This window comes from Bidens hawaiensis, unplaced genomic scaffold (assembly GCF_021521415.1).
Source record: "Bidens hawaiensis isolate Kalapana, Puna unplaced genomic scaffold, B.hawaiensis_p1.1 tig00000702_1, whole genome shotgun sequence".
NCBI classification, from domain to species: domain Eukaryota; kingdom Viridiplantae; phylum Streptophyta; class Magnoliopsida; order Asterales; family Asteraceae; genus Bidens; species Bidens hawaiensis.
Window position 1 is genome coordinate 2309180 of NW_027491042.1, and position 72089 is coordinate 2381268.

Consider the following 72089-nt stretch of genomic DNA (forward strand, 5'->3'; position numbering starts at 1 on the left):
TTAATGAACCATAATTTTGAAGGAATCCTAATTGGGTTTAACAATTTATCTTTTTATGACAAGGTACACATATTGATTACTAATTTAAATGTTTTACTGGGGTGTCCTGCGGAGTCCTGTGGATGTTCTTGTGTTTGGCTGGGCAGGGGGTAAGCATGCGTGTGTTGACCTCATTGGGGTGTCTCCGTTGGTGGGGCTGAGAGACAGTGGCTTCGTACCGGGATAGACGGTTTTGAGAGCGGAGTCTAGGAAAGTTGCTAAGCATGAGACATCGTGTTTGGAGAATCAGCACGTGTTCATTCCATTTGCCTTCGACACTTTTGGATCCCTAGCTCCCGAGGCGGTTCGCTTCTTGGAGCGGGTGCAGAAGGTGGTCCACAGTGACTCGCAGAGCCCGAGGAACCAAGGATTTATATTTAGTAGAATAGGCTTTGCGATTCAAAAGGGGATAGCGACACAGCTTGTTGCTCGCTTACCCATTATCCAGATGTAGTTCGGTTTGTGTTATATATAAAAGGATCAATATGTTTTACTAGTAAGGTTTGAAGGTGCACGTTAATTGCTTGATGAAACGCTTCAACCAAAACAAAGTTGATAAATGCTTCGATTTTGGCTTTCTAGATATGCTTGGTTTGATTTCACTTTACTATGTTTTTTGTTTTGGTTTTTACGGTTATTGATTTTGGTTTTGTTTCAGATTTATCGTTTTTTGGTATTGATTCAGTTTTAGTTTTTCAATTTCATTTTAGCACGCCTATATTATTGAAAAAGTTTATATATAACTTCAAATGTTATATTAAAAAAGGTTTTTAGAGATTTATAAATTATAAATTTTATTTATCATCATTTATATCTTATGAACCCATAAAGTATATTATTATGTATATAATTAAATTCAACCTTATTGTTGTATTTTTTAATCACCCGTGTGGCACCCAGGTCCCAACATAGTTTTTTAATAACTTTCTCTTTTTATTTCAGCTAGCCTTCGACTATATCTAGGGGTACAAACGAGCTGCTTGAGATTGACTCGTTATATAGATCGATTTCCGAGCTAAATCGAGTCCGAGCCTAAAAGTAAGCTCGTTTATTAAACGAGCCCAAACCCGAGCTTCACTTGTTGAGCTCGAGCCAGCTCACGAACCTAAGCTAACCTGTCATTAATATAATTTTTTAAAATATATATTAAGAAATATTTATATAATGTTATGAAAAATAACTAGATAATAAAGGTTATTTTATACATAAAATATTATAATAGAAAAAATGTATAAAATTAAGTATAATTATATAAAAAATAATTGATAAATAGTAAACAAGCCGAGCCCGAGCTGAGCTCGAGCTTGAAAATCTATTCACAAGCCGAGCTTAAGCTTTGAAAATAGAGCTTGAAACGAGCCGAGCTCGAGCTTAGTCGAGCTCAGCTCGGCTAGTAAGGTGGTCGATCGATTCCTTCAAAAAAGTGAGATCTTTGTCCATTTGCATCTTGTTCAATATCTCGGCAAGCACCTTGTTGGATTTAGAATTTTGTTGTATCACTTGAAAACGTTCATTTGCCTCTCATTCAATATCGTGACGAGCACCTTTTCCCTGTTTATTTCGGAGTTGATAGTGATCCATTTCCTCAACTGCGCACGGCTAGTTACTTAACAATTATTTGTTAATTAATAATTCAACAAAATTGACTTGACTTAACTAACATTTCTAATTTGCTAACCAAAAGCAACCGCATTCGGATTTGGATCACAACCGTATATGGGCTTAACCACACTCGCAATCGTAACTGCAAAACCCATAAAGCGTTTGTTGCTACCAGAACCTCAAATGATGTCAACTTCTAAACTTTATTAATCTATCCCAATTGATTTATCATTGCGCACATTTCGGGTCAAACCGACTACGTTTGCCTATTCTTTTTAAGAACCGAACTTTACTTGTTTAACATGACTTTACTTTTTTAACATGAACTAGTCCAAATAGCTCGTTTATTATAAATTTTGAGACTTTAAAAAGTGTTCCATCGCGATCAAGTGGCGTACTAATTTTCATGTAAAACCGACTTCATTTATCTATCCTTTTTACGAACCTAACTTTACACGTTTAACATGAACCGAGCCAACTAACCCATCTATTATCAAGTTAGTTACTTTGTCATTAATCATGACCCAATCTATCACCCTACCAAGTTTCATGAAAATCCGTACACGAAAAGTAAACCCTTTTAATAAAAACGTTCATTTAAGGTTTATGTTCGAAAATACTCGAATAACCCAAAATTATGTCAAACGAACTCCGATTTAAGTGACTAAAATATCCACAAAATTGTCTTGATGCGATCGACAAACCCCTACGCTCGTTGTCGCCGGAAACTGCCGCTATAGTCTTCGGAAAGCTGAAATAGTCGCCGGGAAACTCGCTTCTTGATAAAAGCCAAACTTCTGATCACATGTATGAATGGTGTAAATCTTCTATTTTATGCTATGAACACTCTGTTACAATTTGAGACCGATCCGACAGTCAGATCTTTGAGAATTGTTGGATCTTTGCTGGTTGTTCACTCAAAAACAGGATTTGAGGCTAACGGTGTTTCATTCTCCAAACCTTGATGTAGAGGCCAAGATGATTATAAAATGATGCGGTGGATGCACTTATAGATATGGTTTCATCTTTAACTTTTAATTTAATGATACTTAGCCCCTCATACTTTGAATATTTCCCATTAACTTCCAACATCCAAGTAAACCTAATTCGAAAGAAACTCGGGATTTTACAAGTATCCAACTAGTGAAAGTAACTTGCTTGCCTAGTTTCCAATCATCACCCTAGTGTCTCTGAAACTTAATTCTGGGGCTAGGAATTGATCCTGGAACATATGAAACACTAAGCCTATTCCTTACCACACATTAGAAATTCGGAGATAATAACACATTGTTACAATTAAGGGTGTGTTTGGGTGAGCTTTTTTAACTTCAAAAACACTTTTGACAAAAGTGCTTCTTATCGATGGCTTTTCCAAAAGTAGTTTTTTTAAAAAGTGTTTGAATTAGCTTTTGTGCTGAAAAATGTCAAAAAGTAAATAAGATGATTTTGTAAAGAGTGTTGGGCTTAGCTTTTTCAGATGAAATGACCAAAAAAGACATTCTTATATTTTTGCTAGTCATACACACAATATTATAGACAAAAAGTATAAATTAAAAAAAATTACAAAATATATAATATAAATTCTCATATTTGATAATTCAAATCAAGATTACAACTTGTTAATTTCAAAGTAAATTCATACAAAATGCAAAATATATATGATATAAATCCTCGATTTTTCCAGGGTAAAGTTATTGGGCGCGGATGAGTCAGGTTGGGTCAGTCGTTCGGTCGAATAAATAAAATGCAATATCATTATGAAAACAAATGTACATCGTCAACATTCAATAAAATACAAACGCATATTAAAAAAGTATTATATATTATTGTTCCCTACGCGTTTTTTATGGTTTGAAAATGTTTCATAGCATCTTCAATCGTGACTTTCAAAAACAACTTCTTTTTATAACAAATGCAAGCATCATTCATATAATCGTCACCTATCCGATTACGCAAATTTGTCTTCACGTTCTTCATTGAAGATAAACATCTATCAACACTTGTTGTTGCAACATGTAAAACTGATGCTAGTTTCAACAAACGATAGACCAACCAATATTAGTCACAGTGATGGTCGAAGCCTTGAGGCAAACTGGCGAAGGCGAAAAGGCGATGGTCGATAGAAACACAATTGATCGGTCGTTGAGGCGATGACCGTTTTTTCATTTAATTTCTATTTAAATATTATATTTAAGAATGTAAATTAAGTTTATTGACATTATATATATAATTTTGAGCTCTTGTCTTTTTTTTTTGTATAATCTATATATGCATATATGGGGTATTTGGCCCACATATAATGTTTGTCAATAATTTTTATAGTTTTTAAAGTTTTTTCTATTTTATAAAAATATATTCATTTCTAAAAGAATTTTTTAACTAAATTTTCCATAATCAGTAGGGTCAAATGATTTTTTATAAAATGATACTGGGTTCGCTCGCCAAAAAAGAATGAGATCGCTCGTTAATTCGATATTATGGATTATAATTGTTGCCTACGCTTTTTGAAAGTGTTTCATAGCATCTTTAATCATGATTTGTGACTTTCAAAAACAACTTGTTTTTATAACAAATACAAGCATTATTCGTATAATCGTCACCTATTCGAGTACGCATGCTCGTTAATTCGAGCCCGGTGAAAAAAATGTGGTCAACCCCCCCCCCCCCCCCACCACACACACAAACAACCTAAGAGGCTTGCACAACAACTGTTTGAGGTTATGAGCTAATCTACGCCACGGAATAAAGTGGTCCATCGAGCATATTTATCAACAGAAAAATCAGAAAGAGATGTTAATTTGTCATTTGATACAAACTTCCAGTCTTTCTCTAACAGTGATTTTGAACTTTTCTCTAAATGACAATCTTAGAAAAAAATAAATAATCTAATATGTATGTATCTACCAATCACAAAAAATGACGTACCCACTAAAAAGACTTATAAATTTGACTTGAAATAAAATAATTCATTTGCTTATTTTAAACTGCGCCTACCATTATTGTCATTTCCACTTTATTGAATATAATTTTTCTCTAAAAGACAATCTTAGAAAAAAATAATCCAAATTAACATGCATCTATCTACCAATGAATAATAAGCATACTTTAATGCCAAATAGTCGATTGTTTGGTTAATGTTAAACGGACGATTACAAACATAAAACATGTCATGTTCGTGTTTGTTTGGTTTGTTTACATGTCTAGCGGAGTGTGTATATATATATATTTATTGAAAGAAAATGAGCGGGATTAACGTAGCCATGGCCATGGATGCACCTTGATTTCCTAGAGGACAAATGCGCATGCTCAGCCCCAGTCCCCATCTATGACACTATACTTACAAACAAAAATAAATGAATAATACATGACATGACATGAGGTACATGAGTTTAATAATTTATTACCAACCCTCGGTTCTAATCTATATATGCATTTGTGGAGGTTATCTTGCTTTATAAAATCTGCAATAGTAATAACAATATTATTTAGATTTACAAAATGGCAAGCGGAGTGAGAAGGATTAAGCTTGGATCACAAGGTATGGAGGTGTCATCTCTCGGATTAGGATGCATGAGCCTGACCAATAGTGCCTATGGACCGGGCAAGCCCGAGGAAGACATGATCAAACTCTTGCACCATGCTGTCCACTCTGGTGTCACTCATCTCGACACCTCTGACCTCTACGGACCTCTAACAAATGAAATCTTCATAGGAAAGGTTGATATATATGTTGGTCGTGCGATTATTTTTATTATCTTGTCAAGTCGTGTGTGTTGTTTATAGTATTTCTCGTTTTCTTTTGGGACTCAGCCGTTGAAGGGGTTGGAAAGAGGAAGTGTGCAATTGGCAACGAAATTCAGGTTCAAATCTTTTGAGTGGGAGTCAATTGATATCCGTGGTGATCCGGAGTATGTTAGGGCTTGTTGTGAAGCCAGTTTAAAACGCCTTGATGTTGATTACTGTCACACCCCGACCAAAGGCGGAACATGCCGGGGTGCAACGTGATTGGACAAATACACAAGACACTATTAAAGTGAAAATATTTAATCAAGTCATTTATTTCACAAATCAATAAACAACACATCTTAGTCATACAAACAAATTGAACACAAGTAAACAAATATATTGTTCGTTTTACTAATATCCTAATAGTCTTGGTAACGTTTTCCGTCAAGTCCTTAAGTCGATAAAAGTCAAACCTGTAACAATGCATAAAATAATATTTTGTCAACACGTATGTTGGTGAGCAATTTCATAGTTTGAGTATATATAATATGAGCGAAATCCACAAACGTATACGAGACTATAAATAAAAGCATCAATCGTGGCATACAAAACATATGTAAATGAGGATCCTTTCTACTCGGTAACAACCGACATACTCGGATAATGAGGCCCTATTCTACTAGCACAAGGCTAAGTAGTTAAGGGAGCGTATGATCATACTTAATGAGGCTCAACAACAACATAAAAATAAACACTCGCGCACGTAAAGCATATGAGGCATATAACACACAAAAGAGCAAGTATTCCAAGTATCATATACCCTAAAGTTTGTGGTTTGAGAAAAATGTATAATAAATCATTCTTGTTTTGAATAAGTATGCATGTTACCCCCAAAACATAAAAGAGAAAACGGGGGATGAAATGTACTCACCTCGATTGACGAATCGAGAAATAATAAATGATCGAACTACAGAAAGCTTGCGAACGAAACGAACGAATCCGACTTGAAAGCTAAATGAAAACGAATAAATAATATATTAATGAACTTGACTTTAGTTGAAACTACATTTGAAACATTGAACGAGGAGGTTCGGTTGTAAATCGGATTTTCGGTAAATGATTAGAGACTCGTAGTAAATTGCTAAATTTAAAATAAAATAATATTATTTTATTGGGCTTTTAAATAACTAAACCAATATTAAATAGAGACAAGACGGGTTTAATTTAAAAGTCGATTATATAGAAACGAATAGATAATAAAGTTTATAATAGTATTATTAATATTAAAGATAGAAATGATAATAATGATTTTAAAGTATGTTTTATATATATATATATATACATACATATATATATAGAGATATGTATAAGATAATGTTGATGATATAGAAAGATATACTACCACTCAAGGATTGTTGTTAAAACTAATAATAGTAATAGTAATAACAAATATAATAATAATTACTTTTGTTGTTGATTATACATTATTAATAGATTTGAATTTTACTAATAATAATAATTATTATAATAATTATATATGTCATATTATAACATTTTTAATAATAGTAGTATTAGTGATAAGAATATAACTCAAGTAACGATATCGTTAAACGACAACTAGGCCCGACATGGGTTTCGGATTAATAAAACAAGTGGATGATATTAACAATACTAGATTGTAATATATTCCTTAGTAATCATAATAATAAAGATAATAATAACAATCTATTATTATAAAAAAAATAATAATAATAGTTTTGTTAAAAGATAATAATAATAATAATAATAATAATAATAATAATAATAATAATCTTGTTAATAATAATAATGATAATACTAATAATTATCTTGTTAATAATAATAATGATTAAAATAATGACAATCTAGTTAATAATAATAATGATAATAATAATATAATCTAGTTAATAATAATAATGATAATAATAATAATCTTTACGTATTTATGTTAATACTAATAGTAATAATAAATTTATTAAGTATAACAAGAATTAATACCAAAAACCGATCTAGGATGACCCGAATCTGAGACCTCTAATTTAATAAACGTACCAACCAAACCGAACAAAAATAATTAAACTAAAGAACTTATTATATCCATTTCCCGGGTGTTCATCTTTACCCAATTCATACCAACAACGCAAACCCGATTCGTTTCAAAGTATTTGACCAAAAACATAACCGATACTACCAAACCAATTATTAACAATCAAATTCCGACAAATCGATATATGAAAATTAACAATACCAAATCCCAAATTATTTACCTTTTATATGTTTACGAGTCGTGGCTCTATACCGAAAAAGGAACCGAGCAGAAGACGGAAACAAAAGAGAGAGAGAGAAGAAAGATAAAGAGAGACCGAGAGGGAGAGTGAGAGAGAGATAGAGAGCCGAGAGAGAGAGAGTGAGAGTTAGAGAGATACAGAGAGTTCTGAGAGAGAGAGAGAGAGAGTCCGAAGAGAGAGACGAGAGAGACAGTGGTACACTGGTGGCAGGTTTTCCGGTCACCGGAAAAACGAGCAGCGAGGGGGGGCTACGGGCTGCCGGAAAAACGAGGGGTGGTGGTGTCAGATTGAGGAGGTGGCTGAGATGGTGGTGATGTTGTGGATGGTGGTGGTGGTTTAGTGGTGGTGCGTCGGGACTCGCCGGAGTTCGTGGCCGGAGGCGGCGGCGGCGGCCGGAAATCGGCTGGAGGTGGGTGACGACTGAAAGAGATAATAAGGTAGGGTTAGGGTTTGTTGGTTTATATATGATGGTTTATAAATATTTAACTTTAGCACCTCAAGTTATAAATGTTTGATATTTAGTTGTAAGTAAATCAATTCTTGAATAGTTTTAAGGAAAAATCACACTTTAGTCCCCTAAGGTTTATTTAACCAAACTTATAAACTAAAACTAACGGACTTTTGACAAACCTCACACACGCTAGAGTTATAATACCGGTTCGGATTTACAAGTTTAACCTCAAATACGAAGTATAATTCATTAACATAAAACGCGAAAATCGACATGTTATAAAATGAATATAAAACGAATATAAAAGCGAGACTCAAATTTGACGAATGTCACAATTACATTGATCTGTATTATTTCCATCGCACCAACTCTCGTGTTCCAATCGAGATCACGGTTAGCATTCAGAGATCTATTTCTATTTATCTATGTTTTGTTTACATGTATGTTTGTTTGTAGATGGGAGAGCTCAAGAAACTAGTTGAAGAAGGTAAAATAAAATATATAGGTCTTTCTGAAGCCTCACCTTCCACTATTAGAAGAGCCCATGCTGTTCATCCCATTACAGCTGTGCAGTTAGAGTGGTCACTGTTGACTAGAGTTCATGAAAAAGATGTTATTCCAACTTGCAGGTAATATAATACATGTGTTTTTATATCTTTTAGTTATAACGTTGTTTTCTCTATAAGAATCCATCTCTTACCGGTAAGTTTGTCCGCAACGCTACAACCATTCGTACCAAGTCTAGTACACTTTTTAATATTTTAATTATATAATTTATGAGACAAAAAGAGATAAAATCCGAACATAAGTGTTTGTGATCAAGAAAAGCCGCACTCCGGAGGGGCAGCCCAACGATGCGTGTAGGAAGGGAGGTGCCAACTTGCACTCCACAGTCCACATCATCACGGGCGGGGGAAGAAAGCTTGCGTTGTAGACAGTATGATACATTTTGTGTTATGATTTTCAGAGAGTTAGGCATTGGGATTGTTCCATATGGTCCTCTCAGAAGTGGGTTTTTAGCTTCCGGGCGCAGGTTGCTTGAGGACATTACAAATGACGATTTGAGGAAGGTTTTTGTAATTCTTCGCATATTAAACTAATTAACATAGTTTTCACTAATAATTTAACATATAGATTGTGATTAATTTCTAAAATTTTGTTTGTAGACTATTCCCAAATTAGAAGGGGAGAATCTTGAACACAACCTGGTCTTGTTTGATAAATTTAATGAAATTGCACGAAAGAAAAGATGCACCACATCTCAGTTGGCCTTAGCATGGGTCCTACACCAAGGGGATGACCTGAGTCCCATCCCAGGCACGTCAAAGATGGAGAACTTTAATGAAAACATTGGAGCATTGTCAATCAAACTCTCGCCGCAGGACATGGTTGAGCTTGAATCTATTGCAGATGCGTTTAAGGGGAGTAGATTACATCCAACAATCTTGGCTCTTTCAAACGTTGAGACTATTCCTTTGTCATCATGGAAATAACTCACTCTTATAATGTCATGATGTTTTGAGTAATAGATTTGTGTTGGAACAAGTTGAAATCTTACTTCGTATTTGTGAATATGGTATCCATATATAATGGTCTTGAAGAACTAAAATCTCTATTTCTATGCAGCACTAGAAATAATCATATAGTTTGCTAGCAACATGTTTTTACAATAAAAATGTGAATTCAGATCCAGAATCGAATTATAGTAGTGATCGATGAGTCATTTTATTAATTTCAGTTATTGTGATGGTTTTTAGATATGTATTTATTTCAGTTTTGTACTTATTTTCAAATCTGTATAAAATTTTAAAGAAATTTAGTTAAATTTTAATTTATTCATTTTATTTTGAATTAGTTTACCGATTGGCAGGTCCACACATTAAACCCTCGGTAATTAGTCAGTAAAAAATTTACTGATGGATACCGTAGGATTTTCAAGGGAAGTGTTTGTTGGTGATACCATGTGTTTAGTAGTGATCGAAAACATGCAAATATCCGCAAATCAGCAACAAGAGCAGATGGAGAAGTTAAATAAGAAAGAAGATAAGCATAGCAACCATATAAAGCAATATTAGTAAGTGCTAAGTAGTAGCAAGAAAATAAACAAGATCAAATTGATTTTCATTTTACGGATATACTTTATAAATCCAGTTTTACCTAAATCATGAGACCATGCGTTATATTCATCAACCTATTTTATCCCCACCTTAATCATGAGAACATATCGCCGCGACAACCTGTAGAAAGTGTGTTGCTATAGTTAGGGAGGACAATCACTAACACGAACCTGTTAACACCACACATAACAACACGGAGTTAAAATTCAGGTTTGAGCATAATAGTAGATTTTGTGTTTTAAACAGGTTGACACGTTTAAGACACAACTGAATTTGTGTTCAAACAGGTTAAACACTTGTTAACAAGTTAATGACATGTTTAAAAAATATAATACATGGCATATTCCTTAGGAACTTTATATTGAATGTTATGATTTCATTTTAGACTTTTATTGTTTTTAAAATAAAAATAAAACACTTGGAGTGTATATATTGAGGGAGAACGATAAAAGCATCCTGAGTTTCTTACAGGACAAATATGTACTCTGTCCCAGTCCCCATCTATGACCTGTATCATATTAATTTATAAAAACAAAAATAAAAAGATAACAAGTAGACAAATGAATGAGACATGCATGATGATACATGAGTTTATTAGTCAATAAACTATTTATTACCAAGCCATTTTACTTTTTTACTTTTTTTATCAGTTACCAATCCGTTGTTGACTTTCTGTATCTATGTATATGCGCTGCTATGGAGGCTATCTTGCTTTATAAAATCTGCAATAATAATATTTAGACACAAAATGGCAGGTGGGTGAGAAGGATCGGTGGCGGAGCCAGGAATTTTTCCCTGTGGTTTCGGAATTTTTTAGTGTTTGATTATATTTCGGCGTCAAAGTTTTTGGGCCCGGATGAGTCGGGTCCATCATTCAGTCGAATAAATAAAACACAATATCACAAATAACAAAAGTATATCATCAACAATAAAATAAAATAAAAAAGTTATATTAAATAAAAAGGCTTATGTATTATAATTGTTCCATACGCGTTTTCATGTATTGAAAACGAATCATAACATCTTCGGACGCGACAATCAGAAACAACTAATTTCAATATATCAAATGCAAGTATTGTAAGGCCCCGAACCCGGTAGCCCTACTTTAGCGTCGGATTTACTCATAAACACAGTTCTTACAAATCAGAGTTAATTAAAACTTTCGCGGAATATAAAAACTTTCATAAAACATTACAGCAATCCAAAAATTGCCTTAATTAAACATTCTTGTCTTTCAAAATAAACGTCAATTAACATTAAAACATCTTGAGTTTTCAGATGCCAGTCTCCTATTCGTCCACCATGTGCTCGCTCAAGCTAGCTGTCTCATTCTACTCACCTGCGTGCATACTAAAAGTCAGCTACGCTGAGTGAGTTCTAGTTAATCAGACGCCATACAATACATACACATACATACATATCCGAAGATACATATCCATACTTAATCCGTTACCCTACTATTATACATACATACATATCTACAATCACTATCCTCAGTCTACCGAGAGTACGTTCATAGTCCGCCGTCTATACCTGTACTCAAGATCGTGAACACGTAAAAGGTCCGCAGTCCTTACCTATGTTCACCAGTTATGGTACGTGCAAGGTCCGCAGTCCTTCCCTGTACCATCCTATATTGACAACACGTACAAGGTCCTCAGTCCTTCCCTATGTTGCAACCTAACCCATAGCACGTGCGAAGCCCGCAGTCCTCCCCTATGCTAACACAAATATAGCACGTATAAGGTCCACAGTCCTTTCCTGTGCTGTCGCCTATCTACAATACGTATAAGGTCCGCAGTCCTTATCTACGTTGACGTCTATCACCTATAACCATAGCACGTACGAAGTCCGCAGTCTTCCTCTATGCTACCACAACACAAATATAGCACGTATAGGGTCCACAGTCCTTTCCTGTGCTGACGCCTATCTACATTACGTATAAGGTCCACAGTCCTTATCTACGTTGGCGTCTATCTCCTATAACACGTATAAGGCCCACCGTCCCTATCTACGTTTACATCTATCATCTACATCACGTATAAGGCCCGCAGTCCTTAACTACGCCATTACCTGCCAAGTCTATGTCCAACAGAAGTTAGAGGGATTCGCCATCCTAACTTACTATGTCGAACGTAGGACTCACATACCATTAGTGTACTTGTACACACATACTTCACATATACAATAATTACATTATAGCATAAGAACACTCTAGGCGTTCTTTACATCATTCATTTAACAACCATACCGCTTGTCGATACGTGCAATATCCGAAGATCGTTCACGCCCCGACAAGTGTTCATTTGTAATGTTCATACGTCTTCGATATATAATATTCGTACCTTTATTTTTAACCTGACAGTACGCGCAATATCCGAAGATCGTTCGCGTACCGACAAGCAATCATTCATATCCATCACATATGGCATACACTTATCACTTAGGATAAATGTATTAACAACACATCGAGTATGCACACAGCCCCGAAAACATAACAAGGAATGGGGCTAGAAACTCACCTGAACTTGGCTACTTCTTCGGCTACTGATTATTCCTTCTCGAGCTTTGCGCGTCTAACTGTTTAATAATTGAATATCAAATACTACTCTAGCCATCCTCATTACTACTTAATTAGTCTTACGTGTCTAAGCCGATTTTACTTCATTGAATCATTACGCGGTTAGTTAATCGTTACTCGTTAATCCTTTAAGGGTATCTTTCAGAAATTATCAAAGTCCAAGGGCTACTATGTAATTATCTCATTCCTTTCTAAGTACAAGGACCATTATGTCATTATGCTAAACCTCTAGTTCGTTACTTTGGTCTTAGCGAATTAGACCTTCTAATTCGTTATCTTTGTTAACGAATGGTCTTAAAGAATCAAGGGTAATTCGTTACCCTATTCCTTAACGAATCGGATAAAGAATCAAGCCTAGTTCGTTAGGTTTCCTTATGCGAATCAGCTAAAGAATCACCCTCTGGTTCTCTAAGTTTCCTTAGCGAACTAGCTAACGAACACCCTCTAGTTCTCTAAGTTTCCTTAGCGAACTAGCTAACGAATCACCCTCTAGTTCTCTAAGTTTCCTTAGCGAACTAGCTAAAGAATCACCCTCTAGTTCTCTAAGTTTCCTTAGCGAACTAGCTAAAGAATCACCCTCTAGTTCTCTAAGTTTCCTTAGCGAACTACCTAACGAATCACCCTCTAGTTCTCTAAGTTTCCTTAGCGAACTAGCTAAAGAATCACCCTCTAGTTCTCTAAGTTTCCTTAGCGAACTAGCTAAAGAATCACCCTCTAGTTCTCTAAGTTTCCTTAGCGAACTAGCTAAACAATCACCCTCTAGTTCTCTAAGTTTCCTTAGCGAACTAGCTAAACAATCACCCTCTAGTTCTCTAAGTTTCCTTAGCGAACTAGCTAAAGAATCACCCTCTAGTTCTCTAAGTTTCCTTAGCGAACTAGGGTTAGGTCAGGGAACATTCCCTGACATCTTTATCTTTCCGGCGCCGTCATCACCGGAAAACCGCGTTTTCGCCGGAAAAACGAGATCTCACTCTTTCTTCCACCGTTTTCATCGTTTTTCGTCCCGTTTGATCCAGATTTGAGCTAGGGTGATCCCTAAACTCATCTTAGGTCCGGTTTATACCCGATTCCACCCGGATCATGTGATTTAAACGGTTTAACGGTGTCGGCTCGTCGTTACGCGACTATAACTAACGTTTTGGGCTCGTACAATATTAAACTATCATTACCTCGGGTCGGAAATCGATTATCCTTCTTCTTCCTCTTGATTTCAGCTAGAGAGAGAGAGAGTAGGATGAGAGAGAGCTAAGTGTGTGTTTTGATGGTGTATGGATTATGTGTGAAATGAATGAAAAATGGGGATTAAGGTTTATATAATTATGGATCATGGGCTTAAGCCCATGGCCTCTTCCTTCCTTCCCAAGTCCATAACCCATATCCATTACCCAACACTAGCCCGACCCATACTAGCTTCTACTCTATTAATTATTTCCCGACTAACCCGAGTAAACTTTCCCACTGATATTAATTTATTTAATTATAATATTCTTAGAAATTTCGGGATGTTACAAGTATCATTCATATAACCGCTACCCATTCAATTAGTTCGAATATTTTTTTAAAATGATGATAGAGGAGATCAAAATGAGCACATTCTCATGGATAAGAAAAAGGGCGATGAGAGGTATTTGATTGGTCGAGTTTGTGTAAGTTTACATTTTAAAAAAAAGGAAGTTGGCGTTGAATGTTACTCCGTTTCAAGCTTTTTGCGAGGTATAAGAGTTTTTTAATAATATTTTAGTCGTTTAAAAAAATAAAAATAAATATGGATGAATGATGATGACTGTTAAACAAAAATATTGTACTACACATATTATTATAGCAAAAACAATATTTGTCTGTATATATTTTTTGTGAGCACAGAAAAATTGACAAGACTTCTCAAACCATATTCTTCTCCATGGGTGCCATAAAAATTAAATGGCATGTACTCAAAATGTCACAAAAACAACGGCATACTAGCCGAAGAAAATGACATCGTTGTCTCTCTTTGAAATTCAAGTTCTTGTTTTTTTCACCGGGGAACAGTGAAATGTTTCCGGAGATTTCGTGACATTGGGTTCGTTTGCCGAATAAGAATGAGTTCGCTTGTTAAATCGTACCTATAATTATATATAAAACCGAAAATGAACCGGGTTCGGCCGAACCCGGTGTCTTCTATGTGGCTCCGCCACTGAGAAGGATTAAGCTTGGATCACAAGGTATGGAGGCGTCGACTCTCGGATTAGGATGCATGAGTCTGACCACTAGTGGCTATGGACCCGGCAAGCCGGAGGAAGACATGATCAAACTCATCCACCATGCTGTCAACTCTGGTGTCACTCATCTAGATACTTCCGACTTCTACGGAGATCATGCTAACGAAATCCTCATCGGCAAGGTTAATGGTCGTTCAGTTATTATCGTTATTAATATTATTATTATTTGTTGTTGTCGTCGTTTTGTTGATTATTTTACTCGTTTTCTTTTGTGTTGCAGGCATTGAAGGGATTAGAGCGAGGAAGTGTGCAAGTGGCAACAAAATTTGGGATCAAATCATTGGAAGGAGACTGTGATATTCGTGGTGATCCGGAGTATGTTAGGTCTTGCTGTGAAGCTAGTTTGAAACGTCTTGATGTTGACTACATTGATCTGTACTATATTCACCGTGTTGACTCTCGTGTTCCAATTGAAATCACGGTTAGCATTTCGCAATCTGTCCATTTCTCTAAATTTTCCTTGCTTATTGCTCAAATATTAGTGCTTACTAGAACAATAAAAACTCTACTTAATTTTATAATCAAATATATTGACAATCATATATAAAACTCTACTTTTGTATATTTTAATGTAATCAAAAGCATCAGTCTAGTAACAATTATTCAATACAGTTCTGAAGAGGTATGTACCCGCCTCAACACCGAGCAAGGCGGGTCAACCCACAAGATAAAGACATTATGAAGACACAAAGCCAAAACCTATGCGCATGGCGCATACAAAACATCCTCAGGCATCATATACCCAGGCACACATATGCTCGCGCATCACATATGCGCGCGGCGCATCAGCGCGCGGCGCATATCACATGCTCGTGCATATCACACCTGCCCAGACACACATGCTCGCGCATCACATATGCGCGCAGCGCATCAGCGCGCGGCGCATATCACGTGCTCGTGCATATCACATCTGCGCATGAAATATCTGCGCGTGAGAATAAAGAGAAGACCTCGCGCATCCTCAGGATGGGCGCATATCACACGTGCGCATAATCAACCTCGTCCTTATCCCAATCAGGATTAGGGCAACCTTGATTGTGCACGTCAGACAACCTTCCAGAAGGCATCTTTTTAAGGAGAAAGAATATGCTGATGTTGATAGCTGCCAAATGAAAGGTCGACAACTCAGCATGACCCATGTGTTACCACGTGATTACAACCAACGAGAAAGCGCCAGGTGTCCCAGAGGACACGTGGCGCAGTGCGATTAGAGGAAGCCAACGAGGTTGAGCCCAACCGGTGGTAACCCTAGCACTATAAATACAGCATCAACTCCACTTTGATGACACATTCATACTCAATCATTGACAGTTACAAGCAGTGATAACACATTCAATCATATTGAATCACATTCACTCACAGTCAGTTACATACAAACAGACAGTCTCACAATCAAAAGGGTATTTCGGCTATTCAGCAATACCCCGGAGATTCTCTTACACACACTATTATCTTCTCCACAAATATACTGATTCTCACGCCGGAGGGTTACCCCAAAGAGGACCCCTCTGTCCCTTTCTGAGGGGTAAGTAACGGCGCTGTTCAATTTGTAGGTGGAAGAACACTGATCCAGAAGAACCATCGGTGAAATAGTATAATCACACCCGAGGAAAGTAGATCTGCTACCAGTGAGTAGATCCACGTTTCTTCATTGGCGCCATCCACTGTTATAAACGGCAATCAGATCTCATCAGATCTATTAAAAAAAAATCAATCACCATGGTTTCTGGAGTTCGTAACGTTGATCAAGCTCTGGAGGATATTGAACGTGAGGGTGTTAACGACGGACAGCAGGTTCTGAGGGTTCCGCGTGATTCTACGCGTACCACCAGCAACCGTCCCTTCGTCACAACCCCTCACGGCCAGACTGAAACTCCTCCAGACGATCTCACGTTACAAAATATGGCCGGCGCGAAGCTGAAAGGACCAATGGGTCCAGAAGATGAAGCAAATGATCCGAATGAATGGCTCATAAACGAGCAGCGGCGTCTGATTGAAAAGTACAACGAAATGGTCAAGCAGAAGAAGCTAGCCGACCAAACACAAAGGCAAGCTTTTGATAAGCAGACTACAAAGAGGCCGCGCGCGCCGGAAGAAGGACATTCTGTTCACACTGCACACACTGAGTTCAGTGATGAAGAAGTGCATAGCATGAGGAAGACACGGGATACTCATGCAGGAGGCTCACAGCTCCGCGCGCCTGTGAACATGGCGCCTGGAGCCAGAGCAGATCTGGATCTGCACATGCCGTACAGCCCACCGATCAGAGGGCAAGTGGACGTAACCACGCCCTACAGACCAGCCATCCTGGTAAAACACTCAAAGTTTACTGCGCGCATCGCGCAGGCTCCCATCCAGCACAAGACAAAGATGCCAAGTGGTCTGGGCAAATATGACGGCACAACAGATCCAGATGACTTTTTGCAAGGTTTCTATAACACGGGAAACCTAGAGAGCTGGACGATGCCAACATGGTGTCATATGTTTGCTCGCTGCCTCACGGGCGCAGCGCGGGTATGGTTCGAGAGCTTGCCGACAGGGCAAATTGATGGGTTCGAGGAACTATTAGAAAAGTTCCAAGCCCACTTCGTACAGCAGCGCAGGCACACGCGCGATCCTGATGACATCATGCACTGCATACGCAGGAATGATGAAACGATTGAGGATTACATCACTCGGTTCAATCAGGAATCCCTGGCAATCGGGGGTATAACTGAGCAGCTCCTGCGCGTGGCCTTTATACAAGGCGCGCGCAGTGATCAACTCCGCCGGGCTCTCGTAAGCAAAGATGGTATGCCCACCACGTGGGCCAAGTTAATGGAGGCATCGCGAGTTTTCGCGAGAAATGAGAAACAGATTGCCCAAGATAGGGCAAGAGAAAGAGCGCATCAGGCAGAATCACCGCGCAACAAAGAGAAGAGGGCCAAACAGAACTCTGTATGGTCCAGGTTGCAGCCAACAAGTTTTTCTTCCGCGGAAAAACAAGCGCAACCAACCTCACCACAGCCCCAAAAAGAAGTTCGTAATCGCGGGGAGGGTGACAAGAGGGAGGGCGGCAGAGATCCTAGCAGACCTCTGCCAAGAATATGGACGCCCCTCACTAAAACACCTTCACAGGTGTTAAGTACTGAGAATGTCCAATTCAAGCCCCCCAAGCAACTACACTACAAGGGACCGCAAAACAGTGGCAAATATTGTGAATTTCACAGGTCCCCGGGCCACAATACCGACGCATGCCATCATTTAAAGGATGCGATCGAGAAGGATGTAAAGTCAGGCAGGCTGGCTCACTTGGTAAAAAACCAAAGAATAGAAGATGAGCAACCGGAAGGAGCCTCTGCCAGCAAGAAATACAAAAGAATCTGTGTGGCTGAGGGGGGACGACAAGGGCAGACGTCAAAAAAGAGAAGCGCGCAAATCCACGGAGATTGGCGCGAGCAGCAAGTCATCTTCCCAAGAATCAGGGGAGGCCCTTCAATAAGCAGTCCTCTCGTCATCACCACACACATTGCTCATTACGAAGTGTCAAAGGTCCTGGTGGACACTGGAAGCGAATCTGACATTATGTATGAGCAGTGTTTCAGAAAGTTAGACCCGGCAGACCAAGCGCGGCTCGAAATTGTGAACGCACCAATCTGTGGTGTCTCAAATGAAATCATACATCCCCTAGGCCAGATTCAGTTTGAACTAACTATGGGGGATGATGAGCACAACCGAGCCGAAGTTGTCAACTTCTTGGTCTTGCCCACCACGTCATGCCACAATATGATCCTGGGTAGGGGAACGATTGCCCAATTTAATGCTGTACCGTCGCCAGCGCACGGCGCATTGGGGATCCCTACACCAACAGGCGTAACATTTGTTTACCGCGATCATTTGTGCGCAGTGACAAGCACGCCGCGGGAAGGGAGAATGAAACTTCCAATGGCTGACAATGCGCCAGAGAAGTGGATTTTAAACATAAAATTCCCAGAGCAAACGGTCACAATTGGCGCTACCATTTCAGACGAAACGAGATTGAGAATGAAAAAGTTGCTCACAAAATACACGTCGGTTTTCGCGTGGCAACACTCCGATATGACGGGGGTCCCGCGAGACTTGGCGCAACATTCTCTTAACACGTTCAAGTCGGTGGAGCCAATTGCTCAGAAAAAGAGAATCATGGGGGATGAAAAGGCGAAGGCCATGAATGAGCAAGTGGAGGACCTGTTGCGCGCAAACATCATCCGCCCGATCCGATACCAGACATGGGTAGCCAATCCTGTGATGGTAAAGAAAAGCAACGGGTCATGGAGAATGTGTATTGACTTCAAGGACCTCAACAAAGCATGTCCGAAAGACTGTTACCCCCTCCCAAACATCGACGCAAAGGTGGACTCCGTGGCGCCATTCAAGCTCAAATGTTTCCTGGATGCCTACAAAGGCTATCACCAGATTCAAATGGCACCACAGGATGAAGACAAGACTGCCTTCAGAACCGACAAGGGTGTTTTTTGTTACACAAAAATGCCCTTTGGTTTAAAGAATGCGGGCGCAACCTATCAGAGACTTATGGATTCGGTTTTCAGTGAACAAATCGGAAGAAATCTAGAAGTCTATGTTGATGATTTGGTGATCAAGAGCAGGGAGGAGAGACAAATGCTCAAAGACATCGAGGAAACTCTTCAGCGCCTAACGGAAGTTAACATGAAGCTCAACCCGAGCAAATGTACTTTCGGCGCAGAAGAGGGGAAATTTCTTGGTGTAATGGTCACTAAGGATGGTTTCAAGGTGAACCCTGAAAAGGTGGAAGCCATCCTTGACATGCCTTCACCATCCACCATGAAAGAGGTTCAGAAGCTGAATGGTAGATTGGTGTCAATCAACAGGTTCCTAGCGAACCACGCCAGCAAATCTACTCCATTCGTTAACACCTTGAGGAACTGTTTGAAGAAGAGCCAATTCAAGTGGACGCCTGAGGCTGAGCAAGCTTTCACTGAGATAAAAGAATGTCTCATAAAGTTGCCAGCGCTCACAGCTCCACTTCCTGGCGAAACCCTTACATTGTACCTGTCAGCTGGAGACCGCGCGATCGGCGCAGTATTATTGGTGGATCGCAAGGGGATCCAAACGCCAATATACTATGTGAGTCGGGTGCTCACAGACCCTGAGACGCGCTATTCCATCATGGAAAAGTTAGTTTTGTCACTAACACACGCGTCGCGCAAGCTCCATAGATACTTCAATGGTCATCCTATTGAAGTTCTGACTGGTTACAACATCCAGCAAGTCTTGCGACGCCCCGCGCTCTCCGGAAGGCTGACAAAGTGGGCGCTGGAATTAGGTGAACACACGATCACTTATAAGCCCCGTCCAGCGATAAAGGGTCAAGTTTTGGCGGATTTCATCACGGAAATCCCAGAGGGAAAGATTGAAGATGCTCAGCGCGAGGTAGACCCTCCGCGAGCAAATGATGAAGAAGATGTTTGGAGGCTATTCACTGATGGAGCCTCCAACAGCGAACGGTCCGGCGCAGGCCTCAAACTGGTGGACCCTGATAATCATGAATATACTTATGCTATTAGGTTGGACTTCAAGAGTACCAACAATGAGGCTGAGTATGAAGCCCTGCTGGCTGGTCTGCGCATCGCGCGCAAGTTTGGGGTTAAAAGACTAGAGGCGCATGTTGATTCTTACTTGGTAGCGGCTCAGGTCAACGGCCTATATGACGCCAAGGAGAACACAATGCCTCTGTATCTAGAGCAGGCAAAAAAGCTCGTTGAGCAGTTTGACTTCTTCAGAATCATACACATCTCGCGCAGCAAAAACAAGTCCGCTGACGCGTTGAGTAAAATGGCATCAACTAATTTTGATCACTTTGGCAAAGATGTCAGGGTGGAAGTAATGAGCAGCCCGTCAGTGCAAACGCAATCGGTCCTTGTAATTCATACAACCCCTTCATCCTGGATAACTCCAATAATGGAATTCCTGAAGGAGGGGAAGTTACCGGACGATCGCGCACAGGCGAGAAAGATAAGACACAAAGCACAGAACTATGAATTACTTGATGGTACATTATATCGGCGCTCTTATCTTGGACCGCTCATGAAATGCCTGGATGCTGAAGAAGCAACCTATGTGATTAGGGAGATTCATGAAGGAATCTGTGGAATTCACGCTGGTCCGCGCATGGTGGTTGCCAAGGCGATGAGCTCAGGCTACTATTGGCCAGGCATGTACTTGGATGCGCTAAAAGAAATCCAAAAATGCAAGGCATGTCAGAGCTACGCGCCAAACACCATGCGTCCAAAGAACAACTTGATTCCAGTGACCTCCGCATGGCCTTTCCACAAATGGGCCATTGATATTGTGGGGCCCCTGCCGCAAGCGCAAGGGCGAGTGAAATTTTTGGTAGTGGCGATAGACTATTTCACAAAATGGGTTGAGGCCAAGCCACTAGCAAAAATCACAGCTGAGGCGATGAAGCAATTTATCTGGAGCCACATCATTTGCCGTTTTGGCCTTCCTATGGAAATTGTGAGCGACAATGGCAAACAATTCACTGACAGGAAGATATCAAGCTGGCTCAAAGAATTGCACATCAACCAAATCTTCACGTCCGTCTACCACCCTCAGGGGAATGGCCAAGTGGAGCGCGCGAATCAAAGTTTGCTAAATGGGCTGAAGAAAAGGTTGGAGGGAGAATCCCATTCTTGGGTCGAAGAGTTACCTAATGTCCTGTGGGCACACAGGACATTAAGCAAAACTAGCAATGGCGAATCCCCGTTCAGCCTAACCTATGGGACAGAGGCTATGATCCCAGCAGAAATTGGATGCCCATCCCATAGGGTACTCATGATGAGCAAAACTGATAATGAGCACGAAAGAAGATTGGACCTTAACTTGCTTGAAGGGCGCAGAGAAGCGGCTATCATTAATGAAGCCAGATACAAGAAAAAGCTGGAAAAATATTATAATCAGCGCGTTAAAGAGTGCCACTTCAAGAAAAATGATTTTGTCCTTCGAAACAATGAAGCTAGTCGCGCAATACCCCCAGGAAAAATGTCCCCCAATTGGGAGGGACCTTATCAAATTTCAGAAGATTTGGGGAAAGGCGCGTACACTTTAAAAGATTTGAATGGAAAAAAGATACCGCGCGCGTGGAACGCGGCACAACTTAGAAAATGCTTCATGTAAAAAGTTCAAATATGTAATCAAGGCTTTTAAGCCATCATGAATGATGATTCGCGCTATCTTTCAATATTTGTCGCGCTATCTTTCAATATTTGTTCTATTACCTTTGCATACATGTTTCACACTTCCTTTATTAATTTGGAACAATATGACAACACTATATTGACTTCAAAGCAAAATAAAGCGAAGTAAAACATACATGCGCGAGCCTTAGCTCAAACGCGTTAACGAGTCTTAACTCTAAAACGCCAGGGCCTTAGCCCAAACCTACGAGCCTTAGCTCAAACACGTTAATGAGTCTTAACTCTAAAAACGTCAGGGCCTTAGCCCAAAACAAAGAGCCTTAGCTCAAAACACTCACAAACATCCATCTTACATCCCGCGCGGCCTGATCATAAAAATCCTTAAACACAACTAAGGCAAAGTACATGCCATATCATGTTAAGGTCTCAGGTCGAGGTCGCGCGCGGAATCATAGTGGATATCTGAGTAACACACGCTGACATGTAATGGCTAAACTCATACTTCCATATAAATACCGCGCGACAACGACGCGCAAAAAAGAAATAATGAAAAGTTAGCGCGCATGTCAGCATGAGCAAGATACTGCGAAACCACAAACAAAATAGAACAGAGGTTAAGTGAATAATTTCCTTACAACCTTGTTCTTATTTTAACGTGCAAGCATATCTTATATCTACAAGCAAACATGAAGAGATGAATGGAAATGCGCAAGATGTGAAAAAGAGAAAACAAGTTTCATTCCATTGGATTGAAATTTACAAGTATGATGAGTTACAAATTACAAGTATAAAAAATTAAATATGTAAAATTTGATGAAGGGCTTCTCAAGTCTCCACGTCGACGTCAGCCACTTCATCACCTTCATCATCTCCCGCAGCATCTGACGCGGCCTGCTCCTCATCTCCGAACTGACCATAGTCAAGTTCTTCCTCCTCATTGGAGTCTTCTATCACGACGGTGGCAGGAGCAGATTTATTCGCAGCGCCAGAGCCGCTGGCAGGGGCAACATCCCCCGCGCCACCATCATCGCCACCAGCCCTCTCGCATTCATCGAGCAACTTCTTTAGCGCGCCGAGGTCGGGCTGGTCAGCAAGCGCAGCTATCTGCAAAATCATTAGAAAAATATTGAGTACAAAACACTTGGAAAAATTAGTCAAGTAAAACTCATTAAGGTCAAGGTACCTGCATAAGGATGGGGATGTGAGTATTCATATACTTTTCCCCCACCGCGGCCATGTCCGCGCAGGCCGCGTCGCTCTTGTAAGGGTACTCGGATGGGTTCTTCTTCAACATGCCATAGTCATACCCATCCGTAAACCCTTCAGCTTGGCCCACCAAGATCGCGGCGGCATTGCAGTCCATCACAAGGGCCTGAAACTCGGCGGAATATTTCATCGCCAAAGCGCAGCGAGTTATGCCCTGTGACACCAGCCATTGGCGATCCTGCGCTAGGCCAGCAACAGACGTCTCGAGGACAGGAACCTGGGAGTTTAATAACTCAACAGTTTCCTTAGTCTTTTGTAGCTCCTCCTTATCAGACGCTGCTGCCGCCAAGATTTTTTCTTTCTCAACCTGCGCAGCACCAAGTGCTTCCTGGCTGGACGCCGCCGTCGCCAAGGCCTCATCTCTATCGGCCTGCGCGGCCGCCAACTCCCTCTTCAGGCGCGCAACCTCGCTCTCCAGTGATGATTTTTCAGTGATACTCTGGACGATAGCTTGGTCACGCGCCTCAGCCTGCTGTTCCAAGACACGCACTCTACGCGCGTACTTGGCAACTTCGGCCTCCGCCAACTGCTGCTTCTCCCGCGCAGCTTGGAGCTCATGCCCGCGCTTAATATAGGCGGTGTTGGCACTTGCTCTATTTTCGCTGAGCTCCGCCTGGAGTTTCTCAGCTCGTGCGCGAGCATCAGAAAGGTTCCAGGCAGCCACCTTAGCCTCTTGCTGGGCTGCCACAAGAGCATCGCGTACTTTAATATAATCGCGATGAAGCTCTTGGGAGGCAGCAAAGAAAGCTGACCCAGCGAAAATGTGATCGTTGAGCAAGTCAGCGCGAGTGCGCTCCTCCTGATACCTCCTTTCAGTAGGAGGCACGGCATGAGCCCAGAAAACCTCGCATACGCCCATGGATTGGAAGGAACTTTCTTCATTAATATTCCATCTCGGGCGATAAACGTGGTCACCTTCCTACAAAACACAAGAAATGTTCTAAGTCATAAAACATACTTATATGGAGGAACGCGCAGCGGAGCAACAAATTAAAACATACCTGCGGGGATGAAGCAGAAAAGTCAGCGCCAGCCCCACCAGAAGTATGCGCTGCGAAGACTTGTGGCATCGCAGGGCTGGCGCGGTCTCCCAAAGAGCCCTCAGCTTGAGCCCCCTCATCCTCCTCATCTTCTTGAATAGGCCTCTTCTCCTGCGACCTGGGGGGCTCCAAACCAGCATCGCGGAGAGGGCTGCGCGTAGGAGGAGGCGAGGGAGGTCTCGACGCCGCCAGTTCGGCGCGCAATATGGCTTCCTGCTCTTTTGTAACCCCAATAAGGGGAGAATCAGCACTAGCAGGGGCAGGACCAGAACCAGCGGCGCCGCCAACGGCGCCAGGAGTGTCGCCAGCAACTTGTACGCCAGCTACAACTCCTATGAACAAATCAATAAGGAAAAATGGTTTATGACTGAATCCAAAAGAAAAATAAAGAAGACAAGTGTGCAAAACATACCTTGGCGCAATTCTGTTCGCGCGGCGAACATCGCCATAAAATTCATTCTACCCTTTTCAGAGGGTAGAACAGGGGACTCCGAAGCAGCCCCCGGCGCAGCCTCAGCACCTTGTGGCGCCTGTGGCTCATCTCCTACCGTCGCCGGTTCTGCAAACATTCAAAGGAGGAAAGGTTTAATAACAATTCAGCCAGATGAAGATAAATAAAGTATACCTGTTGCAGGCGCGGCACTGCTTCTCTCTTCAGCCGCGCGAAAGGAGGAGGCGACGCCACCATACCTCAAGTGGACAGGAGGTCTGCCCACTCTCACAGGCAGAGAAGCTAAAGAAACCTTTGTGGTAAACACATGGGTTTCCTTAGGTCCCTTCGTTTGAGCATGGGGATGAGCGACAGGGGTGTCATCTTTCTTCTGTTTCTTACTGGCCCCTGCGCCAGATTTCCCCTTAGCTTTGCGCTTTAGTAGGGGCGCCTCCTCTTCCTCCTCCTCCTCTTCCGCGAGCTCTAGCTCGTAGTTTTCAAGCGCATCTACAAAAACAACCAACAGAACTGTTAATAAACTTGGATATTCTAAAGGAATGAGCATAAGTGCGAAGGCTTACCAGGCGCGTCACTGTCAAAATCAAATTCCAGATCCACTGGGATGAACATGTCATCGAAGCGATCTGGGAAACCAACTTCCCCAGCGCCAAGCGCGACGGAGCCACCCTCCACTTGTTCATCATAAGCGGCAAGGACATAATCCTTGGTGACTGCGCAAAAAACAAATCAAGTGATATCAGCAAAAGAATTATGTTCGCGCAGAAAAAATAAATAAACCAATGAAATAAACTTACACAACCCGTCGACTTGGATAACGGGCTCAAGCGCGCTATCGGCCCAAAGCTTACTCATGCCGACCCCAACCAGCGCCTCCTCGCAAATTTTCTTCGCGGGGGATGGTTCGGCGGTCATTTTCTTAACCCAGGCGCCAGTTGGGTTCTTGAGGACACCCTCATCCGCAGGCGCAGAAGAGATAGAGCGCATGGTCATACGGATGGGGATCACACCAGCCCTTATGTAAAAGAACCTCTCAGACCAGTCATGAAGGCTCTTGAATGAAACAGTGGAGCACTTCACCTTCTGACTGCGAGGAATGAAAGAGATCCAATTGTCCTGGATCTTGGGCTTGTAAAAATATTGAAAGCGCCGAGGAGTGGGTTCCTCGCGCTGGGATTTGCACATGAACTCGAAGTGAGTCACGCGCACGAGTCCAAACGGATGGACTTGGGATATATGAATCCCATAGAACTTCAGCAGTGCACCCACAAACCTTGTCATCGGGAGACGAAGGTTGCAGTGGGTGAAAAAGTGGCTATATAGGGATATATAGCCGGCAGGCGGGTCCGCCGCCGTTTGCCCGGACCTAGGCAACATGCAGCCAAACAGGGTGGGAAAGCCCTGAGAGGCGATGAGGTTGTCGAGATCGGCCTGCTTCAATTTGCAGAGGATTTCATTCCACATTTTGGTGGCCTTGGTCCTCCCTACTTCCTCCGATGTGGTCTCAACAACCCTCTTCCCTTTCCCTTTTTGCTTCAATGTCGACATCACCACAGATTTTACACGGCGTCTTCGAGAGGCAACAGAGGTGATTGAGGGGCTAGACGAGTCTGAACTATCAGACATACAACTGCAGCAGCAGATAATCGAGAAATCGAAAAGATGAAAACACTCAATTCAGAATATGAAAGGCAGAAACTCGAAAATTATCAACAATGAAGATGAAGATAAAAAATTTCCTAAGGGCCTCCTTTTATAGGCCCAGGAGAGAGAAATGTGGCAGCTGATCGGATTTCACGCGCCCCCACTCGCGGGTGCAAGCCAACGAGGGCGCGACACGTGTCCCTAACACTGTTGAGGGGACATAAAATTGTAACCGACCTGCCACGGAGCAGAGACGCGCCCCCACTCGCAGGTGCTAACCAATGCGAGCGCGACACGTGTTCAAGACGGCTGTGTGAGGGGACGTGAAAGGCAACTGTAGCACCTCGAGCACACGAAACGTCTGACATGTTTACGGCGCACGTCACCACCAACTAACCACGTGTTCGACCCGTCGTTTTCAACCCTTCGTTTTTAAACAAATGGATAGAACTTCGCGCAACGATGGAAGCAACCAGGAAAACGACAAAACCCCATTTAAAGACAAAAATCAGTAAGTCTAATATCCATCTTACCGCGCTCGCGCGAGATAAGACACACATTAGACTGGGGGGGCTTGAAGAGGTATGTACCCGCCTCAACACCGAGCAAGGCGGGTCAACCCACAAGATAAAGACATTATGAAGACACAAAGCCAAAACCTATGCGCATGGCGCATACAAAACATCCTCAGGCATCATATACCCAGGCACACATATGCTCGCGCATCACATATGCGCGCGGCGCATCAGCGCGCGGCGCATATCACATGCTCGTGCATATCACACCTGCCCAGACACACATGCTCGCGCATCACATATGCGCGCAGCGCATCAGCGCGCGGCGCATATCACGTGCTCGTGCATATCACATCTGCGCATGAAATATCTGCGCGTGAGAATAAAGAGAAGACCTCGCGCATCCTCAGGATGGGCACATATCACACGTGCGCATAATCAACCTCGTCCTTATCCCAATCAGGATTAGGGCAACCTTGATTGTGCACGTCAGACAACCTTCCAGAAGGCATCTTTTTAAGGAGAAAGAATATGCTGATGTTGATAGCTGCCAAATGAAAGGTCGACAACTCAGCATGACCCATGTGTTACCACGTGATTACAACCAACGAGAAAGCGCCAGGTGTCCCAGAGGACACGTGGCGCAGTGCGATTAGAGGAAGCCAACGAGGTTGAGCCCAACCGGTGGTAACCCTAGCACTATAAATACAGCATCAACTCCACTTTGATGACACATTCATACTCAATCATTGACAGTTACAAGCAGTGATAACACATTCAATCATATTGAATCACATTCACTCACAGTCAGTTACATACAAACAGACAGTCTCACAATCAAAAGGGTATTTCGGCTATTCAGCAATACCCCGGAGATTCTCTTACACACACTATTATCTTCTCCACAAATATACTGATTCTCACGCCGGAGGGTTACCCCAAAGAGGACCCCTCTGTCCCTTTCTGAGGGGTAAGTAACGGCGCTGTTTATTTTGTAGGTGGAAGAACACTGATCCAGAAGAACCATCGGTGAAATAGTATAATCACACCCGAGGAAAGTAGATCTGCTACCAGTGAGTAGATCCACGTTTCTTCAAGTTCCTTCACAATCATAAACTATTTGATTGCAAAAGTAAAATCCATTGTACTTAAAAAAATCACGAAGAAATAACATGTCTTTTGCTTGTAGATGGGAGAGCTCAAGAAACTGGTTGAAGAGGGTAAAATTAAGTATATAGGTCTGTCAGAGGCCTCACCTTCAACCATCAGAAGAGCCCATGCTGTTCATCCGATCACAGCCGTACAGTTAGAGTGGTCACTCTGGACTAGACTCCATGAAGAAGAAGTAATTCCGACCTGTAGGTAAGACCAACCGTAATGGAACGTTGTGGGGCAGTGTTTTGGACCAAAATGCCAGACAACCCCCCCCCCCCCCCCCTTCTTCTTCAAACACCACATTACGCATGGCGTGGTACATGTTTTTATCTCTTAGTAAAACTTTGTGTTTTCCATAAATATCATCTCTCACACGTAATACATATTTTGTTTCCTGTACATGTGGCATTTCATTAATTATTGATATATGATTTTTAGAGAGTTAGGTATTGGGATTGTTCCATACGGTCCTCTTGGTAGTGGGTTTTTAGCTTCCGGTCCCAAGTTCGTTGAGGGCGTGTCAGATAAAGATTTCAGGAAGGTTTGTGCTTTCGACGTATTTGAAACTAACACGGTTTTCACTAAAAAACTAACACATAGATTGTGGTTTATATTACGTATGTATTGTTATTGTCACTTTTAGTTATGAAATAATGTTTCTGTGTAGAGTATTCCAAGATTTCAAGGGGAGAATCTTGAACACAACCTAATCTTGTATAATAAGATTCATGAAATCGCACAAAGGAAAAGATGCACAACATCTCAGTTGGCCTTATCGTGGGTCCTGCACCAAGGGAATGACATGAGTCCCATCCCAGGTACCTTAAAGATTGAGAACTTTAACCAAAACATTGGAGCTTTGTCTGTCAAACTCTCACCACAAGACATGGCTGAGCTTGAATCTATAGCGCTGATGCTTTTAAGGGCAATAGATTACCTCCAACAATCTTAGCTCTTTCAAATGTTGAGACTATTCCTTTGTCTTCATGGAAATAACCCACTCACTTGCACATATATTTGTTGAGATACTCTACTCTCAAGTCAAAATAGGGAATAAATGTTGTTATGTTGTTGTATCTCTTATGTGATTTTATGAATTTGTTTCGAAACATGTTTAGTAGTTAAAATCGTACTTCATATTGTATGTATATTCTCCATACGTTCATGAACTAAATTTCGCATTTCTATGAAACATTGGAAAAATCGTATGGTTTGCTAGGGTTTCTGTTATATAATTAATATTTCTTAAGAAACTAAAACTTCTATTTTAAACATCCATCATGTGCACCACTTGGTTCATGTCATATGTGCGATAGGGTTTCTGTTACCTACTTGATCCTTAATTGTTTCGCTCGATTGCCTTGTTTTTTCTCTTAGCTGAGACCGGATTTGATGACCGGTCTATCATCACCACTACAAATAAGGTGTAATTGGCGGTTAGGGAGTTAAATAGGTTTTTAACCTTTTTACTATGTTTTAAATTTGATTAAGAAAGCTTATTAACTTGTAAAGTTTTGTTTATAACTCAAGTACTTAAATATGCAAGAAGGTAAATAAAAAAGCATAATATTTGTTACAAGTCTTCAAATTTTCACTATGTCAAGAGAGTGAACCCATTTAACACTATGTCATGGTAGTGCGCAAGCTCTCGTAACAACAACACTATATCAAGATAATATTCCCAACCCTTAACAATATAACCACACCATGTCAATATAGCTTTTGCCCTCTCAAATCATTAACAAATGATAAACACTTACAAACAAATCACTATTTCAAAGCTAGTGATGCCCCCTATAATAATACAATATTTGTTTAACAATGATGCTGAACACTTTCTTCTTTTCTTTCATCTGTTTTCTTCAATTGGATTGTTTCCTAAAGGATCATAAAGAGATACGTTAAGTAATGATATGTGAAAGATTTGAGCAAAAGGGTGAGGAAAACAGTTTGCTAAGGCTTCAATTTATAGACACAACATCACAAAAGTCGAACTTAGAACTTGGCTCCGACGGTAGATCCATCGACTGTAGTCGACTAGCTTGTGTTGTTTGGTCTCTAGTGATTCTGAACGTTATGATTTGTCTTCTCCACTTTTGCAACACCCTTTCTAGAGGTTTGAACTTGTTCTTGAGTGTTCATATAGCATTGGTCAAATCACCATGAAGAAATTAGCATGATGTGGCAAGATCTTTCGAGTCAACAAATTAGCCAGGAGGTTGTGCCATATATGTAGCATTGGTCAAATCACCATGAAGAAATGCATTGTTATCATCAGTTTGTCTAATATCCCATTAATTCTCGAGGAAATTAGGCATCATACCTAACTAATCTAATAGTGTTTGATTAAACAACTGGGCTAAACGTGTCAGTGAAGGCAAATCCGTGACTGATGAAATCACTTGATACCTTAAGGGTACTATTTCACACGGGTTGGTGATTTGCAAATATTGGATGTCACTATTTGTATAATTGTATGTAAGAAGTATAAAACTTTAAAATATGAACCACGGATGAAAAAAAGATTAATGTTCTTTATGTTCTCACAATAATTTAATGTTCTGAAATGATCTTGTCCCTATATGCGTGTACATGTGTAAACACACTAAAAGATTTACAACATATTCCCAAAAATAATACACCAGCTAGAAGAACATATATATGGGTCTAGTTGATGATCATAAATCATACTAATTGCTCACTCATGCACGTAAAACAAAAAACCGCCCTTTATTTAATCTTCTCAAAGTAACACACAGCACTAAACCACATGCTGATCAAGTGCAACCAAGCTTTAAAACCAAAAAATGATTCATATTGGAAAACAAATATGATATGTTGGGTATAGCAGTACATGGATAACCATCGTATAATTAATTAAGCTTGCCAAGATGACAATGCAGGGGTCTCGGAGTTCATATATGTTGGAACTTCAGCACCATATCGAGCCCCCTTAACTGCTTCCGCTGATGCAATGGATTCAAGCTCCGCCATATCTTCTTGTGTTAGCTTAACAGATAACGCTCCAATGTTTTGTTCAAGATTTTCTATCCTAGTGGTTCCTGGAATAGGAACAACATCATTTCCCTGGTGGTGAAGCCAGGCCAATGCCAACTGTGAAGTTGTGCACCCCTTTTTAGTTGATAATTCATTAATCCTTTGATATAAGATCTTGTTGTGTTCAAGATTTTCAAGTTGGAACCTTGGCATTTTCTACAAAACAATAATTGTAAACCTGATATTAATCCAACACTTTAAGCCATTTAAATTCAGGCTGTAACACCGCAGTTTTGGCAAAATTAGATTTTCAAAGATAAACAAAATGGCATAAATAGTATACCTTACGGTAGTCATCATCTTCTAACTTCTCCATAATCTTTGAACCAGATGACAAAAAACCCCGTCCAAGAGGACTATATGCAACAATCCCTATCCCAAGTTCTCTGATAGAGTATGATACACACTAAGTACTTAAACATGAATGGAAATTAAAAGGAAAGATGATGCTGAGTACTGACCTACAAGTAGGAATAATATCTTTTTCAACATCTCTTGACCATAAGGACCATTCTAGTTGTATGGCAGTTATTGGGTGCACCGCGTGGGCTCTTCTAATGGTCGATGCTGACGCCTCTGATAATCCAACATATTTGATTTTCCTTTCTTCCACCAGCTTCTTGAGTTCACCCATCTATCATAAAAAGTTTACTCATTCGTGTTAAGAGACTTAACCTCAAATCAGGCATGTCCCACACGCAACTCATTTATCTAAATTGGTCAATATAAATGAGTTGACGAGTTAAACCATTTATTTTTGTCTTTATTCACATGTTTTCTTATTATTATTTTCAACACATCTATTATCTATACCTTACTACAATCTTTTTATTTTCTTGTTAGGTTCTTGTGTGAAATTAATTACCAACCTTTTCAACTTCTTCTCATCTCTAATATATATAAAAAACAAGGATCATCTACAATTGAGGAACTAACTGTGATTTCGATTGGCACGCGAATATCAACCCTGTGCTGATAATACAGATCAATGCAATCGACGTCAAGACGCTGCAGGCTAGCTTCACAACAAGCCCTTACATACGCTGGATCTCCTCTGACCTCAAATGCACCATCATATACAGCCCCAAATTTGGTAGCTAGCTCCACCTTCTCCCTCATTCCTCCTTTCAAAGCCTGCACTTAAAAAAGTGTTTAGTTATATATCAACCCAGACAACACAACAAACGAAAACGACGAAACCCTTAATTAATTTATAGGGTATATATATGACCTTGCCAAGAAGGATTTCGTTGGTTTTTGGGCCATAGAAATCAGAGGTGTCCAGAAAGGTGACTCCCGCGTTAATGGCATGGTGGATGAGATTGATCATGTCGGGTTCGGGTTTGGGAGTACCGTAGAAAGCGGCTGACATGCTCATGCAGCCTAAACCCTGAGCTGATACCTCTAAACCCTGTGAACCCAATTTGACTCTTGGAACTATTGCCATTTTTTTTTAACTTTGTTTTTCTTCTAATTAATGTGTGATCAAGGAACACCTGATTGAATACAATTTATAGCTGAGGGTAAAGGTGGGAGTTGGTAGATGGTAGAATCACTGGATGAAATAAATTCAATAGTGATTTAAAAATCATTATAATAACACCGTAATTAAATAAAAAGATATGGGGAGTAGAATTCTACAACATACAAACGTAAGCGCCTACGTTCTGGTTGAAGGAAGAAGATTTGATTTTGGTATTGTCATGATTCATTTCTTAGTCTGTCATATATGCTAGAATTTTCAAATTTTACGAATATTTTTTTAATTTTGTTTTATTAACATACTGATAAAAGTCTTTATCTTTTTAAAATAAATCACAAAGACATTTATGTTCAATTCTTTCGTGAAACCTTTTTTTTTTTAATAATTTTACATGTAAATATCAAAAAATAATATTCCACTTCTATTTTTCGGAAAACAAACTCACTTTTGTTTACGTAAATAGTTTTTTTTTTCCTCATTGCAAAATAGCCTCCGTAAACAAACTTTTAGTAAGCGTATCACAAAACTAGGCCCCGTGCAATTTAAGAGAAATTGTATATGCTAAAACTACTGAGCCAGGTTTGTTTGTAAGTCACTAATTAACATAAACGTGAAAAAACGCTTACCCTCGCCACCAGGGTAAAATTGCAAATCGGAATTTCAATCGTCGACTTGGGGAGTTAGGAATCCAATATCGTTGGTTACTCTTCTTGCCTTATGTCTTCTACGATTGCGTTCACTTCTACTCGAAATCTGGTCGATTACCATTCGTTTGCAACTTACGACTTCTTTTTTAGAAAGACCAAATATATTAAAATGAAAACACGGGAAACCTAGGAACCCAACCAAACAAACAAGAGAAAAACCAACAAACAAACCAGAGAAGAACCAACATACGGACAAAGAGAACGCAAACTACAATTACAATGAAAAATTAACAAAACTGAACTTGCTATAAATACTCCAATCCAATCTCGACTTTTGCTTCTATGTTTTTACCCAAAGAAAGGAAGTAGACTTTGTTAGAGTAAAATAATACTTTGGTTATTTATATGATACGAATCATTTATCTTTTGCTTCTATGTAAATGAAAAGATATACCTTTTCCTGAAACCGATCGTACAGAAAAAACTTAAAATATTTTCTTTGATTAATGCATAATAGTTATGGTTTAGAGACTAACATATCATAGCGAACATCTGGGTCGAAATCAATCGACCCAGATGTTCGACCTCATGGAAATGTGGGATATTCGAGCTCCTGACGTTGATTTCGACCCAGATGTTCGCTATGATATGTTAATCTCTGAACCCCAAGTATTATGCATTAAACAAATAAATGATTTTTTTTTTGTTTTTTTATATAAAACTCGGTTTCGGGAAATATCTTGACCACTTTACTATTGAATTAGGGATAAGATCGGGACCGTAATGTACCCAAATTTAAAACTTTGGTACCGGTACCAGTACCGATTTCGCTCAGCCCTAGACTGAAGTGACAAAAGTATCCAACCATAGGGACGAAAATGACTATTAACTCAAAATAAAAAGAAGAAAGATAAAAATACTCTTAAACTAACGACATAGTTGGATGCCGTTAGACGGAGGAGATATAATTGGCTAATATTTAAAAATATGACGGCTAAATTGACAAAATTTCAAACTTTGAAATGACGTGACAAAATTAGCAAACCATATAAACAAAAATGGTCATTAACTCAAATATATATATATACTTGTGAATAGTTTATGACTATCATAAACTATTTACAAGCGTATATAAATAACACAAAATATTATTTTACTCTTAACAGCCTTTATTTAACGAACCATCTACTCCTCTTTATTGTACTCCCTTGTCTCACGATTGTTATATGTCATAAATTTATTGGTAATAGTTTAGGCTTTTAGCACCTTCATTAATTAGATTATTAGTTTCCTGATCCACTCTTATTTGTACCCAAGACTATGAAAACTAAATCGTCTCCCACCTCTATTGTAATTCGAGCTTACATTTCCTTATCTTTGTTTGTTTGAGTCAATTGCCACGTCGACTAAACCTCAAAATGCTCCTCTTCATCCAAATCATTAAAGCTCAGTTTCATTCTCAAGCTATAAGTAAAAAAGACATATTTAGAACGTCAAATTTTATCTTTCAGTTTCAAAGTTTTAAGTGACCAATTTCTTCGGTCGCTACCAATTTATTCTCGGCCTACTTTGTTGGTACCATTTTTCCTTGCACCGCGGATTGCTTCAGTATTTCTTCTATGATGTCAACTAAACAATCAAGTTCTCGTTTTCCTTGTTCCTCATGAACCTAGATCTTGTATGACCTGTCATACCAATTTAAGATCATTTCTTTCGAAATATTCCGGTCGTCACCAGACGAGCACACCGATGCAATTATAAGATTAGATTTTTTTTCCTCCCCGTCTAGCTGCGAGGATTACATTATCTAATTCCCAAATTGTTCTCAGATGTTATCTATTGTTGCTCAACTTAACAAATATAATGGAATCCCATGAGGTTTCTGTTAAAAATCCTGAGTGAAAATCTGAAACAGTAAACAAATAAAGACACTAACAACGAACCGGGCTTGCGTTTCACACAATTCCGTTAAACAAAATTGCGGTCTGTTCCCTTCTGCGGCTGTTAGATTTTTCAACTTATGACTTCTATTTTTCTATTATTAAGGTAAACAGTAAAAGCTTGTGCATTTATTTTTCAAAGATGATGTCGTTTAATCGTTTGAAAAATATCATGGACATTTTAAAATTTGAGGGGATTAGAAAAAACACCCTTGCTATTTTTTTATAGTTAAACTGGATTTTATTAATCTCAACTAAATTTTATTGGCCGATAATAATCCCAACTAAGTTTATTCCTACTGGTGTTCCAAAAAAAAATTGGCTCCTAGTGGTCCCCGGTTAAAAAAAACTTAACGACGTTAAGTTTAATAGAGGACCACTGAGAGCCAATTTTTCTAAATTTTGGGTCATATGTGGGAATAAACTCAGTTGAGATTATTATCGTCTAATGACATTTAGTTGGGATTATTAAAATCCAATTTGTCTTTTTTATATATAAAGGATGTTTGAGAGAACACATTAATAAAGAGACGTGAGTTTTTAAAAAAAAATAGTAAACGGATATGACAGTTGACGCCGCATGTTTATGGCATGTGATATCCTTAAAGCATCTGAAGAGGTAGGTCCCAGCAGAGACCAGTTGGTCCCGCAAGACTCACCTTAAACATGGACGTCTGCGCAAAGGCCATCTGCTCCCGCAGGACCCACCATGCTCATAGAATCTTACGCGCAGTACGCAACCTGTACACGCAGGGAAAGCCTCCCAATGGTGAAGTACCCCGCCTGTTCCCGCAGTTGCGGATACAAGCCATCAGGGAAGGCTACCCGCAGACAGCAGGGCTACACGTACAAGACACTAGCTACTTCAGCAGTCACGTGAAGGCATGAGCAAGGCGGGAACAATCCCGCCCAAATGAGCCAGTCTGATTCTGAAAGATCTTTTGTACCATACCTACCAAGGTATGGATAGGACAGACGATCCGACCAGAACAGCCCATGAGCCAATCACAGGGTGACAGCTCACCGACAACAGTGCGAGGAGGAGCACCCTCTAGTACTGTTTGTCACTATTAGCCGCTGCCTACTCACCAACCCTCACTGTGGAGCATGCGCAGCCTACAGTTGGTGGAATAGTATTACTGTTGGCCGTAACCTATTCACCAACCAGCATGGCCTGCGTACAATCCACAGTCAGTGGGACGTGCATAGTCTACAGTTGGTGGAATAGTGCAGCCGACTTTATTACTGTTGGCTGTAACCTACCCACCAACCAGTATGGCCTGTGCGTAATCCACTGTTGGTTGAACAGGAATACTATTCAGCCGGCTGTACCTTCTAGAAAACCTACCTTCGGCTATAAATACTCCAATATCTTGGAATGGTAAGATCATCTACTATCTCGTATAACTTACTTGATAACTGCTCTAATAGTATTCATATACTTTTATATTTAAAGAGCAATATAGACTGATTCTCACGCCGGAGGGTGGTCACAAGGAGGAACCCCCCCCCCCCTTCTCAGTGACGAGCTTACGGTGTCTGTTTTGCAGGTTCCCTGAAGTACAACTTACTCTGCTGGACCTACCTTCGTGGGAAACATTACCTAGCCCCCAGATTACCCATAATCTGCCCGGGGTCACCTAGTGTTTCTTCATTGGCGCCATCCGTGCATAAAGCTAGAACTACATCTTTCTCCAGTTTTTCAAAACTTCCAAGATGACTAGAGAAATTCCGGTAACCACAACCCCAGCCACTGGGGTAAACACCGGCAACACAATGTTTACAAACACTACCCCAGCCACCCAAGCTGGGGCAAGTGAAATACATTTTACGAACACTACCCCAGTCACTCATGTAGGGGCAAGTGGAGTAAATATTCCACTGGGATTCACTGATGCCCAGCTGGAAAAACGAACTCGAGCCCCTCGCCAAACACTTGATCAAGTGAAGGCATGGGCCGAGGCACGTCAAAGAGAATTTCAGGCTGAGTTGGACGAACGCTTGCGTTCAGTCCAACAAGCTGAGGAATTCGGTAGTACTCGCCAGCACCTCAACATGAGTAGTGAGTACGAGTACTCAGACGGCGAGGGGGAAGACTCCGACACCGACGCGAACCCTCGCCATAGGGCGAAAGGGAAGCGTAAGGAAACGGATCCCCAGCCAAAAAGGAATTTTGGGGAAGCATTCCAACCAGTCACGGAAAAAAGCGAGCGTGACTTCTCCAAGGCCTTTAGACCTACTGCTACAAACGCAGGAAGGTCAAAATTTGCAAGGGACATTGCAGAGGCAATCGCCCCGAGGAGTGCCAAACAAATGTCCAACATTGGCACATACGATGGTCTATCCGACCCAGATGATCATCTGAACAGGTTCATTGCGGGGGCAACCGTCAGTAACTGGACGGAACCCACGTGGTGCTACATGTTCCAGATGACTCTGGTAGGAGCAGCCAGAGCATGGTTCGACCGTTTACCGGTCCACCACATTTATGACTGGGCAGACTTCCAGAACAAGTTCAGTCAACAGTTTAGTCAACAGAGGAAGCACACTGAGGAGCAGTGGACGATCCTCAACTGTGTCAGAGAAGAGGATGAATCCTTACTGGACTTCATCACCCGCTTCAACTCCAAGAAGGTGAGTCTGGGCAACATCAGTGAAGACCTCGTTCGCGCCGCTTTCATTCAGGGCGCCGAATACCCAGAACTCATCCGCACTCTGACGGGTAAAGATGGCATGCCATCCACGTGGGATGCCATAATGACGGCAGCCAAGCGCTTTGCCGAAACAGAGAAACAGCTGGGAAGAGATCTCCCCCAGAATACAAACCTCTACACGCAGAGGACAAGGGAGAACAATGTGAGAACCGCCCGGCTAAACAAAAAGAGGCGGCAAGGTATTTGGCAGTCAAGGATAAACTTTGACGCCCCCTCAAGCTCTCTCCCTCTGGTTGGCGGAAGGGACAAAACGCACCCTTTGAACCGGAAAAACCGTTGGACGCCACTCACCAAGAGCGTCACGGAGATATTTGCCACGGAAAAACTGCCATGGCCAAAAGCCCCAGTGATCCGACAGAAACCCAATGCGGATCAAAGCAAGTCTTGTGACTTCCATGGGACAAAGGGCCATAGCACTGAGGAGTGCACATCCTTGAGGGACATCGTCGAGACATTCGTCAAGGATGGGAGGCTCGCACACCTCGTGGCATCTATCAAGAAGGGAGGAAGGAACGACAACAGGTACAGGGGTAACGGACGGAAGCCCGTCGACATTAGCATCAACATGGTCCATGGTAAGGTCAGAGGAAGAAAGAGACCAATGACCGAACCATGCGCATGGAAGGAAGCAGAAGTGCGCTTCCCGCGAGTGCCGGGAGGCCCAAACAAAGAAGGCCCCATTGTCATTAAAAGCCAGCTGGGGCACTACATCACCTCCCGCACCCTCGTTGACAATGGCGCATCGTCGACAGTGATGTACAGGCAGTTCTTCGACAAGCTCGATGATGAAGACAAGGAACGTCTGGAGACGGTCTACGCTTCAATGGAAGGGTTTGACGGCAGCATGAACACTCCCTTGGGCATCCTATCTTTCCCCGTCACTCTCACTGATGGGAATTATTCACGCACGGAGGATGTGGATTTTGTTGTGATGAAAAAACCACATCATACGTATGACATCCTATTCGGGAGAGACGGGATGGCAAGATTCAACGCCGTGGTATCCTCAGTCCACGGCATGATGGGATGGCCAACAACTGAAGGCGTAGCGATGATCACGGGCATTCCCCAGGTATGCATCGCATCTGTCTCCTCTAAACCCAAACCGAAGATGGCCAAACAAACCATCACTGAACCTGAACAGTGGGCATTCAATGGGAAATATCCCGATCAGGCCGTTACCATTGGCCCGACAATTGTTGATCCAACACGCACCTTACTCAAGCGCTTACTGCAGCGAAACGCAGACATCTTCGCGTGGACACCAGCCGACATGACTGGTGTACCCCGGGGAAAGGCAGAGCATAAGCTCAAATGCGATCCGGCCGTTACGCCGATCGTACAAAAGCGCAGAGTAATGGGGCCCGAGCAAACCAACGCGTGCAGAACCCAAGTCAAGGAACTCCTTGATGCGGGCATCGTGCGCGTTAGCAAATATCAAACATGGGTTGCAAATCCCGTAATGGTACCGAAGAATAACAAACAATGGCGCATGTGCATAGATTTCAAAGATTTGAATAAAGCATGCCCCAAAGATTGTTATCCGTTGCCAGAAATTGATCTCAAGGTGGATTCGGTGGCACCATTTCGCCTTAAATGCTTCTTGGATGCGTATAAGGGGTACCATCAAATCCACATGGCTGTGGATGACCAGGACAAAACCGCCTTTCGGACGCCCGATGGCACATTTTGTTATAAAATGATGCCGTTCGGACTTAAGAACGCGGGGTCCACGTACCAACGACTAATGGACAAAGAGTTTCACGCCCAAATTGGGAGAAACTTGGAAGTCTATATGGATGATTTGGTCATCAAAAGCCCCGAGCCAGAGACGATGTTGAAAGACATTGAGGAAACTTTCAACACGCTCAGAAAGATAAACATGAAGCTCAACCCGAGCAAGTGTTCATTTGGGGTGGAAGAAGGGAAGTTCTTAGGGGTCATTATTACTAAAGATGGCTTCAGAGCGAACCCTGAAAAGGTCGAAGCCATTGTCAAAATGGAATCACCTACCACCATAAAACAGGCTCAAACACTTAATGGACGACTAGTCGCGCTTAACCGCTTTTTGGCAAACCATGCGGATAGGTCGTTCCCTTTTGTGTCAACGCTAAGAAATTGTTTAAAGAAAACGCACTTCCGCTGGACACCAGAAGCGGAAGCAGCTTTTCAGGAGATTCGATCACGCCTGATCGAACTCCCAACACTCACAGCACCACAAGCGGGGGAGGAGTTAATCCTATACCTCTCCGCAACAGATAGAGCAACCGGGGCAGTCATGCTTGTAGAACGAAAAGGCATCCAGATGCCAATCTATTATGTTAGCCGCGTGCTGGCAGACGCGGAAACCCGGTACTCTACCCTGGAAAAACTGGTCTTGGCACTTATACACGCTTCACGCAGGTTGAGACGATATTTCCAGGGTCACCCAATCACTATTCTCACCAACTTCAAACTCTCAAATGTTCTAGGCAAACCCGAGTTATCGGGACGTCTAGCCAAATGGGCAATTGAATTGGGAGAATATGCGATTCAATACAAGCCGAGACCAGCCATTAAAGGTCAGGTCCTGGCTGATTTTATTGCAGAAGTCCCCGCTTCACGGGAGAAAGAGTGCCAGGAGGAGGTTCAACCCTCCCCAGCACACGAAATCGACGAAGTCTGGCGACTCTACACTGATGGAGCAGCTAGTAACGAGGGATCAGGCGCAGGGTTAAAATTAACAAATCCGGCAGGCCAGGAATATACTTATGCTATTCGGCTGGATTTTCCAAGTACGAATAACGAAGCTGAATATGAAGCATTCCTGGCCGGATTGAGGATTGCGCGAAAGATGGGTGTAAAAAATTTGGAAGCCCACGTAGATTCCATGCTAGTGGCAAACCAAATAAACGGGACGTACACGGCTGTGAACGACACAATGGCCCTGTACCTTGCCCAAGCCAAAGCCATCATGCGCGATTTTAATGATTGTAAAGTGATACACATCAAGCGCAGCGAAAACAAATCTGCGGATGCGTTAAGCAAGCTTGCATCACTGGCCTTCACCCACTTGGGAAAAGACATCCGCGTGGAACTCCTCGAAACACCATCAGTCCCGCACAAGGAAATTTGTGTCATCCAAACCGGTACAGAAACATGGATGACCCCAATAATAAAATACCTTGAAGCAGGAACGTTACCAGAGTCGAAGTCACAGGCAAGAAAACTACGCTGTAAAGCACTGAATTATCAGCTGGTCAATGACACCCTTTACAGACGTAACTTTCTTGGCCCATTGTTAAGATGCGTGGACAACCAAGATGCTGACTACCTCTTAAGGGAGGTTCACGAAGGCATCTGTGGAGTACACGCAGGCCCCCGCGCTGTGGTAGCCAAGCTAAACAACGCGGGATACTTTTGGCCGGGGATGCATATGGACGCGTTGGCATACATCAGAAAATGCAGATCTTGCCAGCTTTACGCACCCAACACGCATCGCCCGAAAAATGAACTTGTTCCTGTCACTTCCTCGTGGCCATTTCAGAAGTGGGCCATCGACGTGACAGGCCCATTCCCAACATCAGCTGGGAATGTTCAGTTCCTAGTGGTAGCCATTGACTACTTCACCAAATGGATAGAAGCGAAACCTTTAGCCCAAACAACCGCAAAGCATATCAAAAAATTTATTTGGGAATTTATTATTTGTCGTTTTGGACTTCCACAGAATTTGGTAAGCGACAATGGCACCAACTTTGCTGACAAGAAGCTACAGCAGTGGCTGAAAGAACTTCAAATCACCCACACCTTTACCTCAGTGGCACACCCGCAAGGTAACGGTGAGGTGGAAAGAGCAAATAAGAGCATCGTCGAAGGCATAAAGAAAAGACTCTTGGAACATAGATCCGGTTGGGTGGACGAGCTTCCACACGTCCTTTGGGCAAACAGAACGCTGAAGAAGACCAGTACGGGAGAAACCCCGTTCAGTCTCACTTATGGCACTGAAGCCATGATCCCAGTCGAAATCGGTTTACCCTCACCAAGGGTCTTAATCCAACCAGAAGACAATGATGCGGAAAGACGGTTAGACCTTATGCTAACCGAAGAGCGCAGAGACTTAGCCGCCGTGCGTGAAGAAAACTACAAACGACAAATGCAAAAATACTACAACACGCGGGTAAAACTCTGCAACTTCAACGAAGGAGACTACATACTGCGTAACAACGAGGCTTCGAACCAACAACGCCCAGGAAAGTTGGCCCCAATTTGGGAAGGGCCATACATTATCAAAGAAGTTCTGGGAAAGGGCGCGTACCGGCTCGAAAGGCTCGATGGCACTCCCATCCCTAGAACATGGAATGGAGCTCAATTACGCAAATGTTATATGTAGATCAATTCCAACTTGTAAAGAAAAGGCCTAGAGCCACTTCTAATGGAAATGATTCTCCTTTCATGATGTATTGATAGCTTGTAACCTATGAACTTCCCTTACGGGAAGAAGTAGTTGCGTGTGGAAGGCGGCAATACCCGCATAAACACAACGCCAAAATTTTGAAAAAAAAAAAAAAAAAAAAAAAAAAAAAAAGTTCTAAGGAAAACCTACACGCAGGTCAGATGTAGGTAAAGTTTAGCCATCCTTGTAAGTGCAAACGACGGTCTTACCCGCACAATCACATACAAGGAAGCCAAACTTAACTTACCATCTACCACGTTAAAAGGTTAACTTATGAACACTTAAAAAAGGATAAGAAAAACCTACACGCAGGTCAGATATAGGTCTAAAGTTAAAGCCATCCTACTAAGTGCAAGTGACGGTTACACCCGCACAATCACGAAAGAGGAAGCGAAAACTTTAGTCCATTATCAACCACGTTCAAAGGTTTAACTTAATGCCTTAGAAATTTCGAAAAGGAAAACCTACACGCAGGTCAGATAGAGGGTAAAGATTAGCCATCCTACCAAGTGCAAGTGACGGTTTTACCCGCACAATCACGAAGGAGGAGGCAAAACTTTAACCCATCATCAACCACGTTCAAAGGTTCCTATTCTAAACACTTGGAAAATTGCTAATTCAAACTAAGTATGCAAGTCATAAGTTTATAAAGCAAAGAATCCAGTGAAAGGAATAACAATCGTATATTTCAATGATATATTACAACAGTGGCCGGGTAACTACCCGCCTAAAAGAAATCTATACAAAGCTAAGTCTATCCTAGCAGTGGGAAGGGATCTTCAGGATCAGGCTTCAGGGCCACCTCCGCTTGGACCAGCACCGTCAGAGCGCGGCTGCCCAAGGAAAGCCTTAAGGATGTTTAGCCCATCATCAGCAGCAGCAACTTCATTCACCTTCTCCACCACTGGATGCGGGAAGGCAGCGTACTGGTTCACAGCATGGTCATAAGCAGCTTCAGTATTAACATTGAATAAAGGGAAGTTGGAGGGCGGAAAGCCTCTCTCAGCGAACCCTAGACCAAGCAGGAAGCCAGTCTTCTGCCCATCCTCATGAGAAGCGTTGAGGGCTGCGCTCATCGCATCGTCATAAGAGGTCTCTGAGAGGACCTGACGCACAACCTACAAAAGAATACAAGTTAGAACATTTTCTAATTACGAACGAAAAGCGTAAAGAAAAAGATAAAGATACCTGAGGCAACGCTTCTCGAAGCAACCATTGGAGGGTAGCTTGACTTTCTTTACAAGCACGTTCGGCTCCGCTTTTATCAAGGTTGGCAAGTTGAACTTCCTTGGCGGCAGCTTCTTCGACGCTTTTGAGTTTCCTTTCAGTACGGTCAAGCACCCCCCTCTGGTCAAGGATCTCCTGCAGCTTCTTGGCATCTTCCATTGCCAAGGCGTCATGAGCATGCTGAAGAGCCTTTAATTTGCATTTAAGCTGCTCATTCTCTTCGCAAAGTGGCTCAGCAACAGCTTCAGCCTTGGCAGCCCTCTCAGTTGAGTTTCGCGCAGTCTCCTTGGCCAGCCGAAGCTGTTCATTCACAGCTTGAGCAGCCTTGGAGCGGGCCTCAAGTCGCGCCTGGACTTCAACCTCGAGGGCCTTGAATGCCTTCTCCTTCTCGGCTGCGGCAGCGGCCAACTGCCGGTTCTCCTCCCGAAGAGCCCGCGCTTCAGATATATCTTTGGCGCGAGCTGCTTTTAACTTGTCGTTTTCACGACAAAGCAGCTCGACGCGGGGCTGCGTTCGGGCCTGGAGAACCCGAAGCTCATTGGTTAGCCTACCCTCTTGGTAGCTAGCCATGGCTTCCCCCAACACACCATGAGGAGCGGCGTGGCGAGCCCAGTCCACGCACTCCACAGGGGTGCGAAGGGTTGTTCCTCGGCGTATGTTCCATCTTGGAACATACACTTCATTGGAATCCGACACTGCAAAAGAAACAAAGGCAGTTAGGAAAAGATGATAAAAATATGTAAAGGAAAAAGAACCCTACGTACCTGTAGGGTCAATAACAGGCCGATAGCCGCCAAACCCATCACCTGAACCTGAACCTAAAGGAAATCCATCCAACAGGTCAGGCAGACGGGAAGGTGGCATAGATCGGCGGGAAGCCTGGCGCATACCTGATGGTCCGGCCGTCGGTGCCGGTGGCGCAGGTATAGTCGCAGCCGCTGTGGTAGCCATGGTTGGCGCCACCTCCTCAGTAACAGTAACCGCCGGCTCCGTGAAAGATGCTGTAAAAATTGCACTCACGGCCGGCGGAGACACCTTCTCAGCTGGAACAGCCTCAGGAAGGCTGGAACCAGCGGAAGCAGGCGTAGACGCCTGGGTCGATGCCTCGGGAAGGCTGACCGAGCCTACCGTCATTGGCGGGGGAATACTTGCTCCAACTCCACCCTGGAATGCGTCAACATCCACACCTGCACAAGCAAAAGTGTTAGAAAAATTTATTTGAAACAAATCTAGACAAGAATTATGGGGGTACTCACGGGGTTTCTTGAGCTTGAACGCACGGACGAGCGGGGGCGAACCCGATGGAGCCGGCCTCTTGACACCGGTAACCGTCGTCGTCGCTGCCTCCCCGGAGGTAACACCTGCAGCCTCCGGAGCGGTGGTCTCCTCACCACCGGGCTTCCCCGCCACCTCTGCATTATCTGACTCCGAGTCAGATAAGACTACCGGGTCGGCCGTAGAAGCCACCTTCTCCTTGCCCTTCCCGACGGCAGCCTTTTTCTTCCGCACCAGTGGAGGACCTTCTGCGGATTCCTCAGAAGAAGAAATGTCATGAACTCCAGCAGCAGGCACAGCATTGAGAGGTTCAGGGTAGAAGATAGGCTTACCTGGCCGTCGGTGGCTCAGGATCTCTTGGCCTGGCGGGTAAACCTCCACGAACCGACCCGCGGTCTGCTCTAAGATGGGCAACTCGTTCTCGTCCAGAGCACGAGTACCCATCCGCGCGGGACCATCTTCCTCCCGCGGGTTCAGGAGCGACTGAAGATCGTTCCCCTCTGAAATCAACAAGCAAGTTAGTAAAAATCGAAGTCAGCAAAATGAAACAAGACGTACCATAAGGGACAGAGTTCGAACCATATTCAAGGACGATCGGAACCTTATCCGCATTCGCCGCCTTCCACACCCGGCTCATCCCCAGCATCACCATCGCCGACTCCGGAAAACGGAAAACCGGGGACTGGACCCGGGATATCTTCGAAAACCATTCCGCCTCCTCGTAGTTGAGGGCGGGAAGGTTCGGAAGCGCCTGGCCATTCTTGAACTTCATGGCGATGGGGACGGCGCGAGCGGATATGAAGAAGAACTCTCTTCTCCATGAGCGAAGACTCCGCTCGGTGGTACAAATCTTTAAACCCTTGATACGGGTTGTAAGAGTATACCACCCCTGGATGCACCTCCAAGTGTAGAAGGTCATCAGACGGTCAACGAGGGGCTCAAGGCCCAGTATCCGGCACACCCACTCAAAGTGCCGGACCTTGGCAATGGCCATGGGGTGCACCTCTGTCAGGTGCACACCGTGCCTCTCCAGGACACGGTACACAAACTTTGTCAACGGAAACCTAAGGTTTCCGTAGACAAAGAATGCAGCATAAACCCCGATCTTGCCACTAGGGGCATCGTACACAGTATGGTGGGGTTCAGGAAACTCAGGCTCGAGAGACTCGAGCATGAACTTCCTGACGATATACTGGTACAGATCGACAGGAAGAGAACACTGGCATTCGCCAGCAGTCTTCTGATCATCAGTATCATGAGAAGACATGGTGGAAAAAAGAAAAAGATTTCAGAGTAATGCTTTACTGAACAGAAAAATTCGCCGGAAATTACTTGAGAAGAAGAAGAAAGGTGAAAGTGTGAATTACAAATAACTCTCTCCCCCTTTATATAGTAATCGCAATTAATGCGGTGAATTTAATGCGGAGGAGAGAGAAATCAAAGGTGCAATGAAACTATGACACGTGGCAAAAAGCAGGCTGGCAACAGCTGTTGAAAGGACGTGTGCCAGTAATTTCGCGGCCACGCGCCCGAAAAATCACGCCCACGCGCCTGAAAAAGCGACTGGAATGACCATGTTCTGTCACGTCACCATAACTTCCTGCACGTCCTGACACAGTCAGAAGAAACCGTCGCACGACGTTTCAGAGGTTTGGACTGTTCTTATCTTTCCAACTCTTCGAATTTCAAAATTCAAAATTTAAAAAATATTAAAAAGTAAGCGGGAAAATACCCCTTACCCCTTGGCAAACAAGTAACCGTTAGACGGATGCGGGTACAGTGTAAAGGCAAAACCCTTCACATACCTAGCACCCGCAGGGAATTGAAGCCAAGTAAACCTTGGTAAACAAGTAACCGTTAGACGGATGCGGGTACAGTGTAAAGGCAAAACCCTTCACATACCTAGCACCCGCAGGGAATTGAAGCCAAGTAAACCTTGGTAAACAAGTAACCGTTAGACGGATGCGGGTACAGTGTAAAGGCAAAACCCTTCACGTACCTAGCACCCGCAGGGAATTGAAGCCAAATATTCCTCGGCAACCAAGCAACTATAAGACAGGCGCGGATACAGTGTAAAGGCAAAACCCTTCACGTACCTAGCACCTACAGGGAATTGACGCTAGGAATACCTTGGAAGTAAAGTAACCGTAAGACGAGCGCTGGTACAGTGTTAAGGCAAAACCCTTCACATACTTAGCGCTCCGCTGGGAATTGAAACCAGGAAGGATCTTCTGGGCAATGCTTGCGGAAACGGAAATAACATCCCCGCATAGCCGGAACGTTGAGAACTACGTTGTTTGAAGCGCCAGGATGGAATTGGTGGTTTTAACATAATTGATCACTATGTTCAAAACTACCAAAACCTCATGGAGAATCCACACAACTGGGACTCAATGCTCCTGACTTGCGAGGAGGTTACAGACCTACCCGCATCATACCCAAAGACCAAGCAGGAAACTCGGGCATTTCTGCAAGTGACAAGGACTTCCCATGGAAAACCTTACAAAACCCTTTTCAAAACCCTTTGCTTAAGTCCAAAAGTTCACCTCACTTTATTAAACACGCATGAGAAGAACATTGGACTGGGGGGACTTGAAGAGGTAGGTCCCAGCAGAGACCAGTTGGTCCCGCAAGACTCACCTTAAACATGGACGTCTGCGCAAAGGCCATCTGCTCCCGCAGGACCCACCATGCTCATAGAATCTTACGCGCAGTACGCAACCTGTACACGCAGGGAAAGCCTCCCAATGGTGAAGTACCCCGCCTGTTCCCGCAGTTGCGGATACAAGCCATCAGGGAAGGCTACCCGCAGACAGCAGGGCTACACGTACAAGACACTAGCTACTTCAGCAGTCACGTGAAGGCATGAGCAAGGCGGGAACAATCCCGCCCAAATGAGCCAGTCTGATTCTGAAAGATCTTTTGTACCATACCTACCAAGGTATGGATAGGACAGACGATCCGACCAGAACAGCCCATGAGCCAATCACAGGGTGACAGCTCACCGACAACAGTGCGAGGAGGAGCACCCTCTAGTACTGTTTGTCACTATTAGCCGCTGCCTACTCACCAACCCTCACTGTGGAGCATGCGCAGCCTACAGTTGGTGGAATAGTATTACTGTTGGCCGTAACCTATTCACCAACCAGCATGGCCTGCGTACAATCCACAGTCAGTGGGACGTGCATAGTCTACAGTTGGTGGAATAGTGCAGCCGACTTTATTACTGTTGGCTGTAACCTACCCACCAACCAGTATGGCCTGTGCGTAATCCACTGTTGGTTGAACAGGAATACTATTCAGCCGGCTGTACCTTCTAGAAAACCTACCTTCGGCTATAAATACTCCAATATCTTGGAATGGTAAGATCATCTACTATCTCGTATAACTTACTTGATAACTGCTCTAATAGTATTCATATACTTTTATATTTAAAGAGCAATATAGACTGATTCTCACGCCGGAGGGTGGTCACAAGGAGGAACCCCCCCCCTTCTCAGTGACGAGCTTACGGTGTCTGTTTTGCAGGTTCCCTGAAGTACAACTTACTCTGCTGGACCTACCTTCGTGGGAAACATTACCTAGCCCCCAGATTACCCATAATCTGCCCGGGGTCACCTAGTGTTTCTTCAGCATCGGAGATATATAGATGCTCTAACAACCTCACTCCAAAGATTATGTGAAACGAAAGGTTTCTCTAATCAATATGGTTTAGTTTATACATCCAAGTCGATTCAAACATTTCGTTTTGGTTCTGCTGGTTTGTTCGGTTTAACTACAGTTTTAGTTTATGTTCGGTTAATTAGTTCTTTTTTTTCATCTCTATTGTTCGGGTGGTTGATAGCATCAACATTAAAATATAAAAACAAATAATAACAGATCATAAAAATAATAATAATAATAATGTTTTAATCAATACTAAAAAACAGCTTAACTTTCATTCATGTGTCTCTTATTTTGTCCAAATGTATTATATTTTGCACATAAAACTTACGCGCGTACGTCCAACTATCGTCATGATCCACCATCCTACATATGTGGTCTGCAACGAATCCTACAAACTCTCATCTTCACACTCTCTTTAAACTGTTAGACATCTCAGATTTAATCCATCACTCAAAAAACAAACGAAGATCGAAAATGGCAAGAGTTCCAAGAGTTAAATTAGGTTCACAAGGTTTAGAGGTCTCAGCTCAGGGCTTAGGCTGCATGGGCATGTCCGCTTTCTACGGACCTCCCAAACCCGAACCCGACATGATCAATCTCATCCATCACGCCATTAACGCCGGCATCACCTTACTCGACAATTCAGATGTCTACGGCCCCAAAACCAACGAAATCCTTCTCGGCAAGGTAATTCTATATTCGTTTCGATTAAATAAATATGTTTCTTGTCAATCCACACGTGAAACAAGTTAGTGTTATTTTATATATGTTGATATCTCGATATCGTCACCCATAAAATTTTGGTTAAGCCTCCGATCACACCCCATTAAAAAATAATAATAATAATAATAATAAAATCCTGGGTCAGCCACTGATGGATAATGGAGTGATGAGTCACTGATTATTGAATTGCAGGCTTTGAAGGGGGGTGAGGGAGAAAGTGGAGTTGGCGACCAAATTTGGGGTCAAGTACGACGGCTCGTGGGTGGTTGATGGGGATCCAGCGTATGTAAGGGCTGCTTGTGAAGCTAGCCTGCAGCGACTTGACGTCGATTGCATTGACTTGTATTATCAGCACAGGATTGACACCCGTGTGCCTATCGAAATCACGGTTAGTCTTCCCTCTTTAGAGTGTATACATGTTTTGATATATTTTTGGAAAATTAAGAAAAAGGGCTGTAAGTTATTGGTGGTCCTATAAGACTACAAACACATAAGTTTGTTTGTTCCTGCTGGTTGCTAGGATTTTTATGTTTTCTAGTGAATTATAAGTTGTTCACATATGGTATAAAAAGCCGGCCGCGTTTATTAGGAAAACCAACATGCACGATAAAGTCCCACAACTCAATTGTTTGATGTATTTAACGCCCTGAACTTGTTTAAACTTTAAAATATAAAAACTCGTGAAATTTTTGTTTCCGTTTTAACCTTTTACTCTTTAAACAAGTCAAGATTTGATTAAGTGGCATCCAGGTGTTAAAAAATGTTTGTGGATATATATATATATATATGTATATATGTATATATATGTATATATACATATATATGTATATATACATATATATGTATATATATATAATAGTTTTAGAGCCCGTGTAACAAACGTGATTATCCAAATTATAAAATTACAAGTGAAGAAAATAATTACAACGTATATAAAAAAATGTATTGCATTTATATATGTATATATACTATATGTATATAAATTACTTTTATTTATATCACAAAATGATTTTTTTTAATAAACTTAATAAAGAAATGCACGTGCAAAAACGTACCCGAGAACGCTCCTTTTATTGAAACTTTCGTTATCATTGTCATATATGTATAATTGAAATAATTAGGAAAAAGACTTCTCATGCAATAGTCATACAATAGTAGTTTTGGCCACTCAGCTTAAATACTGAAGGAGCGTTACATTTATTTATATATTTACCAATTTACAACCCATAGAAGGAAAGAAGAACATTAAATTATAACGACATATGTTCTTCAAGAATTATTTTTTTCTAAGCTAAACAATGAAAAAGATTTTGATAAGTTTGCCAACATAAAAAGTAGCTAATGTTTACTCATTCAATTTTGTGAATATTGTGCTTCATTTGAGCATAGTTTTACATGATATACTTCACATACAACGTTCTGATTACCATTGAAGGAAAAGTTAATGTTAACACAAATGTTTCAAATTTGATACAAGTTAGAATGATTGATAGGCATGAGGTGGTATGTCTTAAGTGTACACTATTTATTCTTAAATTTTAATTGTCGATGGAAATATAGTCAATTTACTAAATCCCAAACCTTTTGATTTTTTCCAAAAATGCACTTGAAAATAAATTTGACACCGAATCATGTTTAAAATTCTAACTTTTATCACTGAGACATTTTCAAGTCAACACTTTTAACCCGTAACAAATTTGACGATAAATTTATTTACATTCTCAAACTAATAAAAATACTCAGATTTATCATTTTTGACCCATAACAAATTTTGTCTCAAATGTGGTTAACTTATACAAAACAATCTGTTTACCAATTGTTGATTGCAAAAATCAAGTTTAAGTTTCACAAAACCCGAAACTATCCTTATTATAAGAACCAAGAAATTAAATATGATAAACTTCGTTATATATGAAAGTGATTGGTAAATATTTATTAAATTGACCGAAAAAATATATAGTTTACTAAATCGACCGAAAAAATATATAGTTTACTAAATTAACCGAAAAAATAAATTGAAAGATTTAAAGATATTAATAATTTATAATTTTATATGACAATTTATAATAATAATAATAATAATAATAATAATAATAATAATAGATAAACAAATTGATTTAAAAAAATGGATCAACTTTTAAGCATATATATTTATGATTTAATAATAAAAAAAGCTTACTTTGTAAAATGAAATCATGTTCGAGTTTGTTTTTCTTTATAATCTTCAACAATATACATAGTATAATATGTTAATGATAACATTTGAAATTATATTCTTTTCAATCTTTAACAAACATGGTTTGTTGTTAATTTTTTATTTCAAAAAGTATTTTGAAATATATAGTAAAATAATATGTTAATATTTTTTTTATAAAAATGTATAAATTTAATATAAATAAAATGGAAAAGGAAATTGAATATGGACATATATTAGGGAATCTTAATTTTGAAGGGAAAAAAGTTAAAAGTTTTAACCATAAACTGACATATGTCACAATTATTTTACTTTATTAGAATAGATACACACACACACATATATATATAAGGGAAAGTTATTTTAAGAACCATGGTGAGTTTTAAGAACTAAATTTTGAACCACACATTTAATTAAATGATATGAAATATGTGGCTGGGATTAAATTTAATTAAAAAATGAAGCAGGAGAGAGAATACGTATTTTTGATAATTACACAAGTTTAAACGTTAGTTACACATGTGTAAAAAGTCGATTCGGTGTGTAAAAAAATACCGGAATTTTTTGTACATCACTTACACTTACGTATTACATATGTGTAAAAAAAATTCGAAAAAAAAAATTTGTTACGTTGAGTTCTTTCGAGTTCTTAAAACTCAAAGTGGTATAATATAATATATATATATATTATATTATATATATACATATATAGGATTGATTTCTTTTGAGAACCACTTTGAGTTTTAAGAACTCGAAAGAACTCAACGTAACAAATTTTTTTTTTCGAATTTTTTTTACACATGTGTAATACGTAAGTGTAAGTGATGTACAAAAAATTCCGGTATTTTTTTACACACCGAATCGACTTTTTACACATGTGTAACTAACGTTTAAACTTGTGTAATTATCAAAAATACGTATTCTCTCTCCTGCTTCATTTTTTAATTAAATTTAATCCCAGCCACATATTTCATATCATTTAATTAAATGTGTGGTTCAAAATTTAGTTTTTAAAATTCTTAAAACTCACCATGGTTATATATATAATATATATATATATATATATATTATAATTTTATAAAGTTGGTGTGTGCCTATATTTAAAGCGGTCAAAATTGATGAAGTGGTGTTTCTTGCCACTAACAAAGTCTAGATGATGTCCACGTCAACAAAAGGTCATCTGCATAACCTCAACAGAGGGAATGATTGTGTTAGTAATTGACGTTTAACATTGAAACATATGATTATGTAAAATTGGGGCGTGCCTGGGTCGGTTTGAGTTTTTGGGGGCTCAAACCTAACCAAAATTAAAATTTAGTTTTTGGTTTTCGGTTCTTAGTTTTATGTGTGGCTTCGGTTCAGTTATGGGCTGTTTTTCGGTTTTACATTTTAGCTTGAAATGTTTGGTCGAAGAAAAATACGACCAAAATAATTAATTTGGGCCACAAATATCATAGCATTCAAAGAAGTTCGGTTCCCATGTTTGGTTTGAAACAAAATATAATTGAAACCTCACCGCAATTTTTGTTTTCAAAATGGAAGAATAAAACAGAAACGTCAATTATTAGTTTGGGAGAGAAATTTCGGTTCGGTTCCCATGTTTGGTTTGAAACAAAATATAATTGAAACCTTACCGCAATTTTTGTTTTCAAAATGGAAGAATAAAACAGAAACGTCAATTATTAGTTTGGGAGAGAAATTTCGGTTCGGTTTTGTTAGTTTATTAGCATTATCAAAATATGGACGGGGAACTTTTTCGCATAAAATGAGAGAGCACGTTAGTTTTTAATAATATTAGGCGTTACTGATATTGCGCTTTCAGGCAACAGATGGTCTGTTTCTAGTGTTTGGGTAGAGTGAAACGAGTAGTAGCAAAAAATTGATTTTGATTACTTAAATCATTTAGGCTCATTTCGGCACTTTTAACCCGTTTGGGTAAAGCTAATTCGCAGGTTTGGGTTTTGGTATAAACCGGTTCGGGTCAAACACACAAACCCGTTTAACTAAACAGGTTGTGTTTGGATTGACCCGTTTAACCCATTTATTTTTTATTTTATTCTTTTAAAATCGGTTTTGTATGATAAATTAAATTGGTTGGACATCTCATTCCAAAATTTAAGACTAGAAATGAATTTTTCATAAGATTTTATAATTAAGATGTAATTAATCTATATAAATTTCTAATTTTGTTGTGAAATAAAGGTAAATTTAAAACATTAACATGTGAAAACAATAACAAGTAAAAAACATTTGGGTCAAACATGTCGTGTTCAGGTCAACCCGCAAATATTCGTGTTGTATTTAGGTACACCGTACACATGTTTGAAACGATTTTCGGGTTTGATTCGTGTTTAGTTTGGATCCATGAGCACAACCTGTTTAGCACCCCCTACGCTTGAGCCATTAGAAATAACCAATAGATGATAAGTAAACATGTCAAAATAATCTTTTGGGATTTGAAATAATATTAATATTCAAATTTTCATTGTGTAGTACATGCCAAGGTTTCAACCCGAAAATGTTGAACACAACAAGATATTATACGATCGGGTTATTACTATAGCGACCAAGAAGGGGTCCACACCGTCACAACTGTCATTGGCGTGGGTCCAACATCAGGGGAATGATGTGGTCCCCATACCAGGGACCACCAAGATTGAAAATCTTGAACAGAACATAGGTGCTTTGTCGGTTAAGTTAACACCCAAAGAGATGAGCGAGCTTGAATCCATTGCATCAGATGGTTTGGTCAAGGGGGCTCGATATGGTGAGGGTGTTTCCACATATGTGGATTCGGAGACTCCTCCGGTCTCATCTTGGAAATGTTAACATTAATCAATGCTATGAGTCATGTTGCGTTGCGTGTATTTGTTTGTGTATTGCGCTTTGTTTTCTTGTAAGGACCTTGGTTTGTGACTTTGTGCTATGAAAATTTATAGGGTTGTAAACCATTCTAGCCTCGGGTTTTACGTTGAATTTGATTGACTTTTTCCTATTTAAGTTTCAAAACCTTTCAAATTAGGTTATAGACTAGAGGTGTACAAAAAAACCGGTTTGGGATCGGTTTTAGGCAAACTGAACCGAACCGGTTTGGGTTTAAAACCGGTTTCACCCAAACCGGTTTGCAAACCGACCCAAACCGTCAGTTTCAGGACCGGTTCCCCTTCAAATCTATTAAACCGGTTTTAAAACCGAACCGGTTTCGAGGAAAACCATTTTGAAACCGGTTAAAACCGGTTTGAAACCGGTTAAATTGGTTTATAAACCGAACCGAACCAGTGTGACCAGGTCGGCCTATCATGCTTCTAAACCGGTTTATAAACCGAATCGGTTTGAGTCAAACCGGTTTTGACCAGTTGTTGACCAAACCGGTTCGGTTTATAAACCGGTTCGGTTTGGGTTTAAAATCGATTTTGTACACCTCTATTCTAGACCAAGTAAGAAGTTGACAAAAGCCCCATATTAAACTAGCCCAATTTGAGTACTTTTTATTACCATTTCAAACTCTAAAGGTGTAATCAGCCCAAATTTAGTTAGCCCAATCCAAATCAACTTAGCCTTAGTTTTATTGTTTTATATTTACCCACTAGTTTTTATCCACTGTATTATGGAGTTTGTTTACATTTTTCGTTTCTAATATTTATATACTTTTTTTGTATTTTAATTTTATTTATTGTAAGAAAATTAATAATATACTTAAGGTTTGATGATGAAAGGGTTTCCAAATAAATGAAATGTTATAACTCGTATAAAAACTATCTGGGTTTGATGAGACATATGAATTACTTATTACTTTTACTATAAATTTTTTTCTTAATTATAAATAATAGAAAAACTGGTTTTAAATACTCCCAACTATGCATTATTGGCAAATAACAGTCCCAACTTCACTATTGGCTGGTGACGGTCCTAAACTAATGATGTATTTGTTTCTAACGGTCCGCGACTAACGGGTTGTTAACTCCGTTAGTCTAAACTAATGATGTATTTGTTTCTAACGGTCCGCGACTAACGGGTTGTTAACTCTGTTAGTCTGATGCTTACGTGGCATGCTTTATTGTCAAAATCTTGATTACGTGGCATAATATGTGGCAACCAGCAATAATAATAATAATAATAATAATAATAATAATAATAATAATAATATACTGTTTTATAACAAGCCTACTAGCAAGAAGATGAGAAGAGAATTAGAGAGAGAACAAGTTTATATTATTAATTGGTGTGTCATACAATGAAATACCAATAGGTATTTATAAGGAGAGGAAAACTTAAGGAACAAGCCAATCTATATTTAGTAGATGATAATCATAATAATAAACACAATAATATCTATATTCATAATACTCCCCCTTGATTATCAACTTCATACGTTTTATGCTGCCTCATTAAAAACCTTGCCAGGAAAACCCAGAGGGACAAATCTTAGCTAAGGGAAAAAGAGTGCAACGCGTATTTTCTCCCATTGATGAGAATTAGTTAAGCTCCTTGAGTCGACGCATCCCGATCCCATGAACTAGTTTCTTAAATGTTGAGGTCGGGAGTGATTTGGTAAACAAATCCGCTAAATTGTCGCTGGAACGAACTTGTTGGACGATAACATGTGCTTTGCATGTAGAGAGCAAAAATGTGTACAATTACCTCTATACCCCTTTTCTTTTGGTCTCCACTTGACACATGTCAATTATTTATGGCTTCTCACACTTTTCATTTTTGTTACCCTTTATAGAATAACTTGACCCTATAATATTATCCATGCTTAATATATTGATTATGATACAAAAAAAATTTTGTTGTATTGTTTTTAAATGTCATTTGCATACTCGTTGTTCAATAACACAAATTTATAACCATTTTTGAATTTATTGCAACTGAATACTTCACGTTTTCAAAACACGCAATTTTAGTACTTTTTCTAACATCCGTCTATTTTGTCTGTTAAGTTAGTGGTAAAACAGTTATTCTGTCCAAAAAATTAACGTCTAATTTGGGGTTCTTAAAAAAATAATTACAAAATGATCGTTTTACCCCTAAATTAACGACCAAGTTAGATGGGATTAGCGAAAAGTATGAAAATTGCATGATTCTTAAAACGCCAAGTATTCAGTTGCAAAAAATTAAGAAAAGCGTATCAAAGTTTCGTAGTTAATCAAACCTCATGTATGAAAATGACAGTTATCTCTGGGATTAAAAGAATGAGAAATTACTAATATATATAAATAGAAATTTTGGTGCCACAAGTGGCTTATTGGCCACTTTGCGGCACCGTATTGGTCGGTGAGTTTTGTTTTATATTTATTTTTTAGTTCAATAACCATAATAAACGTAATGGAAACCGACTAAACGTCATTTTTTTTGTTTTTGTTTTGGTACCATAGCATACGCGAAAGAAACCGACCGAGTTCGCGCAGATTTGTGGTCTTATTTAAAGCCCATGACCGACAACGCTTGGGTTTTACCAATGCGCAAGTTTACCGACCGACCCCCCCCCCCAAAAAAAATAATAATAGTAAAACTTGGTTGTTGGTCCACCTCAATTTTTATATATTTTTTCATTTTTTTAGTTCCGGTGCCGTAACGTACGTAATCAAAACCGACCAAATTCGTGGCAAGTTACCTCCTCAATGCTCGAGACCAACACCGCTTGGTTTTACCACTGACAAGATTTGCCAACCAAATAAACATCATTTTCAATATTTTTGTTTACTTATATGTAAATGTTTTTATATGTTAATTTGACGAATTAATTTTTTGGGTTTTAACGCTCAAATTCTATCTTGTAACGAACGCAGCTGGTACTGATCGAATTCGCGTTAAGTCATCGTAGTAACGCCCTGGTTTAACCAATGCCCGAGTTTCAATGCTGGGGTTTTGCCAGGTAGAGAAACTTGTTAAAATAAATAAAAAATGATTGTTTTACCCTGACTTAATTGACAAAATAGACGGGGGTTAGGAAAAAGTACTAAACGACGTGTTTTTGAAACGCGAGGTATCCAATTACATGAATTCAAAAAACGATAATAAAATTGCATAATTGAACAAACGGCAAACGTATAAGTTCAGTTAACTCAAAATAAAACAAAAATAATAATATAATGAGTTACTCAATATAAAATATTCCTTGTACCTTTTAAAACATCATAAAATAAGAAGAGTCTTCTTCGTAATACGTAAGTCAACTTTTCTAATCTTCATCTTCATCTTCGGCGGCGGAACTGAACACCTCCACGGCGGCCGGAGTTATGACCACTCTTCCAGATGACGTCAGCTTATCCCAATTGAAGACAAAAATGGCCGATTTCGCCAAAGAACGAGACTGGGAACAGTTTCACACTCCTAGAAATCTCCTCCTCGCACTGGTATTATTATTATTATTATCATTATTATTCATTTCCATTGTCAATTAACCGTTCACTTCACACACATATATACATACATTATTTGTAACCGCACGATTTTGATTCGTATGGGTTTAATTGGAAACCAAGGATGCGGTTAATTAGTTGTTAGGGTTTCCATTCCGATATTTGCACAATTTGCTGTGAAATGGAATGTGATTATTATTAATAAATTAATAATATTTATTCTGATTGTTTTAGTGTTGGAAGCATTTTGAACTTAGAACATCAATTGGTCACTGTCAAAATTGGTCAAAACCAGTCAAAATCTTAGACTTTGAAAAACTATATGTATTAATCCAATCCGGTTAATAATTTTAAACTTTTTGTATATAGTTTTGGAAATTTAAGCATAATCTCGACTACTTGCCCGTGGACGGTAAGGTTGGGCCTAGTGATTTATCATGATTAGTAGGGATTAATCGGATTGGAATTTATATCTAATTTTTATTATATACATACATATAAAATTTTCAATTTTGACTGATTTTGACCAAATGACGATAAACCGGCTACTAGTCGGTAGAGTACTAACTAACGATTTAATCGGCGCCAAGACGGAATTTTACAACCATGCTTTATAATCCAATCTGATTACTAAGATTAAAAACTTTTGTCTATGTATATAATTTTGAAAAATTACATTTAAAATTTTAACCAGATTAATACCCTATCTTCCGACTAACGCCCAACAAGTTTTACAACACGGGTTATAATTGAATCCCCTTTGTTTGGGGTGGATTAATTGGGGGAAGGGTTATGATTTATTATGAGGATGTAGATAAATAGCTACTTCATTGGACCACTATTACTCATCAGTCATCATGGAGTCACATGCATTTGGGATCACATTATTTACTGTAGATGGACCTAGTTATAAGTTATGATATTAGTTCAAAGTAATGTTCAGGGTTAACAGTAGCTTAAGTTCCCACTTGATTAGCTGATTATCAGGTTGAAACTGTCAAATTAGTACTTAAATTGTTATAAGGCTGAGGGGTGTGGGCCGCTAACCGGGGCGCTAGAGCCCCTCCGCTCGCGCCCCGGGGCGCTAACCCCACACCACCGGGGCGCGAGCGCAGAAATCCAGGCAGGCGTGAGGCTGGTCGCGGGAGAAGAGAGAGAAAATGGACGCTGGGAAGGTAAAAAGAGCCGTTGGGAAGGGATTAAATTAAAAAAAAAATATTTTTTCCCTAAATAATACCCCATTTCATCTATAAAATACCTCATTTCACCCATATCAATCACCACAACTTCAAAATAAAACCCAAAATCAACCCATCTTCCCAACTTTTTTTTTTAAAAAAATGTCGTCGTACTCGATGATCTTGTATTAGATTAGTGTTATTATTAAGTATTATTGTTTGTTTAATTTTTAGTATGTTTTTTTTGTAATTTGAATTTTAAAAAAAAATGTGTGTTTTTTTAATAATTTATAGGTTTTTTTAATAATACGTTGTTTGAATATATTTATAAAAAAATAAAAAAAAAAATTCGCTGGAGCCCCTGCTGGAGCCCCTCCACACCCGGGCCAGGGGCTCCAACGGGGGCTCCAACACACCCCTTATCCAGTTTCTCTCTTTGCCACACGTCATAATATTATTGGCTGGAGCCCCCACTAGAGCCTCCATTAGAGCCCCCCACACCCCTTAGCCTAATGTTGGTGCATCTATATTATAAAAGATTAGTGTAAAGTAAGTTTAATGGGATGATGTAATTAAGATAATGATAGTGGCATATATATTAATATTATATAGGCAGAATCAGAACCAGAAACAAACAGGGCCAGTTTCTTACTTTATTTGTCCTCTAAATTGTACAAAACAATCTCTGAAATATTTACCATTTGTAGTAAAATCTTTGGGGGTAATAAAGCAGAGACTGGTCTGCTGTTAGAAAAGGGCCTGTCTGGTAAAACTAGTACTGTTTGGTTTGTCAAGTGGGGCCACTTTACAGTTGGTTTATGTTTCTTTGTTGAGAGTACCATGTAGCATAGTAACATAAAGTAAACATTATCTTTGTTATATAACCAGTTTGTGACTAGTTTTCAAAATACTTTTTTGTTGTAGCAGTGTGTTTCTATGTGTTATGGCAGAGAGATCATTATCATGCCTTTAATGTCTTGAATTGGGTGAGATTTTGGCACCATATGCCCTATACATACCTAGTCTTACTTGTGGACTAAACCCTAGATATATGCATTTGATACACGAATTAAATTATTTGTAATTGTTGTCACGAATGATATTAGTTTTAAGTTATTACTGATGGGATGAAAGTCTGGTATGTGAGTAAAAGCATATGTCTCGTGGCTGCATAGTGATTGGTTATGACATGAGTCTATATGTACAAAATGATTTTCTTATAAAAAATAACATGAAATACAAGACCCCTCTTTCTTTTCAACATCTATATTCCAAAAGGATTATACTTGGCACAAAATTACCAAAGTACGTATCTACTTTTACTTGTTGCCTAAACCCTTAGATATTTTCACTTCTATACGCGAATAAATATACATGCGTGATTTTATACGGACTGTGGTGTCACAAATCACATTGAAAGAAAGCATGGTACGCGAGTAAAAGTAGACGTGTCTTGTGGATAGGCATACCTCAGAAGATGGTCACTTTCTTGATTTTCTCATAAAAAGTATAAAGAAAAACAAACCCATGTTTCTTTTCATGGTCTATGTTCAAGAAAGATCATACTTAGCAAAAAAAATTAAATATTATCAATAATTTTCAGGTAGGAGAAGTAGGAAAATTATCTGAAATATTTCAATGGAAAGGTGAGGTACCAAGAGGACTTCCTGATTGGAAAGATGAAGAAAAACAACACCTTGGTGAGGAATTATCAGATGTGTTGCTCTACTTAGTAAGACTATCAGATATATGTGGTGTTGATCTTGGTAAAGCTGTACTTAGAAAACTGGAAATTACCCATCTAATCTATGCAAGGGGTCATCAAAAAAGTACAATCAAATAGTAACCAACAGTGATAGTGGCAGCAGCAACATCAATGATGGTGTGTCTCATGATGGTGTTTGATGTTTTTAACCTTTATCTAATGTTTTTGACCTTTGACTCATGTTGGTAATCATTTCTCCAAGTTGTTTTATATTTTATTACATTTTCAAGTATGGGTTTTGATATACCTTGTTCTAGATGTGTTGTTAGTTCTATTTGTCTTGAAATGTGAAGACAATGAGTATGATGAATGGTTCATGGTGGATGTAATCTATAGGACCATGGTCGGCCAGTTAAGTCCTGGGCTTAGCCAGGGGTGTAGCCAAGTGGATTGTGAGTCCATTCAGTACTGTTTGCAGATACTAAATAACTATACGTATACTATATAAGGGGGAGGGGGTGGTCTATTGTGATGGTATTTCCATCACTTTGACCCGTCAATGGCATGATGCCACTTCACCCAACCAAATTCATCACTAATGATAGAATTTAGTGAGGGTGGTGGTAATGTGATGGTTTAGTGTGATTGTTTTTTTTAAATATATAAAAAATAAAACAAAGTTAAATAAATATTGTATTTAAATAAAATATATATTACAAAAATAAATAAATTAAAAAAACCGACAAAAAAAATAAAAAGTTACATTAAACAATCCGCTCCTCGTCCGAATCCGGAAATTCTAAACCTAAAGAACCTACAAGCTCAACTAGATCATATCTCAACGGATGGTGAATATCTTCATCCCGCAAGTCTAATTCCACATTTTCAGAAACAGGAACTTGAGTAGGAGGATCCGGCACCCAATCAGGAGAAATTGCACGCCCGTCTTCTTTTATTAGCATATTGTACAATATGATGCACGCATATACTATGCTATAAATCATGAGTTTTTTTATTGCACGAACCGGCCGACTAAGTATGCACCATCTACCCTTTAAGACACCGAAAGCTCTCTCGACATCTTTTCTTCCTGATTCTTGCAACTTCTTGAACGTCTTTTCCTTTACCTCGACATGTAATGAAAAGGCTTTCACAAAAACAGACCACGCCGGGTAGATACCATCGACAAGAAAGTAGCCACGTCTGTAATATCTCATGTTGACAAAATACGGACAGAAGGGTGCAGTACCATCTGTTACGCTTTGAAACAACGGTGATGTCTATAGAACACTGATATCGTTGTTTGAGCCAGGAACACCAAAATAAGAATGTCAAATCCATAAATCATTTGACGCAACCGCTTTAAGTACGATGGTCGGTCGTTTGATATCACCCCTAACATACGCCCTCGCAACACCTGTGGACAATTCCTCCATTCGATATGTGTACAATCGATGCTACCGAGCATCCCTGGAAAATTCCATCTAGCCTCATGCGCGGCGTAAAGACGTGTAATGTCGTGTCTTGTTGGTTTTCGTAGAAACTATTTGCCATACAATTTTATAATCGTGTTACAAAAGAATTGTAAACATTCACATGAAGTTCTCTGAGACATTTGCAAGTATTCATCGAATTGTTCGGGTGGGTTACCTGTCGCTAATTGAAGAATAGCAGATGTGCATTTTTGAAGCGGCACAAAACTTCGTTTTCCCCTCGCGTCGTAAGATTCTTGAAACCATTCTTCCCTTGTTTCGACGTCTGCTACAATCTTTAAAATAAAGATTTCGGCAAGCGAAACCGATCCCTAAACGTCTCGTCATTGTATTTCGGCAAACGATCCTCAACAAAATAGTCGTTCATTAGCACTTCATGGGCATGTATGCGATCACGATCCACCATTTTTTTTCTTTGGACGGCTCGAGCCTTCAAGTTCTTTATATAACAACAGGAACCATTCAAGAATGTCATCGTCCGAAGACGAAGAGCTATCGGTGTCTAGCGGTAACAAGTTGCTCGGAAATTCTATATTTTTTGTTTTAAATTGGTGAAAGAATATGTTTTTGTAGTAGAGGATTAAGAGTGTTTTGAATGGAATTTGATTTTGAGTTGGATTGAAATGATAGGTTATTTATATTGTTTTAAAAATTTTAATTTTTTTAACATTCCAACGGTCACAACCAACCCCTCAACCCCACACACCAACGGTAACTTCTCAATCTTCCAAGCGTGATCACCACCACACTAATAACCCCATCACCCGTGATGGGGGGATCAGCGGCGGTGTTCCGCGCTCCACCACGCTTGGTGTAACCCCCAATCACGCACCACCCTGTCCCCCCTAAGTATATAGTTTTTTGTTTTATCTGATTTTGTTGTTTTGGTCAGTACTAGCAGTGGGTTTCATTCAGACCATCTTTATTCACATCCCAATTCAATCCAACTTTTAATAAAAAAAACTCATTTATCTCTCTTCAACCTTCACAACACAACCTAATCTAAATTTTCATTCTCATTCGTAACCTAATGTAAACATTTATTTTATTAAATAAATATGATTTGTGATTTTTTAAGATATAAAAAAAATAGTTTGCGAAATAGTTTTGTATCGAAATTATATTAAAAAATAATACATATTTTGAAATAAATCAGTTTTTAAAAAAATTTATATTGAGATATTCAAAAAAATTAATATAATGATATACTGTGTATTTATACCAGGGGAAATTAGTAGATAAGTTTTAGATTGCAAACTCAAGTTTGGGTCGCAACTTAGGTTGCTTCACCAACGAGGTTGACAATTTAGGTTGGTGTGAATTTCTTTTTTGATTTTTTTTAATTACTTCAACTTGTGTCTTATTGGTAACCAACCCAACCTAGGTCATCAATAAAAGTGGTCTTAAACTTCTGGTTGCCAGGGTTGTTCGAGTGACGAGTCAAAACTGGTTCAGGTTAGAACAAGTTTGCGTCAATAGAAGTATGAAGAAAAATGAGTTTGGATTAAATAAGGTTGCTTAAAATCTATCAATTTGATTCAGATTGAAACTGGTTGTAGCCAAAACAGAGTCGGCTTGAAATGACTCATTTAGTAAATAGTACCAAAATAGGTTTGTCTACTATATTGTATTAAAGTTGTGATGGTAGACGTGGTTGAGGTTTTTCAGTTAATTCTATAGCTTTTTTCAATGCTATGCGGATTTTTTTCTGAAAAATTCGCTTGATGTATCTGATTGATGCATAATATTATAAAAATAGTGATCTAAAAAAAGGGTGATATGGAGAAATTGGTAGGATGTCCATGATTCCACAATATCTATAATCCAATAACCAATCCAATGTTTTTCCAATATCTAACTCAACTGTGACATCGACAATTTCCATACTCGAAACTTTACCCATTTTAAAATTTTGGATTTTCATGAAAGATTTCTATTCGTGTTCATTTATGATACCTATTATTGATTTATATTTGTTAAGCTACAACCTCCGTTACAAACGCTACTTAACGTATTTTATATTTCAATTTCTTTAATCGAAGGTCAGGGGTTAAAAATGTCAAATTCTAAACTTTCTTGTTAAAACTCGTCTTGATGCACTACACGAAGGATCCCTCTTTGACCTTCGCGATGCACGACAATATTAGGGTTACGCTCGAATTCGATTGGGTCTCGCTACGTGATGGCTGTTCCCAACTCTTCGTAATACGTGATGATGTACATAGAAATATACATCTTTTCGGCATCAATAATCTCTAAAAACTGCAATTTCTATCTAATAACATAGCATAAAAGGCTACTTATCATAATAAAACATAATTTCAGGTGAAACCAAGCCCCAAACGAAGAAACAAGCAAAAAGACGAAGAAAAACAGAAGAAAACATAAGAAAACAAAGAAACACGCCCCCATGCCTTAAGAAACACGCCCCCATGCTTCTAACACAAGAAAAGACAAAATCTGGAAGCAAAAGCACGGGGCCGTGCTCATCATGCACAGGGCCGTGGACGAGAATACAGAAAAGACAAAGAAGAATTGAGCACATGTCACTAAAAAACACGGGGCCGTGCCTACCAACCACGGGGCCGTTATCACCTCACAGAAAAGACAAAACAAATCTGGCACATGTCATAAAAATGCACGGGGGCGTGCTCATCAAGCACGGGGCCGTGCCTCACTATCCAGATTGCCTATAAATAGTTGCTCATGTTGCACTCATTTGGTGTGCTTGAAAAGAATTCAATCCGGTTTTCTCTTATAAAAACACACACTAACACTCACATAGAAGATTTAGTGAAGAGTTTGAAGACTTGGAGGTCATCACCATCAACCATCATCATCATCTATCATCACCATCATTAAGAAGGAAGATTCATCTACATTTGGTTAGATTGTTCTAAGTTTAACCATGTATTTGTTATCATCATTCATCTTAATGTTTATCATCATGCTCATTATGAGCTAAACTCCTTTTACCATCTAAAATCTATGAAGAAGCTTTGTTTTACTTGATAATTATATAAAACATGTGGTGTAGTCTAGTAAAGTACATGGTTATATTACAATTATCTCTTGATGAGAAATGTTTCACCATCTTAAATCACTAATTCAAAGTTGGTGGTTGTCAATTCTATTGGCAATCGTTCATGATCGATTCATGTTCTTGAAAGATAGAAATACTTTGATACATTAACGAAACATGGATCCTTATATTGTACTTAGAAATGATGAGATATAAGTTATGATGTATTTTTCTAAGTCTTGGTAATCCGGAAATAGCTTTGCTTAGGATATCATTTTAGTTAAAGAAATCATATGTTAACGGAATGTGTAATTATAACCTACATAAATCAACCAAGGGGAGGTTGTGTGACTAAACTACAACCACCCGAAGTTTTTAGAATTGGTATTTGAGAAATCGGAGTCAATCCTAATTTTTCTACTTTACGAAACTACTTGCCAACTTAAATTGACATCATTGAGGTGGCGTGACATTAGGAAAGGGTGGACTTTAAAATGCGCACGTTACCTCCTTAGTGCCAAAGATGCTCACTTAAGGTTTAAGGAGCTATCTATCATATATTGCTACGGCAACTTTATCACATGTTTATATATTAATTATCAATGCTAAAATGGAGTGGATTCTTGATCTTAGATGGTAACCTTCGCATAATTGAACAATTCGTTTAGAATCTCTTGTCTTGGTCACCTATATATTATATATAAGTATTTATATTTTATAAAAAGTTCAAAAATTAACCCCAAAATGATTAAAACCTCCGATTGTAGTAAAACAACGATTTATTATTAGAAACATTTGTAAGTCCCCCCGGGGCGTCGCCGATCGATACGAGATCCGCACGAGGTCTAGGAGTGCGGAATCCTCCTAGACTCGTGTATGGTGTAGAAGACGAAGAACACGATTACACACAAAACACATACACGAACAAACACACGAACGGGATAAACACATTTGCAGATCTTTTATATAATAACCAAACATGTTACATACCAAACACGAAAACAAAGACACGGCCGACCCGAGGTGAGCTCTACCTCGGGCCGTCCCACACGACTCTCCCGCTCGGTTTCTCTTTAGACAAATGAACTGTAATACAAAACTCTCTAACTTTCTGGATACTCTAACCTAAACAAGACACGTATATATATATCGAAACAACTTCGCGGGCTTGGGCTTGGGCCAGTAGGCGAAGTTGTTCTAACTTCGCCTATGACAGAAGTTGTTACAACTTCGCCTACGGCAGAAGTTGTTACAACTTCGCCTACGGCGAAGTTGTTATAACTTCGCCTATGGCGAAGTTGTCCTAACTTCGTTTTTCGTTTCCGCTGATCAGAATTGCATAGCGACGGTCACAAAATGTACCAACAGACTCCCCTTTGACCGTTGCTCTCAATTCTAACAAACACAAAAGATCATCTGTTACAAAACATGCACCAACAGACTCCCTCTTAACTGATGATCTTCTGTTTGCTCTTCAACCAGCCGTGTCTGAAACTGTCTTGTAGCTTCACAAATCTACCAATCACCCAGCGTCTTCCATATCAGATCTCCCCTTCAGTGTAAGCTTCTCCGACTATATAGATTGAGGTCTTTGAAATGCATGCATCCCCGTGCCTAATTGATCATCTCAACCAATCACGTGAGTCCTTCTGACTTCACCAACACGTGAAGTTGGGCTCCCTCCACAACTTCACCAACACGTCGGCATACGATAAGGTTTAATCTTCAACTACTCAACATCAAGTGATCAATTTCATCACAAAACCACCTTGACAGAATCTAACACACATGACCATTACTTAATCCGAAGCATCTTCAATCACCAGGGATAACGATCAAGAACATAAACACTTTAATTCCCGATTAAATCCAACTTGTTCCAGAATTTTCACTTTAATTAATAAGCATCACGTTTCAGGATTCAATTCTCGAACGCCTTGAAAATAACATAAATAATATGCTCTGACCGCAATCCAGTAATGACAAAAACCTTCAGTTCAATTTAACTTTCTTCAGTTGGTCAACCTCGAACAAAAACAATTTCATTGCCCACAAACACCCAAATATGTGTCAATATCCAGTTTCAATCAATATCCCATTCACAACCTCAACTCCATATCCAGAGTTGACACGTATTTGTTCACACGTAAGACCAAGAGATAACAAGTTTCACTCGTTGACGGAACAACGTCTTCGGTCTCACAATAATCGTGTATACCTGGCCATACAGACGAAAACTCCAAACACTTTTTTTTTTAACTTCGCCTAAAGTCAACTTCGCTCCTCCTTAACTTCGCCTGTCCATAACTTCGCCTGTCCAAAACTTCGCCTGACAGATAACTTCGCCTGAGATAAGCGAACTTGTGAGGTAAGCGAAGTTGTGAATAACTTCGCTTAACCTTATATCTTCGCCTAAACCCTAAAATTTAAGCGACAACTTCGCCTGAACCCCATAACTTCGCCTGCGGCGGCTATTCGGCCAGAAACGCATCATAAACGTGCCAGAAACACCAAAACGCAAATCTCGAACCATAGCATAAGAGCCTAAGGCTCTGATACCACTTGTAAGTCCCCCCGGGGCGTCGCCGATCGATACGAGATCCGCACGAGGTCTAGGAGTGCGGAATCCTCCTAGACTCGTGTATGGTGTAGAAGACGAAGAACACGATTACACACAAAACACATACACGAACAATCACACGAACGGGATAAACACATCTGCAGATCTTTTATATAATAACCAAACACGTTACATACCAAACACGAAAGCAAAGACACGGCCGACCCGAGGTGAGCTCTACCTCGGGCCGTCCCACACGACTCTCCCTCTCGGTTTCTCTCTAGACAAATGAACTGTAACACAAAACTCTCTAACTTTCTGGATACTCTAACCTAAACAAGACACGTATATATATATCGAAACAACTTCGCGGGCTTGGGCTTGGGCCAGTAGGCGAAGTTGTTCTAACTTCGCCTATGGCAGAAGTTGTTACAACTTCGCCTACGGCAGAAGTTGTTACAACTTCGCCTACGGCAGAAGTTGTTACAACTTCGCCTATGGCGAACTTGTCCTAACTTCGTTTTTCGTTTCCGCTGATCAGAATTGCATAGCGACGGTCACAAAATGTACCAACAACATTTGTGTCCACGGATCGATACTTGGTTCTTACCAATACTATTCTACACATACGATAGGTACACTTGCCTATTTTGTGTGTGTTTAGTATTTGTAGAAATCACTTTTATAAATTTAAAACACGATCTTGTGGAAAAGTTAAATCATCCCATCCTTTTATATTTTATACCACACGCACACACGCATCAAGTTTTTGGCGCCGTTGCCGGGGACACGGTACGTCTCTAAGAACGATCCAAGTTTTAATTTAATCATTGTCTATAATTGTACAAATTTTTTTTATTTTACCTTTAGTTATTTTCTTTTTACTAAATATCAAAATATATAATTTTACGGCTAGCCTAATTTTTATTTATCTTACTTTACTCTAGCTTAATTAATTTAGACCTTAGTTTAGTTTGAAATAGCTTAGCTTAATTCGTAGTTTAACTTTAGCTAACTTTTACTCTAGTGTTTAATTTTGATTTATTCCCATGTATGTCCTCTACTTTTGAGCCTGAGCTTGTTTCTCCAATTTCTTAACCGGAACGACTCTTTCGTCGACGAACTCGTAAACGGACAGCAGAAACCGCAGAAGCAATCAGAGACGAATCAGTAGACGCCACCACATCAGGAGAAAATCAAACCGAAGAAATGATGGCGGCCCAGAATAATGAGCCGAACATGAGCCAGTATGCAAATCCATCTCTCGAAGGCTACGACAATGGAGTGGCTCCACCCGAAATCACTGAAAATTTCGAAATCAAATCTAGAACCATTCACATGGTGGAAAATTCAGTTCAATTTCATGGTTTCCTCGATGAAGACCCTCTTTCTCACATATCTCGATTTCTACGAATCTGCGAAACCTTTAAAATCCAAAATTGTTTAGAAGATCAAATCAAACTCAAACTCTTTCCTTTCTCTCTGAGAGGCCAAGCCCTAGAATGGATAGAATCTCTTTCCTTTGGTTCCATCACCACTTGGGACCAGATGGTTGAACAGTTTCTCTTCAAATATTTTCCGCCCGATAAAACTGCCAAATACCGAGCCAGCATTACCGGATTCCGGACCTATGATGATGAATCATTACACGCAGTGTGGGAAAGATACAAAAGTCTCCTAAGAAGATGCCCACATCATGGACTGAGCGTATGGTTACAAGTACAAACTTTCTTTGACGCACAATCCAGTCAAAACAAACAGGCCATCGACCAGATCGCTGGTGGAGACCTGGGATCCAAATCACCTAACGAAGCATTTGAAGTCCTGAAGAAGGCCGCAAAGAAGAGTTTTGCTTACAACCCACCAAGATCTACACCTACCCATAAAGGAATACACCACGTTGATTCCAATACTTTTGTCACAGCACAGCTTGAAGCTCTTTCCAAAAAATTCGAACAACTTTAAGCCGAACTATCAAAAACCAGACTCACCTGTGACACTTGTGGAGGAAATCATAAGACGAGTGACTGTAAACAAGTCATCATGGCCATGGAAGAAGTCGATTTCATCGCCTGACAGAACAACGCTTTCAGCAATAACTACAATCCAGGATGGAGAAACCACCCGAATTTCAGCTAGAAAGACGGAGGTAACACTCAACCTTTACCCGGATTCGAAAAAAGACCAATGAATCAACCCTTCCATCCTAAACCTCAATTTCAAGATCAAAGTTCTAGTAGCCATCAAAACCTAAGCTACTCTAAGATTGAAGAAATGTTAATCCAACTGATGACTAAAACAAATGAAGCAGAGAAAAATCCCGACTCAAGAGCTGTTGATATCAGCGGAGTATTATTAAAACATGAAGCCGATCTCAAAAGTCAACAAGCATCACTTTAGAACCTAGAAACCCAAATCGGACAAATTACCCGACAATTATCCGAAAGACCAAATGGCACTCTTCCAAGCAACACAATCACCAACCCGAATGCAACAGCTAACGCCGTTACACTCAGGAGCGTTACAACCACTGTTGTCTCACAAACTTCAGAATCAGTTATGGAGAAAAAGTCTCCTGATGAAACGCAGGAAAGGCTGACCCCAACAAGCACAGTACAGCCTAAGGAGCCAGTCCGAACCTATGTTCCGCCTATTCCATACTCTGGAAGACTGAAGCAGGAGCGATTGGAAGCCCAGTATGGGAAGTTTCTAGAACTTTTTAAGAAACTCCATATCAACATCCCTTTTGTCGAGGCTGTTGCTCAGATGCCAAAATATGCCAAGTTTCTCAAAGAAGTGCTGACAAACAAAAGGAAGGTGGAGGAGCTCTCGCATGTCACCCTAAGTGAAGAATGTTCAGCTGTCCTCCAAAGCAAGCTACCGACAAAGATGACCGATCCAGGGAGTTTTACTATCCCTCATAGGAAATTTATCTGTTAGCAATGCCCTAGCTGACCTAGGAGCTAGTATTAATTTAATGCCCTACGCGGTTTTTGCAAAACTAGGGATAGGAGAACCAAAGCCCACCCGCATGAGCATTCAGTTAGCTGACCGATCCGTTAAATATCCTCGGGGCATTGTTGAAAACATGCTTGTCAAAATTGACACGTTTGTTTTCCGAGTAGATTTTGTGATTTTAGACATGGAGGAAGACAAAAGTGTACCTCTAATTTTAGGAAGAACCTTTTTAGCCACCGCAAAGGCTATCATTGATGTTTGTACCGGTAAACTCACTCTCAGGGTCAACGACGAGGAAATCACTTTTGACATAGGAAAATCTATGCAATATCCGCAACAGCACGATGAAACCTTATATTGTGTTGACATCATAGACTCCATCGTAAGTTGCTATATGCGAGATTCCTCCATCAATACGAAAATCTCAACAATAACTACCACGAAGAGTCAAAAATGATATATGAAATCATTGAAAACAATGAAAAATCAAAACCATCAATCGAAGAACCACCAGCCTTAGAATTAAAAGAACTACCAAAACATCTCGAATACGCCTTTCTAGAAAAAGATTCTCAACTCCCAGTAATTATTTCATCTCACCTTTCTAAAGAAGAGAAAGACGAACTTCTTATGGTTCTTAAAAACCATAATAAGGCTATCACATGGAAGATCATGGATATCAAGGGCATCAAATCCTTATGGAGGAGGAATACAAACCCGTGGTCCAACATCAAAGACGTCTCAACCCCAACATGCAAGATGTGGTGAAGAAAGAAGTAATAAAACTGCTTGATGCCAGATTAATCTACCCAATCTCAGATTCACCTTGGGTTAGTCCCGTTCAAGTAGTACCCAAGAAGGGAGGAATGACGGTCGTAATGAACGAAAAGGACGAAATAATACCAATGAGAACCATCACAGGCTGGCGAGTTTGCATTGATTACCGGAAACTTAATGACGCCACAAGAAAAGATCATTTTCCACTCCATTTTATCGACCAAATGCTCGAACGATTATCTGGAAAAATGTTCTACTGTTTTCTTGACGGGTTTTCTGGATACTTTCAGATTTCCATTTCTCCTGAGGATCAAGAGAAAACTACTTTT

The 72089-nt window shown here is 40.2% G+C and overlaps 2 protein-coding genes and 1 pseudogene across 3 annotated transcripts; 2 read left to right on the top strand and 1 right to left on the bottom strand.

Annotated features, from left to right (window-relative positions):
- The first annotated feature begins 4874 nt into the window (after positions 1-4874).
- On the top strand, positions 4875-9793 carry LOC143533046 (putative aldo-keto reductase 4). Its single transcript, XM_077027930.1, has 6 exons — positions 4875-5358; positions 5452-5596; positions 8459-8517; positions 8581-8753; positions 9092-9194; positions 9291-9793. Exons 1-6 carry the CDS (start codon positions 5140-5142, stop codon positions 9615-9617), a joined length of 1026 nt encoding a protein of 341 aa, XP_076884045.1. The 5' UTR covers positions 4875-5139; the 3' UTR covers positions 9618-9793.
- Positions 9794-14941: 5148 nt separating this feature from the next.
- On the top strand, positions 14942-29540 carry LOC143532780 (auxin-induced protein PCNT115-like; annotated as a pseudogene). Its single transcript, XR_013135246.1, has 5 exons — positions 14942-15202; positions 15301-15501; positions 28379-28551; positions 28783-28900; positions 29012-29540. The product of XR_013135246.1 is annotated as an auxin-induced protein PCNT115-like (transcript).
- A 1518-nt stretch (positions 29541-31058) lies between these two features.
- On the bottom strand, positions 31059-32950 carry LOC143533028 (putative aldo-keto reductase 4). The gene is made up of 5 exons (XM_077027917.1): positions 32633-32950; positions 32338-32535; positions 31863-32035; positions 31685-31787; positions 31059-31557 (listed from the first exon to the last, which is right to left on the bottom strand). Exons 1-5 carry the CDS (start codon positions 32846-32848, stop codon positions 31222-31224), a joined length of 1026 nt encoding a protein of 341 aa, XP_076884032.1. The 5' UTR covers positions 32849-32950; the 3' UTR covers positions 31059-31221.
- Positions 32951-72089: the final 39139 nt, after the last annotated feature.

Bases quoted from the DNA above. Each gene is read 5' to 3' on its own strand.
- LOC143533046 (XM_077027930.1), top strand. From the start codon at position 5,140: ATGGCAAGCGGAGTGAGAAGGATTAAGCTTGGATCACAAGGTATGGAG. The intron at 5,359-5,451 runs GTTGATATATAT...TTTGGGACTCAG, and splicing joins ATGAAATCTTCATAGGAAAG to CCGTTGAAGGGGTTGGAAAG. The intron at 8,754-9,091 runs GTAATATAATAC...TATGATTTTCAG, and splicing joins GATGTTATTCCAACTTGCAG to AGAGTTAGGCATTGGGATTG.
- LOC143533028 (XM_077027917.1), bottom strand. From the start codon at position 32,848: ATGGCAATAGTTCCAAGAGTCAAATTGGGTTCACAGGGTTTAGAGGTA. The intron at 32,536-32,632 runs GTCATATATATA...TTTTAAGTGCAG, and splicing joins ACGAAATCCTTCTTGGCAAG to GCTTTGAAAGGAGGAATGAG. The intron at 31,558-31,684 runs GTATACTATTTA...ATTGTTTTGTAG, and splicing joins AAGATGATGACTACCGTAAG to AAAATGCCAAGGTTCCAACT.